Source organism: Numenius arquata, chromosome 2 (assembly GCF_964106895.1).
Source record: "Numenius arquata chromosome 2, bNumArq3.hap1.1, whole genome shotgun sequence".
In the NCBI taxonomy this organism is placed as follows: domain Eukaryota; kingdom Metazoa; phylum Chordata; class Aves; order Charadriiformes; family Scolopacidae; genus Numenius; species Numenius arquata.
In genome coordinates, this window is record NC_133577.1 from 11,182,757 (window position 1) to 11,254,845 (window position 72,089).

Consider the following 72,089-nt stretch of genomic DNA (forward strand, 5'->3'; position numbering starts at 1 on the left):
AAGTACTTTACTGCAATTAAAATCACATGAATCCAGAGCTGTCTCAGAAGATGTGTCATGACTGAGGTGGTCAGATCCTATGACCGAGGATGTACATTTTTCATTTTAAAAAAGAGATTAAATGAACCTGGGGAACAGCCACTATCAATGTAATCAAAGGGAACTGTACAACTAACTCTGTTCTCTTCTTCTCCCTTTCCTTCCCTTAAACTAAATTGCTGAAGTAATAGTACATTTCTTAAAATGCTTGATTACTCTTTTTCTGTCACCTTCACCTAGGAAGAAAATGTCTTACTTACTTTGCCAGAGCTATTGCTAAAGAATATCTGATGATATATATATGTGAAGTTAACACATGATAAAAAAAAATGGTCTGTATTTCAGTTTCTCTACTGCTCTGCTCACACTGGACTCAAGAGGCAGGTGTGGCAAGCAGATCTTACTCCATTCCCTACATCTGGTGCAGTTTATTCATTGACTTTAGGAAGAACAAAAAGCCTCCAACTTGCCTTTCGCTTCTCAAGGGCTCCTCAATGTAAGGCTGACCAGCCCTTTGAGACATTCTAGCCAGGTTACTGGCATGTAGTGGACCCCAGAGACTGCATCCAGACTTGACCTACTGGGATACCTCCTGGCTCCTTGCAGGGCTGTACACACATCATTCCTTTGTGAAAAGAGGGAGCTCAGCCATGCCTGGGTGTCCTGCTGGTGTGGTGCCCGTGGTACCATGGGACCTTGGCATGGGACCTTGGAAGTGGTCCTGGATCCCATACAGCCAAATGTGGACAGAGATCCTCCTTTTCTTCGCTGCTTACTCCTCATAATACAGAAATTTAAACAAGCCTCATTTGGATTGCAAAGTGTCCAATCAGAGTTTTCTTCCACCGCAGTGCAAAAATGCTACAACACTGTGCCAAGTGTGATATGTATGATAACTCACAGCAAAAAGACCTATGTGATTTCCTCTCCTCAGGAAGAGTGATACAGCCCTTTGAAATTAGCAGCTGTGTAAAATTAGGAAGGCCTTAAATGTCAGTGAAATGCAGGGCTTCCTTGTTGCTCTTGACCTTTTAGCTAGCTTCATGCCGTGAAACTTAAATAAAAGACTTCATTAAAAACTACCACAGCTAGGCCCTGCAGAAAATTGAGTTACTTTGTTTTGTTGGACAAATGGATCTCACAACCAGCAGCAAAAGCAAAAGGAACTCAATGAAATAATGGAATGCATACAGTACCTTAGGATAAAAAAGTTGCTCTGGGAGAAAAACAAATCAATTGATCAACCAAGAAATCAGGATGTTCTTCAAAAAGCAATTGTAGCTCCTTCGCTAACAGCAATGAACCATGGAAGAAAGAGACCATTTAGCTACCACTTGTGAAGACATTAGGACAAAAATTGCATCAATAGATAGATCCCTCCCCTGGGTTTCTGTGCAGCCAGCCCTCTGTGTTCATCAGTTATCAGCAGCTAATTGAGATGTGTATCACTCTGTAACCTAAAAAAGTTTATAACAGTTCCATCAAATCTCTTTCCTGATGCTAGATCTCAGACAACCCCCTGTGACTGAACATGTTGCCTTGGAGAAATGCTGTTTTAGTAAGAATCTAGCACTTATATTACCACAATTGTAATTATGTGTTCCTGTTCTATATATTGCCAAGACAGTTACTTTACTTGACTGATGTTATCTACAAATCTGCCAAACTTCCACACTTGTGCCCTTGCAAAGTAAACCAAATGAGTAAGAAAAGAAGCAAATAATAACAATTTTTCAGGTTGCAAGCTCTTTAATGGTGAACTTCTATAGCTTCTTGTCTCAGCAAAAGCCTTGGCTCATGTCCCTTGCTATAAATGGAGCCTGGCTGTGCAGTGCAGAAAGCTAAACTAGGAAATGTTAAACTACCTCAGTAATGGTGAAAATAATGCTTGTTGCAAAGCTTTAAATGAGCAGCCACTCAAAAAGCTGTTCTAGCTGAGTTTGCAGAAGGTGCTGCAGATATGGCAATTTACTTTGCTTATTCAAGTTTCTTGAGTAGCTTTTTTGTGAAAAGAGAATGCTTCACCCCCATTAATGCCTTTTAATGTATACTGGGGTTTAACTGAGGGTTTTTGTAATTTCAGAATATATTACTTTGATTACTTTGATCTCTTTGATAGAACATTTTTTTTTAATGTTCTAATTCCCAACATGAACTAGTTAATAACTAGTTTATGAATCTGTTGTTTCAGTATTCTCGTTTGGATTAAAGGTGCTGTTGTGTTTTCATTCCTTTCCTCTTCACCCTCAATTGCCCTCCCTGAACTAGGCCCTGAAACAGTAATCACAACTGAATCTCAGCTTTTGTTTCCCTGGGAAAGACAAGATAAACTCTTTAAAACTGCTCTTATTAACAGCTATTCTAATCTCTCCTTCATTGTTGTAGACCTTAGCTGCTTCTGTTGCAGTATTGATTTATTTGTTAACATGTCTTAGCAGGACAGTATACATTTTTACCCTTTCCTTGCATAACTTGTACTAAGTTCATTTAATACAGTGCCAAATATCTTTCAGCATGTATTTTACTTTGGCTTTTTCAGGGCCCTCTTGGTGACCCACATTTGACTTATGCATCACAGTTCTTCTCATTCTTGTTTGCAGCTGCTTAGTTTGCATTTTTCAACAGACGTTCATTACGAAGTATAAGGCTTGTAGACTGCACTACTGAATGCATTTGTTTTCTTTTACTCCAGTACTCATAGCCATCCAATTTTCCTGCATGTAGAATTTTTGATCATCACGTACTGATGGTATCTTCCACATTTACATCAACATAGTTCATTAGTGCCTTTCTGTTTTTAACAGTTTGCAGACAGCATTTAGAGGTAGTTCATTTAAGTTAGTTCATTTTTCCTCTCTTCCTGGATTAAGCTATTCTCACTCTCCACCTCAAATAATATTTTACATAAATTGATTCTACTACAAGAAAACTCAGGGAAAGGCATGATCCACCTTCAATGATGGATAGATTGCTCTCCTAAAATATAAGAGACTAGGATTTACATTCATGTTCAGAGGTGAACAAAGAATTGGGATCTGCGTCTGTCTTTTTACAGGCTATAGGAACAGAGTCCTTTTCACCTTCTGATCCTATTTGTTTCAGGAAAAGTAATTTTTAAAATTTACTTTTACATGCAAATTTAAATTTACATGTGTAAAATTAGGGGTTCTGCATAGTGAAGTTCATCTGCTTTCAGTAACTTTGTAAATTCCTCCCAAAATTTGTAGTCCCATAGAAATAGATCAAAATGTTCTCAATTAGTTTGCGTAATGAAAGCAAAGACATGTGCTTCACAATAAATATGTGCCCCTTGTGTCTGTTGAAACAAGTATATGGAAACTATCAACTGAGAATGCAAAGTATAATCTGGGAAATTCAGACACCGAAAGGATTATTCCTAAACAATGACTTGCAAGCTGAGCAATTCACTTATTACAAGGGCCAGAAATTTGCATTCTAACTAAAATGCATCTATTTTCAGTCATCTAGGCATTACCCTAAAGCATACTGGATCGACATTGCAGTCCATTTCTTTTAATTTAAGCTCATCAGACAGGTGGTCCAAGAGATTATTTTAAAAAATGATCTCTTGATATTGTTTCATGATATCCTCTCCTTTAAACTCATTAGTTGGAGCAAACAGCAGTACTACCTTCTGCTAGAGGAACAGGAATCTCCTCATAAAGGCCAGTACGATGGAGGGAGGCAGATTATCTTTTAAATGGTTGCCACTGTTTCATTAGTGTGCCTAAAGCCATGAAGCTGCATTAGACTAATAGCTGTGCTGCAGAAGGATCTGACGGCAAGTTGATCAGACTAATGTGCTATGCTCTGTGGAAAGCCTAAGATGGCACTGGCTGTAAAAAGACATTTTAACATCAATTAGTACATTTGTGAAGGGAATCCACACACTTACAGCTTTCGGGCAGGGTGTGGTTTTTTTTTTTATTGGTTGGTTTTTTGTTTTGTTTTATTTTTAAAAATGTAATAGAATTGGGAGATAAAGATGCACAAAAGACAGACATCGAAAAGCTTGTTGCAAAAACACGTAGCTTGAGAAAAACCTCAACAGCAGAAAAGTTTGAACAAAAGGGCAAAAACAGGATAGAAAGATTGCTTTTCATCAGATCTGGGGAAATGTTTTTGGAATATCTTTTTTCCAATATTTTAAATCATTGAATTAATGGCTTCTGTCCCTTATAAAGTAGCTGACTTACTGCTAGTTTGGAATTGGAAGCACAGAGCATCATCAACATTTTGCAATCTGTCATTCCCTAACCAATGGGGGTACTTCACATGCCATCAAAGGAGAGGTAACATTTGATCTAATCTTTAGCTGTTTGAATCTCTGGGGTTGCATTTTATCATAACCTCTTATGTTTGAATTGGTTTGCTTCATTTCTCTTCAGGTGTAGTTTTGCCTCTCTCTAATTCTTGGCTGTGGCACACTCTAAAATAACTACTTACTTTGCAATACTTATGGCAGGGGTTGTGCAGAGTTCAGCGTTGTGCGAGAAATAATTATGTTCAGTATATATTTGCATTAATGAGATTAAGCTGCTTTGTCATACTCTTGTGTTTAGAGAAAGAAGGAAAATAAGGAAATTATCGGAACATTTATAGATAATTTGCTATCAGAGGACACACTGGTCTCTCTCTATAAAGAGTTTGCTAAAACAAATGCTGAGTAGAAACTGTGAACTTCATGTTTCTCAATATTGTCCCAGGGAACCAGGTCTTGCTATCCTATACATTTATATAAAAGAGAATCAGGTGCTTAAGAGATATTTGAGGGGTGAGGGTTTGAAATACCATTTGAAGTGCTTTGGAAATCTATGGCTGGGTAATCTGAAACCCTCATGAATAATGCCCAGCTGCATCACTGAGTTAATTGTGCCAGCAATCAAGTATTTGCCAGTTGGTGATTAAATGTATCCCTTCCCCAAATGCGCCGTATGTCCCAACCCAAGCAAAACAAGTCAGACCTCTCAACTCTAGAATATTGCCAAGAGAAAGAAATTGAGTTGAGAAGGAAATTTCAAATAAAGATTAGCTGCACTTTCCCTCTGTGATTAATTCTGCATTCCAAATAAAAAGAAGGCATTGTGTGGAAATTTGTAAAAGTACAATGGGTTTGCTCTTCTCTTGCAGTGAGGTGTACAGCACTGCTAGCAAAAGGACCAGAAATAGTTCTCTGCATAATTTTCTGTGACCTGGCCGCAGAATAAAATTGTGAAGAGCCATCAACCAAGCACAGAGCACAAGACACCGTTCAGTAGTATGACACATATGCAATATACTGTGGTGATTCCCTATTTCATGGAAAACACAAAGAGAAAACACTCATTGCAATGCTCTTATCGTCCCAAAGCTTAACAACCTCATCTCTACAGAATATAAGGAATTTGAAAATAATTTAAAATCAGTTTTGTTCTCCGATTCCAAATTCAAGATTAATAGTCAAGGAGAATCAAACAAAGCCATGGGTACTTATCATAGCCTCTTCTCTTGGATATCAAGAATCTCCTGGTCTTAAAGGGTCAGTCTGGGAGACAAAAAGTTTGGGTATTCAATATATTGTCACGCCATTGTAAATAAACACAAGCTTTTCCAAGGATTTAACTCCAACCATTTGTGAATGCCACAATATGTATCTTCTCTGGTGGAAGTCAGCAGTAGCTTATCACTGACTTCTGAATATCTCATGAATGTGAGATCAGTTCTAACTCAGCAAACACCACACAATTTGATCAGTTAACATCATATATATTTCTGTATCTTATTTTATAGAATGTATTTCTTCTGAATGCAGTCATTGTGGTCTACCCTTAGGTCACCATTGCAGACCATTTGGAGACCATTTTCTCTATGCTTGACAATTGAGGAAGTTTTAAAAAGATACTGAATTCCTAATATCAAAACTAAATACATCTTTTATCTACCTTTAAATCCATATTAAAACCTATTGTTTTGAAATTTACCTAGTCCTTTATTACAGGTTTTTATTGTCTGTTGTAATATCTATCTTAATTAGTTGTTTCCCAGGCTTAATAACTGCACAGAGACCCCTCACAAAAATTACTATATTCCTCATTGGCTTTTTGTGTCAATTTTTAATGTGAAAGCTTTATGGTTTCTACTTCGCTTTCAATTATTTATTTTTTTTTTACTAGAAGAGTAGACCTTTCACATTTTCATGCATTTTTACAATCTTGTCAAATCAACTCAGGTCATAGAGACTCTGTTCTGATTCAAATGTCTTTTGCCACAGACATAGCTCCACAACAAAATCCTTTCAGTGCTGAGTACTTGGATATTTTTATCACAGACTTCACATATGTGATGCTTCCTCTTTATACATCACAGCATTCAAACCTCTTTGGGCGTTTTCTTACTCATCACATGGTCTGTCTTGAAGAGTTGTTAAGGGTTTGCTGTAGTTGCATGAATATGCAAAGAGAAAGGTCATTATTCATACTGAAGCTGAAGGTAAAAAATATACAGAAATCCATTGGGCTTTATGTTCAATGGTCTTAAATCTTATAAAACACCTTGAAGACAGCTAGTACGATACCAGCTTGGTGGCATTTATACTGTCTAGAAAAAGACTATGAAGAAAAATATTTCAGCATTGATTATGATTTACTTTGCTGTTACTTAAAAAAAGAAGCAAACTTTCATAAATTATCTCTGGCCAAGACTGTCCCTACTTTTTAATCTACCAAAGTCTCTCCTATTACTCCCAGAGGCTGAAAAATCTCCATTGTCATAGCTTTCCTTGGATACTGCAGACACTGTCTTTCTCTGGAATCAAGGATGTGCCTGGTCAGAGTCATTGAAGACTGAGCAATCCAAAATTAGGTTTGGGAAGAGGAAGATGGAAAGATCCCCTTTTCAGAAGTAGCAAATCAGAAGAGAAAAAAAACATTCTAAGTTGTATTCTTGATTCTTCTTAGCATTTCTTCAGCCAGTTCAATAGGGTCTGCAGTCTCAGTGGAGGAGGGTGAAGTAAGGCACCTTCCCAGTACTGTCAAAGAACTGAACTAGCATGAGAATGCAACTTAAAAAATAAAACCAGTGTAGAGGTTTGAAATGCAGGGCCTTTACAAGGGCATTTGTAGGTCCTTTGGGATATGTTTAAAAAGAGACTTTTACTGCATTGGGGCAATACAATAGTGTTGCTGTGTTTTCCTTTTTTTTTTTTTTTTTTTTGTATATCAGTCCTCAAAAAACAAGCACTGGATACTAATGATGGGCAGGAGAGAACAGATTGTTTTTGCCAGTTACATTTCCATAAAAGACGAAGGAGGAGTGGATAAAAAGAGGCAAAGTGATGCCCAAGAGCAATGGTGTCTTCTTGAGGAACATGTGACACTGCATGAGAGCAGTCATGGAGGCTGAGGCAAGGAAAAAGATAACAAATTGTGATGCTAGTGGGAAGTCCCTAGATTCATTTTTTATGCCTAACCCAGTTTTGATGCCTGTATCTTAGTGAATTGAGCTGTCAACTGCCACGGTCAACAGATTCACAAACTCACCAAGAACCTGTGTCAGGCCTGATAAATATATGTTATTCTCATTTAAATAACTTTAAAAAAAAAAGTCCTTAATTTATTGCCATCAGTTGTTGGCTTTTTGTTTTGTTTTGTTTTGACTTCTTTTTTTGATGGGAAGCTCAGCAGTTCTGAAAACCAGGCCTCAAGTTTTCAGTCTTTTTTCTTCTTAGCACCAATAAGACCTCCTATGATAACAAAATTTTCTGTTAACGTATATACATATCCATGTGTATAAACATTTGCAAGATCAATGTCTAAATATGAACAGAAAGGACGCAGTTCAATTTTCTAACTACTGATTTCTAGTGCTTTTTAGAAACCCTGGGATACCATGCCTGGGCTGAAGTGTTGCTCTATAAGAGCCTAGTTTTCCTGTGGTCATATCTGGCAGCTCTCTGAAGACATCTTGAGTATCCGAAGATGCCTCAGATGGCACTTCACACATCTTTTCACACCTTTGTGTCACACCCAAGTTGACTAGCTCTAGGTACTTCTGGTTTAAAAATGTGGCAATGATTTTTATGCAAGGGAAAGTATGAAGTTGAGTTGTGGTCCAAAGGAGAAACTTATTTTCCTCATACATTCACAGTGTTCAGATCCAATATCTATTTGTCTCATAGAAATTTGAGCTCATTTTTTAGAAGAGTCTGATTTATCTCCATTAACTAATAACTGTCTTGTTTCACCACTGATGAATTCCAATTCTAGTTCAGTGCATTCATCCATGGAATATCCAAAACATGGTTTTGTTTTGTTTTGTTTTGTTTGATTAAACAAACAAACAAGCAAGCAAAGCAAAACAAGTTGTTTTAGAATTAAACCTATCACAGAAAAATATTTTTATCTTCATTCACATTTTTAAAGCTTCATTAAGGGTATCACTTTTCAATCTTCTGCACAATTCTGCTGTATTATCACCACAGTTACTTACACTCTGGCAGGAGTTAGATTAGTGTGCCTTCACATCCTTTCAGATTACCCTTAAACATCTGCAGTTGCAGCCTTTGTGCCTTGGTGGTTCATACCAGTTCATGCCTAAAGATTTTTTACTGTCTCAGTAAAAAATCTCAGAGCCTCAAAGCTTACCACGCTGATAAATAATGCATTTCTTTTCATTTCATATTTTGGGTGCTGTAGTTGATCACAAACGTCTTTGAAATAGAATTGGTTCTCTCTCCCTCTCCATAGCATGATTTCCATTGAAGAGACAAGTGAGATGATGTGAGGCTTCAGAGAACAGAAGAAAAAAGAGGATGCATGTTCCTCTGCACAGAGGAGCAGTAGCAAAACAAAAACTGTCCAAATCAGACTTCAACTATGCAATGAGCTTCCTGAAGTTGGACTCTCTTCAACCTCGACTGCATGATCTTGCTTTGGACACTGTTCATTTCTGGGTGTAAAGGGTGTGTCCTAATGTCAGATCCTAAGCAAGTGATGTCCTTTGTAGGTGACACATTTGAGCACATGCATCAGAAGATTTTGAACACCGAGAAAAAGAGAAAGACATTTTCTAAAACCTTTGTATTTCATACGATACAACCGCAAAAGTTGTATCCATTGCCTGGTAACACAAAAAATCTTTCTGTACAGAACAGAAATAGAACTGTAGCTAGTTGGTTTGGTTCCAGACTTAACATTCAGAGCTTGTAAACATTTATGCATATCTTAATGAAGGTGCTGATAACTCCATGTTTTAGAGTAACTTTGCATCAAATAATTGCACATCTGAAATATAATACTGTGCTCATCCAAACTACACAATTAATCATAATAACAGCACATAAAACACTAAAAGTGAGCCAGCCTGAAGATACATCGTTATTCTGATTGTGATAGGGAAGAGGGCACCAATTCACCTCCTTCTCCCCCCCTTTCTGTGTAAGCAGGAACCATGATTGTTACTGGAGCTGCAGTCCATCTTTAAATTGACTTATTGTTTGATTTTCTGAAGGAAAGGGAGGAAAGAAAGAAAGAATGGCTACCTTCACAGCTTTGCACAACCACCATTACTATTCCTTCATTTTGTTTTCATATCGAGATTATGACAACTCATGCTCTCTGCTTGACTCTAATATCACTTGACATTCTCCTTATCTTTCTTCTAGTACTTCACATGAAGTATAGAGAGCTACATCCTAAAAAAGGTGTGGGATGCCTTTGTTCAAGGTACTAGATTTTTCAAATAGGGAAGACTAATGAGTTTCTCCACTCATCTTGTTATGCACCAAAAAATAGTATGTGAAAGAAGCTTAAACAACCTCTGGTACAGTGAGTCAGTGACTATAAAGTTTCTTGGTATCACTCCATACAAAGGCTATAACTTGCTAGAGTGAAAAGCATGACTGGTGGCTTTTGAATGGTTATTTCAGAAAATTATGTCCTGTATCTGTCAAGCAGGCATGAAAAATATACCTGAAAGAGAATACCATACTTTGTAAGTCAGGAGTTCAGCTCTCACCTCTGCAGGAAGTGACAAAGCCCCAGGTCCAGAGGGCTACTTGTATATGTAAATTGAGTTTAGACCAAATCTTAGCACTAAATTTGAATTTGCAGTGCTTAAAACTCTCACACAGCTGGTATCCCTACTCTGTGGCACCATCGTATCCTGCATCTGTCTACTCACAAAAAAGAGTTCCCCAGTAAAAAGGGGCCTCAGGATGAAACAGGGTGGTTGAACATGCAGTGTAAGATTTTATTTCATCCACAACTGTTTCTGTGAATAACTGTATGAAAGCGATGGTAACACTGGTTTCAAAAGGATTATCAGAGTGATTATACTGACTAGAGAATTAATTAATCACTGACATTTGTCAAAAAAAATGTCATTGAAATTCTATTACTTCATTATTAGCATAATGAAGAGATTGCGTTTGCCCTCTCCAGCAATCAATCAAGCAGCTGGGATACACTCCAGTGTCAAGGAACTAAACTTAAAACCAGAAGGTTTTTGATTTTGAAAACAGATTATTTTGCTTGTTTGATGGGTGCCAGACACTATTTCTCAACAGTTGGGTATTTATTTGTGTCTTTCAAATTATAATGGGTAAAAGTCAAAAGATCATAGATGGCAAAGTAAACGGCTTACCTACATTAAGGGAGTCATTTGAACTAGAGATATTTAGGGTAAAACTGGTAATTTCCTCCATGTCTTTTTATTAGTAGATCTCAGAGTTGTTTATTGCAGAGATCAGTATCATTATCCCTGTTTATCAGTGGCAAAAGTGACAACAGAAGTGAAATGAGGTGCCCTTAGATAAGTAGCAAAGCCAAGACCCGAAGTCAGCACTCTTGAGTTCACTGCTCTGTTGTCCGAGTAAACCATGTTCGTTAAACTGGTATTGACTTTAATGCCGTTTTCAAAATTAAGGCATGAATTTGGCCCTCACTCATTACTGAAGCAAAAAGTAATGACTTACAGCATACAGTAACATAAGCACAGAAACTAGTATCTCATGAACTTGTTGCTGGACTGCCGGCAAATCAGCAGGGTAATTTCCTTGCTGTCTGGATGTAGACACAGTTGCCATCCATTGCTCCCTCTCTACTTGAATCATAACCTCTCATGTACTTAAGGCAAAAGCAGTCAGCAAGCTGCATCTCAAGGTCAGGAGTTGCTTCATCTGCTGAATGGCAAACAGCCCAGTTGAACCTGTTGAGCAGCGTTCCCTGAATATCCAATTGAAACTGTTTTCCAAATATCAAGGTTTCAGCAGGACCTTGTAATTTTTCACATAGCAGTAGAATATGCTTTATCTGACATTTTTCTGGTCCCTCAGATGTGTGGAAAATCAGTGAAAACTTAAACAGAAAATAACAGCTGGAGCTCCTCTACTAGGAGCCTCAGGCTAAGTGTGACCAGTTGTGTTAATTACAGGGCTTTTGACTCTTTTTTCAATTTACAGTGACTGTGATGGCCATAAAGATTTATAGTTTATATATATTTTTGCTTCAACTGTTATATTGAGGTGTAATTCAGATAGTGGACAGGCTGATGAACCTCAGCTTACCAATAAAGGAGGGTAAAATGGATTGAATTTTAGACCTGGATCTATTTTGGCTTAAAATCAGATAATTTGTGACTCAGCATGGCTAAAAAGGAGAAACTTCCAGATAACTTTTAGGGCATGTAGTAACCAGCTTCTAGTAGTGGCAGGGTCCACAGGATTCAAACTTAAGCTTCGACCTATACATATGTGTCTGTAACTACGTATTCTAGGTAAGATGTGTAATATGCAGAAACCAAAAACACTGCTACATCATTAAGAGGATTTTTTTTTTATTTCTTCCTGAGACATACACAGTTTTGTTTGGATTTTTAATATATATATTTTTTTTTTCTTCTTTGCAAAGTTTTCTGGAGTTTTTTGGTTATAGAAAAAATTTACATGGTCTTCTGGATGACTTTGAACAAATTTCATGTTTTTACTTCTGGTTTTCCCATTTAAAAATAGGGGGAAATACTACTGTTCTTGTTTGCAAAGCACGTGTGTGTGTGTGTACATCTGCTAGGGTAAAAAGTATTTCTATCACTGGGACAACCACTTTACTGATTCAGCACTGGATAACACAGCCATTCCTGTCTCACTTTGGCAGAAGCATATCACACTGTGCTAACGGTACTGCACACATGTATTCACATGCCTGCACAAAAATCTGCAGGAGGAGATTACCACAATTGCATGGCTAAGCAGGAAAAGCTGGTACAAATCCCATAAGATGGCCATGCAAGTGTTCAGGCAGAAACAGAGCCCAGGCATCAATCTTGGTGATTTGAAGCTCCATTTTCCAAAGCTTTCCATTATGGAAAGATGCCCAGCAGAAAAGGACCTGGGGGTGTTGGTGGACAGCCGGTTTAACATGCTGGTTTAACACCAGCAGTGTGCCCAGGTGGCCAAGAAGGCCAACAGCAATCCTGGCCTGTATCAGGAATAGTGTGGCCAGCAGGAGTAGGGAAGTGATGGTGCCTCTGTACTCGGCACTGGTGAGGCCTCACCTCGAGTGCCGTGTTCAGTTCTGGGCCCCTCACTACAGGAAGGACATTGAGCTGCTGGAGCGTGTCCAGAGGAGAGCCACCAAGCTGGTGAGGGGTCTAGAGAACAACTCATATGAGGAGAGGTTGAGGGAGCTGGGCATGTTTAGTTTGGAGAAGAGGAGGCTGAGGGGGGACCTCATTGTCCTCTACAACTACCTGAAAGGAGGTTTTGTAGAGAGGTGGCTGTTGGCCTCTTCTCCCAAGTGAATAATGACAGGACCAGAGGGAATGGTCTAAAGTTGCGGCAGGGGAGGTTTAGATTAGATATTAGGAAGAATTGCTTTACTGAAAGAGTGGGCAGGCACGGGAACAGCCTGCCCAGGGAGGTGGTTGAGTCGCCATCCCTGGAGGTATTTAAGAAACATGTAGACATGGCACTTCAGGGCATGCTCTAGTGGCCGAGATTGTGGGGGTCTTTTGTGTGTGTATGGTTGGACCTGGTGATCTCAGAGGTCCTTTCCAACCATTAAGATCCTGTGATTCTGTGATTTCAGCTCTCCTGGTAGCAGACATATTCAGGCAGCTTCGGTGGATGTCAGAGCTGGCTGTCTCTGGTGGCGGATTGCAGCCACTGCAGCAACCCTGGCTGAGCACCACCCCGGAGCAAGGCCTTGGCCAGCAGTACCAGCACAGTGGCCAGCAGGTACGACAGCTGGCACGGCATGTCACAGAGGAAGACTCACAGTTCAGAGCAGACTGGCAAATTGTGTCTGTCAGCAGGATGTTTGCTTCTGCAGAGTGATGCGCTGGGCACTTACCAGCCCTCATTGCCTTGTGTAGCCTCTCTGCTGATTCCAGCTCGTGCTCATTCTGGCTCTTGGTGTGATATCTGATGCAGGTTGTCCCTTCTTATGGTCTTTTTGTCCGTCCTCTCCTGTGAACAGAGGCAGGCCTCAACCCTTGACTGAGTTTCCCAAGTTGTTTTAGTATTGTTTTCACTTCTGCACTGTCAGGAGAAACATAGGTCATTGTAGCCTCACGGTGAAGAGGATTTTCTAATACATTTTACCACTGCACAGTTCCATCAGGAAACAAATCTGCACTGAAAAAGCTGAGGTGAGGAAAGGATGAGGTGGAGGCCAAGTATAAATTAATTATAGTGGTAGAGTAAATATTATTGAAGTGTTTCGTATTTGGTTAAACCTTTCCTTTGAACTCAAACTTTGCATTTCAATTTCAAGCCACAGAAAATTATTTTTGTAATGTATTCAAAAGCAAATAAGTAAGGAAATAAACTTTGGAGGTCAGGTCAGCACAACAAAGTCAGGAAGAAATACTCTTTTTGTACTTCAAAAAGTACTTGTCATGAAAATGCCTCATTTCCCATTTGACAGAGTCCAAGTTTTAGAGAGTTTATTTTTTACAAAATAAAATGTCATTTCTTAAAAAAAATATATATTCCAAAACTCAATGAATATAACATTGATAAAAGTGAAGGAGGAAATACAGGCCAAAGTTAACTACCCACTTATTAGAAGCTGAGCAAAGTTTATTGTGGGTACACTGTGGATCACCTGTGGTCGTCATTATCACTGCAATCTTACATCCTTCTTTAACCCCATCTACCCATCCCACTGAATAGTCAGTGATGGTAAGGTCTGTGATACAGATAAATTTGAGCTATGAAGACCAATGCTATGTACGGAGCAGATTTTGAATCCGTGTCTGCAGAGACTCAAAGGCTCTCCTTGTGACTGACTTCCCCCATTCCTACAAATGGTCATTAAAAAATTTGTTTTATGTTTCAAAAAATATATGTTTATATACTCTTTTTATTTAGTATTGGTGTTATTGATATTAGGCTTCATACTGCAGTATGCCTTTTTTAGAAAATTGTCAGGAAGACACTGCTGCTATTGGGAATGGGCTTGAGATATGGTTTCCTAGGCACTGCTCTTCAGTTCCTGTGGAGTTTGGCTCCCCTAAGCCACCTGTGAAATCCGGCCATCCCACCACCCTGGCTGCAACATTTGGCAGCTTCTCCCATCACGTTTGGTAGTTTCTCATGTCCTGCTCACTTCTCTCAGCCTCTGGACAGAGCTGCAGGCCCAACACCTCGACTCTGTTTGGTGCATTGTTCATACCATGAGACCCTGCGGTGGCCTGCCTTGCCAGCCACCACGCATCCCTGTGCTCACTGGCCACCTGAGGCACTCGGGCATCCATTAGCTCATCAGTCAAAGTTGTTTTCTGCAGGCAGCCCTTTCATGCTTGCTTGGCTTTGGAAAACTGGTTCTCACACCCAAATTCCCATAAATACAGAAGGAGGATGAGAAAGAGGGATCAGGGTTGCACTAAACCTTTCTTCTCCCTATTCACTGCTTATGTTGCTTTTCTCCTTAACCCAGGATTTATTCTTCTTTATTCAGAAGTAAGGAAATGTTATCTTCTGTTTTGTATCATCAGTCTTGAAATCATTCCAGGTTACCCACCTGGTAACACTGGAACACCTCTAGTGAAATACTCTTCTGAAGGTTGGAAACCTGGGGGCCTTTTCCTTCAAAAACTACCCTCTCAGCAAGTTTAAACAGTTTAAACACCCAGCTATAAAAGAAGATATCACAAAGAATATTTCTGTTTCTTTTTATTTATGTGTTTATTATTCCCCTTTTGATATTTTTCCCTAACACGGTTCGGCATTATTTTCCCACACCTCGTTAAGCTCTTTCTAAAGGTTTATTTTGCTTTGTGGGCAATCACATAGTTGTGAATTCTCAAAGCTGCTTTTCAGAAACCTCTGGTCTTTAGCTTCCCTCAGCTTTTCTTTTTGTTTATGGCTTGTGGGTTTATTCACACCTTTTAAACATTCAAAAAAATTAGACCCCATGCCATGCTCTAAAAATTGATGCAGTCATCGTTAATTTTGTATAAATGCAGCTTTTTTCTTACCTCTTAAAATCTAAGCTTCTCTCTAGAAAAAATGAAGCACCGATCCCATGATGGAAAGATTTGCCAAAAATGAACAGTTACTTGTTATATGATTCTTTTCTTTTTGATATGTGCTCTGAAGGATCATTTGTAAAGTCACTGTGTACCTCCAAGGTAGTCTTTACTAAATGGGGCAGACTATTTTAGGGGTTTCAAACTCTATTTTTTGATGTATCAGTGACATTTAGGCTTTGTTCATCCATGTGATATGCTAAGTCTATAATTCAGAAAATTTACTCCTATTCCAGCAACAAATAGGGATCATTTTACCCATCTCTAACTACTTACCTTAGCTATCTCTATTTTTCTCCCATGCATAGCACATTTATTGCCAGACAAAGATAAACTACTTTGACTATTTTATACTGATGGGAGGAAAAAAGCTTTTAGTTAGGCCAAGAGTAAGGGTGACATTTTCCTTCATTTTCTTGTATCAGAGAGTTAAGTTCTCAACTCTTTCCAAGGTAGAATTTTCTCCTCCAAGAAATGCTTAAAAATATGCCACCCTGAAGAATTTCATGGCTATGTGAGCCAGAGAACCAAAGTGTTTCTCACGATTAACACCTCCCATGTATCTGTAAAATAAACATTAGAAATAAAACACCTCAAAAGGTTACATGTGCCAATGCAGGAAGCACGGGTGGAAATACAGAAGTCGTTGACATGTATTTATTATGCATATACCATCTTTTGAGTAATTTTGGGAAAGCTCACACCAGAATCTCATTTCTGTCTACCATAGGACAAAAAAATCTCATTATTTTTGGAAGAAAAATATTCTTAAGAAATACAACACAGCAATGCCCTTAAGTAGTGATGTGCCTTGGCAAGGCTACACTCACATATTGCAAGTGTTGGTAAGGTCTCCATCAGCTCAACATAGACGCACCTGGGACGTCTGACTCTGTCACTGAGCTGTAGCCAAGGGCTGGTCTTTGTGTAGTCAGACTGATTTATCTGATTTACCAGTTTGTGAAGAGGCATGAAAGTCCCAAATTTCCATGCTTCTGACTGGCTGCCCTCCTTAATGAGACGAAGCTTCTTAAAGCAAGAATCATTTCACCTTCCTTTTCTCTGTGAAGAATCCAGTGTATTTTTGGATGTTATAAAAACTATAACATACCAACTACTTAGAGATACTTCTCTTCTCTTTAGTTTCTTACTAATCTTGCAAAGCAAACATGTCTCTGAAGATTAATGTCTGAAATTTAGATTCTTCCCAGGACAGGTCCTGGTGTTGTTAGACTTTCCCATTGCAAATTTCTAGATTATCACCTCTTCAGGCTCTATGTAATTGCTTTATTTGTTTAATTTGTCAAAGGACGGGGCATTCACACTGATTTCAGGCCAGGAACAAATTGTTCTATAAATGCAATTTCACATTCTCTTTTAACCTTCCGCCTCTTCCTTTCTGTTTCACAACTGTGCCTTCAAAAATAAGAACTGGTTTTCAGATCACAAACTCCTCAATGGTCTTTCACTGAAATCATAAGCCCATTTTCCTGCCAGAAGTCTGCTGCTGAGGCACAAGTTAAATACTGCTTTTTGCTGCATGGATGAAAGACAAGAATACAAACTTGAAACCAGGGAGCTCAAAGACAACACAAACACTGCTGATCTTTATAAAAGGTAAAGGGAATAAAAAACAAAAATAGACACTTAGTAAAACAATAAAGATATGCTATTAATTGAAACTCGACATATCCCTTTAAGTTATAAGTCTTACAACAAGGCTTTATTTCTCACTCACCCAGTGAAGAAATATCTGTATAAAAGATGGAGAATATTAACTCTCCAGTCATAGACAAGTTCCCTTTCAGTTTGGCAGAGAAGCATTGGGCTAGACAGCATGAAGAGGTTCTGTTTTGTAAGTCCTTTTCTCCATGTAACCCTATGTGGATAAATTACCCAGAATAAAAAAAAGGTTATTCTATTGCCTCGTAAATATTTGTAGAATGCAATAAACACGTACATTTTTTTTTTCTTTATAGCATTTTGATCCTTATATATTTATAATTTCTAGTTATCTATTTGTTCTTAAGAATCTTTTGATCTTTATAGCCTTTTGCAGAGGGCACGTTGTGGGTACTGTTTAATTGTTGGGCAGTCTAAACATCAGACTGAAGAAAAGCTGACATTTGTTGAACATCAACAGGAGCTACATCCAGCATTTAAGTTTTCAAGTCCAAAATGTGTTAATGTCAGTTTAGACATTTCATGGACTCATTCTTTTTTTTAATAGATCCATTAATACTACATTTTCCTATTCTAATTACAGAAATCTCATTTCTATTCCTATTGAGTTGAACAGTAATTTTCCCGTCAGATTTAATGACGCAGTACAAGAATATAGTTCATCATCAGAATTAAGTCCCCTGATTCAACAGCTTTTATAAATTTATGTGGGTCAAGTATGGTAGGCACAACACATACAAGTTGCTGGAGTAATTTATTATTTTTCTTAACGATGTTGCACTTTTTTGTGTGCTACTGCTCAAGGTTGTCCTACATTTTTAATTGACAAAGGTTTTCTGTTACTACTTTGTGGCATCTTTTCAGGACTTGAGTTTCTTTAGAAACAAACAAATATAATCATTGCAATTACAGATAGTTTTTTAAAAAAATCTCCAATACATGAATTTTAGTACTTAACATATAGCTAAGGATCAAATAATTTACTGGATGTCAGTGAACGTATGTTTTAGATGTGTTTAGTATGAAACATATATTCCTTCAAGCATTCATATATCTTAGTATTTGTGCTTGGTATACAACACAGAATCACAGAATGGTAGTGGTTGGAAGGGACTTTGGGAGATCATCTAGTCCAACCCTCCTGCCAAAGCAGGTTCACCCAGAACAGGTTGGACAGAAACACATACAGGTGAGTTTTGAATATATCCAGAGAAAGAGACTTCACATCGTCTCTGGGCAGCCTGTTCTAGTGCTCTGTTACCCTCAAAGTAAAGAAGGTTTTCCTCATGTTGAGAGGGAATTTCCTATGTTCCAGTTTGTGCCTGTTGCCCCTTGTCCTATCGCTGGGCACCATGGAAAACTGTCAAATAAAGTCCACCACTTGCATTATATCACTCTGCTGGTAGCACCATTGATTTTCACAGAATCTCTGAATTGAAATTACATATATATATCTCTCAATATTCTCGATATTGTTGGTGACCATCCATGATAATAAAATCTTAAGAAAATCTTGTACGTCTATGGGCATTCTTAAAGTCTTCTTTTTAGTCAGAGAGATAAAGTTGTCACATGTCTATTTTCATAGATATTATTACTATGTTCTTTACGAACATGATACTCTAACTTAACAGAAGGCAGAGGAGGAGCAGATAAGAAAGGCACACATCATCAAGAAAACTTGTCTGTATCTAGGGATATCTAGAAGACATAATGGATTGAGCAATTTACTGCAGGAATTCAGTATTCAGTAGCAAAACAGTTGCAAGCCTTATTTTGCTAAAACTCTATTAAAAAAAAAAACAAAAAACACACAGAAAAAAACAACCCAAATTCTAAAAACACTAAAAACTTTAAAAATAGTCCTTGAAAAAGAAAGCAGCTTTTTAGGGAGTATGAAAATATCCATATTAAAGAAATACAAACACAACAGGTTTTGAGAAAGAAACCTTTGATATTTCATGCTGATATCAATGATTAGCAACTGATAACTGCCATCAATCTGTCATTGTCAACATTCAACAGCCTCTCAGTTTTGCAGTCCATTCAGTAAACATCAGATTTTTATCCAATTTTGTAGAGGATTGGAAAAAATGAATTTCTGAATCTAGTATAACTTTTCAAATTCATAGAATAATTTATCCTTGAAGAGACCTCTGGATTCCATCTGGTCCAATTCCCTACTCATGTAAGTTATTCTGGCAGAACTCACATGGCTACATGCTATCTGAAGAGATATTGAACCAAGTACTACTGAGAGCTCCTGTCTCTTTGAACCATTTTCCCTTTCAAGTCGATGTGGTGGGTCACCTTTTCTTGAAGAGACATATAGGAAGAACATGGGGCTGAAATAGTTCCCACATGTTAAGACCATTCCTTGTGTCTGCAAACGTAGAATTTTGTGAGCAAATTTCCTTCAAAGTTTTCTGAGTGCACTAGATAGAGAATGAGATTGATTTCATCCCCTGAGCACCAGCTTGGTAGCAAAGCACAAGCTGGACTTCTATTCACACACCTCCTTTTCCTTCTGAGCTAATTAGTCTGTGCTTGCCCCCCACCTACATATCTGAGTTGCTCTCTGCAGGCTTGTCAATGTTAATGAGGATACTTTGATGGGATCTCATTAGCAACTTCTGCTGTTCAAAGAGCTAGCACTTGGAAATTGTGACCATCAAAACAACACAAAACCACTCCTTCTCCACTGTTGTGTACCCTTCATGCATCAGAGTAAACCAAGGGCAATGTGGAATCAAGTGCTATCACTGGTTTTATTCCCTTATAGTCATGCAGATACATTCCTTTTCTTCCACCTTACTATGACCCTTCTTGATTTATGGGGAGTATAATAGCATAGGGCTTTTACTGAATATGTGCTTGCTGGAGAAATTAGTATCTCAAGACTGTATTCTCATGCTGTCTAAATAAATAGAAACCCAAAGTGATTCTATGAATGTAAGCAAGACTGAAATATTCCTCTTCTTTTTGCCTCACTTTCTTCAGTGTATTTCATTTTAAAACTTCTTTATAATATACAATAGAAGAAACACTCCATTGTGTCCTTTGTTCAGTTTCTTTTCTAGGCCCCATACCATTGCTTCAATTTTCAAGGCAGTAGATGTTTTTTTCTTTTGTTCAGATCATCCAACTGCTTATCTGTTCCATCAGGTAAGGAAGTGCAGGAGCAGCTGCCTGCAGCTGGTCTTTTCCCAGCAATATACATGGAAAGCATGCACTCCAAAACACAACATCACACTGAGAGATGCATGCCCAAATGTAAATGAGAACTAAAAGCATGATGCGCTGAATAACAGCTTAAACCACAGTTTATCATTTGCTGATGTTAACTTGTGCAGTATGTCCTTCTAGAGGAACATCGGAAACAAACAGGCCTGTTAGACTGATGGATGAAGAACTGCAGTGTTTTAGTGCCTTCTTGTGCTGATGCCTGGAAGTGCAGGTAAGTGGAACATCTGAAGATGAATTTCATTCTGCTCAGCTGTAATAAAGGAACACATTCCTGTCGCATTTTTCAGCTCTTTGCTAACAATGTCCAATAACAACCTAAAATTTCGCAGAGAGAAAGATTTTTTTCTTTAGTGGAAGAAAAGCATTTTAACTCAGTCAGCAGCCACTGTAATAGCTGTGGCTCAAAAAAATATCTTTTATATTAAAAATTTCTGTCCTGGGAAAAAGTGTTGCCTGGGAAGATGTGATGCAGCAGAGATTGCTGTTAGTCCCTCAGGCCCCACAAGTGTCTCTCTCTGACTTGTATCCAGACAAAGTCAATCACACGGTCTGTGAAAATTCTCCGTCTTCTGCCCAGGATACCCAGGTCACTCTGGCAAGCCACCTATTTTTCAGCTAGGGACACTATGCTTCATGAAGGAGGAATGCAGCAGTTGTATCTCAGTACAGTGCTGATTTTATTGTTTTGCAATAAAACTGCCTTTTACAATAACACTGCCTTTTGGGCAGTAGGCAGGAAACAGCAGTGTAAGAAGTCTGTCAAGGAAACAGGCCAACGAATAAATTAATAAAATTCATGGAATCATAGAATCATCTAGGTTGGAAGGGACCTTCAAGATCATCTAGTCCAACCATCAACCTAACTGACAAAAAAACCATCACTAAACCATGTCCCCCAGCACCATGTTACCATTCCGGCAAACATCATACCCATATAATCATATGAAGGAAGAAAGCTGGAAGTTAGAAGGACTAAGCTTAATCTACAACCTCATCACATTGCTTCTGGAAGCAGAGGACAGCACCCAGCACCATTTCCCCTCACTGGGCTCACGATGCAGCACTTCATCCTTTCCTTTGGGCATAGCCATGACAACTCCCAGCTCAGTTCCCTGCTCCCAGAGCAAGAGCACGATGGGGCACAAAGTCCCTCTAGCTCCATCTTCTTTTTACCTCTTCAGATAAGTGGGAAATGCAGAGGAGTTAGATTTTTGCAGACTCATGTTTTCATTGCAATATGAGAGTAATCACTCCTGTCTCAAACCTCTTCCTTCTGGGTCACAATATCCAGCCAGTTTTCACTCCTGGCTGCATAGAAATGCTCAAATATATGGTCAAAAGGCTTAGGAAACAAAAGGCAAATTAGATTACCAAATAATTTCTTTTACTAAGCCATTTTGAAATAATCAAACTACACATCAAGAGTGTTGCTGTTGAGAGTTGTTTATAGTCTGCAGAAGTACTTTTGTGCCTCTCTTTCTTATTACAGGATTTTCCATTTTCTCCTGAAATATGTTGCAAGGAGAAACAGTGGTGTTAAGATAAAATACCTTTCTGAGGTATAAGGTTGCCACATACTGCATGAAATATAATGGAAAATACAATGGACTGAAATTATAGAAAAGGAAATATATACTGGGTCTGGAAACATAGATCACATGGACACTGTTGATCTATGAAAATTTTCTTCAAAGAAAATCCCAGAGGAAATCCCAGTTCTTGAATCATTTTGAGTACAGTGGCATTTTGAAAAGGATCCTGCTAACACTGATATGTTGAAGATTGCTGTGACTCAATTATTTCCACATCACAGTCCTAAATTCTAAAGTAAGATGTTCTCCGTGGCTGTCAGCCCTGAACACTCAACCTGAGAGCTAAGGTTCAGGCTAGATTATTTCCACTTTACACATTGTCACCAGCAATAAAGATTATCCCATGTGAATTACGTCCACTGAGATACCTATGTCTCCTCTGCGGCTTTGCACAGATGCAGTTGATGGAGTCTTTGAAAATATTTCTTCTGCTCATCCATGAGGCTAAGTGGATCCTGCAGCTCAACTTCCCTTCATCCAGCCATCCAGGACTATAAGAAGTTAAAAGCAGGAAACACAACATTGGCTTTTGGTTTGGGGTTTTTTTTATTTATTTCAGTTAGCCAAGAAAACATTTATCTTTTCATTAAAATCAGTAAAGAACTGCAGTTCTGTGTGAAGCTCTTTTTAAAGAGCTACCAAAAATGAGTCTAAATTAAATGTGCTGAAGTACAGCACAGGAAACAGTCATCTGTTCACATAGCACAGACAAAAAGACTTAATACACATTTCCAGATCTAATTACTACTATTCTGTGAAGTTCTGTACCGGTTTAGGTTGCATTTCAGATGATGTTTTTAAAGAAACTGCACATATTCCATTGAGAATATTCTGTTACTAGTTTTTCATCAGGCCTGCAGCAAGCTAATCAATTAAAGGCTTTTTGGGACAACAACAAAACAATCCATTTGAGTCACTATGTGAAATAAAAATGTCATTACTGTGAAAGTGCCTTTGTCCAAGCACAGAAATGTGCTTCAGGCTGGACCAGCTTTCTGTAGGTCAAGACATCAGCTGATGTTAGTGTGGAGCGAGTTATTTTATTCTGCAGTAAAATGGACAGAGGAGATGTCAGTCCTCTCAACAGAATGATTCTCTTCTTGCTCCAAGTAAAGACCTACCTACTGGCAATGCACTTCACTATTTAGCATTTTCTTCAGTTTTTTCATGATAACAAGTGGTTGCAAAAGCTGTCCTCAATCAATCACAGGATTAACTAATTTCAATGGAAAAAGTGTCGTGGTTTTGGCTGAATTTACCAAAACCGGACCGGCAGATGGCCCTTCCCCCCCCTTCCCCCCCCCAAAAAGAGGAGAGAGGAGGAGAAAGAGATAAGGAGATTCAGAAGTTTAGAATGAACTAAACTACTTTAATGAAAAATTAATATTAAAATAAAAATAAAGAAGAAAATAATGAAATAGATACAATATATACAAAACCGTATCAAGCTCCCAGGATGTCAGTTACATCACCGGCAGGCACTGGGGAAGTCCCAGACTAGACTCAGTGACGAATGGGAACTGGATTCCAGCTCTGGAGTCAGGAACACACGGATCGGGATCAAAGGCAGATGAACAGACAGAGTCCTCTCTGGACGTCGGCCATCGCAGGAAGGGGGCTGACCCTTTGATCCCTCAGCCTTTATACTGAGCATGGGGCAGATGGGATGGAATACCCCAGTTGGTCAGGTTTGGGTCACCTGTCCTGTCCACTCCTCCCCACCGACGTGACCCCTCTACGTTTTTTCCGTTTCCGACCCTCTAAGGGGGCAAATAACAAAATTGGCTGACCTTGGTTGTTATAGCAATAAGTATAAGCAAGGGCCTCCCTGCATACCATTCCTTGGCATGGAGCACAAACATTGGTCTTATCACTCTGAGAACGAGCAGTTTTCTCCACAATATGCCGTTAATTTCAGAGAGTCAGAGGAGGCCTAGCTAGGATGTAAAGTTACAGAACAGAAAATTGGTTCGGTTTTACTTCAAACCGGGACAAAAAGTTAATCTATAGTTTTGATTCTCAACACATATTTAGAATACTTTCAGGTTAACAGCAACAAGACAAAGCAAGCACTTACAGTTTCAGATGCATACAAGATTATAGAATAATTCAGAAGAGAAATAAAATGTCTTCTGTTTTTTAGTATTGACCAAGATCAATCTTAGAAATGTTTGCAGTAGCTTGTGTGTATATATGTATTGGACTAGCTGTTAACCAGACCGAGGTATGAGTGCTATATTAAATCTCGCATTCCAACCCAGTAGAGGGCAATAGAAGTATATGATCAAAAGCCTATGTGTTATCTAAAGCCAGACTTTTCCTACAGCATCACCTGAGTTGCTAATTACCTAGAAAGAACAAGTAATGTTCTCCCTCCCATGTGAAAACAGGTGGGCTATGGAGAGGAAGGGAATACACTGTTCTCCCTGTGCGCTTGAGTTAGAACAAGAGGCAATAGGTGGAAATTAGAGCAAAGTAAATCATTCTTAAGCATACGAGAAAGTCTAATTGCAGGGACAGTTCAGCATCAGAGTAGATTTCCTGGCTGTGGGATCTCTGTCACTGGGGGTCTCTAAGAACAGGCTAGGCAGATGTCTGTAAGGAGTGAGTTAGGGATGCCCCTTGGGAACAGCATGGAATAAGCAAGCTCTTGAGACCCCTTCCAGCCGTATTTCCTATGACTGATTACAGGACTAAGTGGTTTCTCGGATATACCATAAACAGCTCTTCAATGAAAAATAAGTTCTGAAAATTAGGGTACAAAAAAAACTTTTTTAAAATAACCTCTACTCCTGGTTTTGGAAGATGGATGTTGTTACTTAATAGCTGTATGAATACTACATTTCAGACATGTCCCTAAGCAGGTGAAGGGTAGCACCAGTATCAGAAATGGCTGCTTATCTATGTGTTGACTTAGATCAACAGGGTTAAATGTAAGTTTATGGTTCCTTGTGGCAATCAAGCAATGATCTCCAATGGAAACAGAAAAGTACAGGACGAAAAGATGTATTAAAATTACTTTCAAATAAAGGTTTTCCTCTGGTCCAATCCTTTTTCTGTAAAGTTAAAATTACAGCTGATTGCCTGATGAAAATTTTCAAAAGAAGGAGAGAACAAAGATAATCTCTTATTATTACTCTTTCTTTCAATAAAACCATTGTGAATATAGCATCCAGAATAATGTGGGGGTTATTAGTGATCTCATAAAAGTTTTTAAGTTGGCCAATATACATCTAGAATAAAACTCTACCTTCAGAACTATTGTACGTCAGTTATTACTGCATATTAGTTATAAGTCAGAGTCCTTCTGCAACATACCTCAAATCTCACTAGATCTCTGGAGAAATGAAAATGTACATATTTTAAGAAATAATAAATGGGGGGGGAACAAAACAAAAACAATACATTCATTCACGATAACCTCCAGTAGCAGATTAATCTGAAAAAAGCTATACCATGCAGAATGGGTGAATCTTAAAGATCTTCTGGAAGCCTCAAAAAAACCATCCAAAGACAAAACCTAGCAAGATGGAATGACAATAAAAATATAAATGTCTAATACATACAAAATTGTATATGCTATACTTTAATCATAAAGCAGGTCTACACTCTTACAGCAGAATTAGAAAGAAGAGATGTAAAATAATTTGCATTTACACTTGGGTATAGTCCATTCTTATATTTTGTGTTCTTTTTGATTGCTGTTCATATTCAGAGGCCGCAAGTGCAGGCCTAGTGGCAAAAAATGAGAAGGAGAACTGAGGTCCAGAGTAAGATAAACTGAACAAGTGGATAGGAGAAAGCAAAGGGAAAACAGAGACGGAGAAAAAAGCAGGAGATAGAGAGAGCAGGAAAGTATTTGGTCTCCCTTTAATTCACACCGTTCTAGAAGGTGTTCAAACCCCTGAGGGAAACAGTAGAAGGGATTCATTGTAACAGGTATAGCTTGTTAATCTACACTTGGAAGAAAAATTGATTTTTCTTAAAGGGGAAGAAAAAAGTGGTTTACAGAAATATATCTCCATGGAATAAAATTTACTTACGGAAATTACTGCTGCAGGCTATTCTATTGGAAAGTTGTGCATGATAGAAAACAATGTTCTGTAAAAAAATATTAGCTCTGCAGCTTATTCTGATATAGATAACACTGCAGTGGTTACCTTTATCAGTCTTCATAATGCAAAGTATATAATAATCATCAGCTACATTTTTGAAGACAATTCTTCTGTGACAACACGTAACACAATTATACACCAAATATATGTGTTGCTCCTATCTGGAGCATTCCTGCACCAAGGGAAGAGAATACCAGGCTTAGAGGAACCTGGGACAGCAATAATAGTGTTTTTGGATTTTTTTCTTTGTTTATGGTGGTGGTGGGGGATAGGTGGGTGTTGCAGAAGGTGCTGTTCTTCACATATGAAAAGCTTAATTATTTAGATGCTGAGCCTTCACTGTTTGGGTCATTCAAGAGAGTTCATCTTCCCTAATTTTAAACATATATATGTAGACACCTAAGTCTGAATCAGATCTGACTCTCACAATAGTCAATGGAAAGAGATAAGCAGAGATGCGCACACATATGTGTACCAAGACCTGCTCGAGTTGTATGCAGAAAACAAAGCAAGACTGAATCATTTATAGCTGTGTTCTGATCACTCTGGTTGCCAACAAGAACTTAAATTTACTGGTTTCCTTGCAAGGCTACTTAGTCTTAGACAGCTGTTCCTTGATTTTTACCATGACTCTAACAGCATGGTAATCCCAATTAGTATGGGGAAAGGAATATTGTGACAGCCACATTTCATACCTTCTCTTATCTTCCCAAACAACCACTTTAGGTATAGTATTTACTTAATAATCGTGAATTAAAGAAATATTTATGTACATGCAATATTCTCCTGACATTTATTCAACAGACAAACAGTTTTAAAATACAAGGCCATAAGTAGAGTTCAGTTATAGGAAAAACAGACATAGAAATGAAGAGCAATATACAACTACACATAACCAGGCAATGGTAACAATGGATAGTCCCTCTCTCAACAACAGTAATTTTCTGCCTGTGCTAATAAGGACTCAACGTCTGTTATTAAAAGTGAAAGGAAAAGAATGCACAACCCCAAAGTTGTAGTCTGTGTGCAAAAAGACCTCTTACAGTAGAGTTTCTAAAGATTAACTAGGTATTGATATTTTCGGTTCTTATTTAAATAAATGCAGTAAACCTGACTCTGCTCAGCTATCTAACGTGGCTGGTCTTCATGTTAGTTCTCATGCTATTTATATGTGTAAACCTTATGATCTAATCTAGCCTCTTGTACTTGGACTTTAGTTAGATAATTTTTTTGGACAGCTTTGTCATTTCCCCAGTTAATGCTAGCCAAATGCCCTAACTCATGCTGTCACAGTCTCATTTTAAAGTTGCTGTTGTTGTTGTTTGAGCTCTAACTTTCCTATTTCCCCTGGTGCAAGGGAGTATAAACAACCAATCCTACCCTTATTCCCAGGATCCTCTGGAGCCCCCAGGCCGTGAAGGCACCTGCCTACAGCAGCAACATTCAAGGAGAGGCAAAACAACGGAGTAGTAACAATGACGTGTAAAGGACAACATGATCCAAGCAATGGCAACTGTCAAAGAGGGCAGAAATACATAAGCTGTTGTGGAGAGGCAGGAAAAAGCCACCTGTGCACATAAGACGTGCTTTTCTCTTGTACTAGTTTTCCTAGCTCTGGTATTGCCTTGCTTCCCTAGTCACTCTGTCAGAGGGAGGGAAGGGGAGGGATTCACAAGAACCAAGTGACAACACCTCGTTCTTCCCTGTATTTGATGCCGTTTCATTGAACAAACTCCTTTTTAATGACACACTCTCTTAATTAGACCGGTAAAAGTGTCCATGAAATGGGTTTCTATAGCTACCTATTTTTAACACTTTAATTTGGCTGCCATCACCGCATACCTGGCTCAGAAAAAATGAAGATCAAATTGTTCATCATCATCTGAACATAGCTCGAGTGGGATAAAGGTCATGTTTTGAAACAGTTAAAGCAGTGTGTGCCCCAGTCCAAACCTTCAATTTAAAACCTGAACCAGCTGCTGAAGCCAGTTCTTTAAAGGTCAAAATAATTGTGTAAAGGGACATGCAATAGTGAACTTTTTAGATAATGTCTCTCCAAATGGGTAGTGAGGAATGACAAACAAATGGATGACTTGTCCATGGCACTATGTCCTAATGCAGGTAGCAGCAGTTGACCCCACTTCTGCCTGATCCTGAGTGCCTAAATGGAATCACGGCAACATTTTGTTGCATCTGTGAGCACAACTATCTAAAGATAATGATAATCAAGCCTACTGCCCATTCCACAGAGCCCCTACTGCCCATTCCACAGAGCCAAGTCCCGCTTGTCAAGGCACTTAGCTGGTCCACTGAAGATATAGTCGATTAATGCTTCTGAAAAGTGGATCCCTGATATTCTAGGCACCTTAGGTGACCCTTGTTCCATCCACCTTTGAACACAATGTTCAATACGATTAATTGTTAGAAAAGGGAGAGAGAAGTAGAAAAGAGATAGAGGGAAAATTTTGAACTTCTGCTCCTTCACAATTTGAATGCAAATCTAGCCACAGATCAAAACTAGTGATATCTTAAAAAAAAATAAAAAATCAAAAAACTTATTGAACAGAATAACCGTTGTAACCATGCCTCTCTTTCTTTTGGGAGAACCAGAAATACTGTATTGGCTGAAATATTTCATTCTTTCTTAAGGATATCATGCACGGGAAACCTCTTTGCTTTTTAGTTAAGTAACCAAAGTCCATCAAGGACCAAAACGCCAAAATATGTCCTTTGAAATCTCCTAGGAATTTGATTTTGCTGTATGAAAGACAACAAAGTATGACGAGAACAGCAGCACCCGAGTACATTGCACCATCAGGAAAGGGGTTAATGCATGTGCAGAATGAGATTAAAAGTGGCTTCAGCTGAGTCTACTTACCACTCCACTCAAAGGATTGGCTTTTAATGTGTTTTGAAGATCACTCTCGCTCAGCTTTAGTTATAGCTTTGCTCAGCTTTGTAAGACACTTAAGCAATTAGAACTAAATTTTATAAGAAATGTGCTTGCCTTCTTTGGAAATATGCTGCTGTTGGTATTTGCAAGAGCCTCTATGCACTTAACTCCTATTCTTCCAAATCCCAGCGGGTACATATCTGCATATTTTCATACTTAGATAATTGTGTGAACCTGCATCATAACTGAGTTTTCCTAAGCTGAAGGCAATTGCTTTAAAGGGGCAGAATATGAGTACCAAGTGCTCAGTTTGAATCATAAATTATTTTTATTAGTTACCTAGTCAGGATCTTCCTACTCTTTTTCTGTCTTCTAACTTAAGATTTAAAAATTCCTAAGTGAGTATTTCTGATTTAGAAGAAATCAAACTAGTACGTTACTCATGATCCTTAAGAAGATTTCATTGTGGATTACCAGGGAAGCTTTGATGCTGTGTGTACATGTTTATATAAGTGACAGTTATGCAGAGGTAAATTATAAGTCCCTACAATAGTTTTTTATCTGACTGAAAAGACCTTTGCAAGTTCTGGTCTGTACAAATACTAAGTCAGGAGCCGAGTAAGCACCTAGTACTTGTGGAATTATGCTAATTTTCATGGTCTAGCATAAGAGTGTCTTCTGTGTGTCTCCGCAAAAAAACTTTTCCAATATTTAAGAGTAAAAAAAGGGGACCATATAAAGAGCAGTTAATGATCTTGATGCGCCTCTGCAGGGTAACCTGGGCCGGATTTCAAGAGCATCTTCATTGCGTTTATATCTAACTGGCTTGCTGAGATCTTCAGAGCATTACAAATGATAAACACTCTATGAAATAGCTTTAATTGACGTATTCTGTTATTTAAACATACCCAGAACTGAACATGACATAGCTTCTAAGGGATATTTTCTAACTGGACAGCTCTTTTCAGCATTTTCAGTTAAAATGTGATGTACAGGTGATCCTATCTGTCTCAACTTTAGCTAAGAAACTGCAGCTTTAGCCTGAAATATTTTGGTTTTAGATGATGACAAACTAGGCAGCCTTATGTTTCTGTGGCAATTGTTAATGTCTGTGAATATGTTGTGTTACACATTTTCATGTTCAATTCTGCATGAGTTTTGTTAAATGCTTGAGTCAATGTCTTATTTTGATTTTCTTTTCCAAACAAAATCTGATGTCTTTGCTTTTTAACAGATCAATTTCCATTCATTTTTGTGACTAAATGTTTCAGTTATAGAAATATGCTGTCATGTTCATAATTCCTTAACATCCCTTCTTGTGAGAATTAATTTCAGAAAGCAACTTGAAAGAGATTACTTTCCTCTACACAATTTTTTTTTTCCAGAATTTATTTATTCCATTTATTTGTGAAATAAACTTATTGCGATAATTTCTTTGGTTGCCTGATTATAGCAATTAAGTCAATATGAGTCACATCAGAAAAATAGTTTCTAATTCTCTGTAATGGCCTGAAATTCTGGAGAGAGACTTTTTCCAACTTCATATATACTTAACATTTATAGTAGTTTGGGATCAGTCGGCTTAAAAAGTTTTTAATGAGCTGGCCCAAAACCTTGATAATTATAAATGCTGATTTTTCAGTAAGTCTTAGAAGAAGAGCAAATTCTAAAGATTTGGAAGAAAAACAATGCTATGCCAGTACTTAGAAAGTGTAAATAGAAATTATCCACCCAGTGATATGTCTGTCAGTCTGATTTTGTTCCCAAAAATATAATGGAACAGTTCAAGTTGGACTCAGTTAGTGATCAGTTTGATCATTGTGAATCATAAAAAAAAAAATAAAAAATTACAAGTTTTGATTAAACAGGTAGATGGCAATGTAATATATTTCATTTTCTGGAAGACATTCCATTAAACTGAATTAGACTACAAAATAAACTATGCAAACATTAAATTCATTAAATTTGATGGACTTACTGTTATATCTTGAGATACGTCAATAGGTAATTATCTCTGGAAGGATGTGTTTCTAAAAATCTTCTGCAGGGACTGGATCTTTGTCTTAATGAAATTAACACTTTTATCTGTGAATTGGTAGGAAACATATAACCACTACTAATAAGTTGTGCAAGTGAACTCTATGGTGTAGTGAATCACTAACAAAGAGTGAGCTAGACTGTCTCTGAAATCAAGCCAAAAATATGCATTTAATGTGGCCAAATCAGAATTCATCTATCTGACAATGAAGAAAATAAGCCATACTTGCAGACATGGCAATTCTAAGAAATGATCTGGGGTTTATAAAGGATAATCAAATAAACATGAGCTTTCAGAACAGTAGTGTCACCAACAGGGCTAACACGCTGTGTTAGAATAATTGGACTCTATAAGCTTACACTTACTGTGAGCACAGCTGTGAGAAGCAGCTCAGGTGATACTAAGATAACTTATAACAACAAATAATGAGAAAAGGAGTGTGGAATGATGGATAAATTGGACTCATCCTGAAAAAAAAAAAAAAAACAACCCAAAACTGAATCACAGCTGGTACGTTGGTATGCTAAAATCCATCAGTCATGGACCAGTGAGGGCCCCAACACTGAAGTCTGCGTAAACTCTCAGCCACCTCCTGTCCCTTCCCCAGTGTCAGGGAGCGCGGATGCCCCTCCTAGTCCTGCTGGGATTGGGTGTGCTCCTTGGGGACCTCTGCCCCACCAGGGAGGCAGCCTGGAGGGTGAGCCAGGACCAGGGGAACAGCTGTCACAGCTGGCTGGCCGGCCTCTGGCACTGCATGGACAAAAACTGCATTGCTCCCCCCTTGCTAAACTTTCTCCTTCTATGCAGATTTGTTCATTTCCAATATAAGTCAAGGGCACTTCATGAAGCTGTGCTTTATGGAAATTGTTTCTGAAACCGTTTCAATCATACTTTTCATACACGGCCCATAGTACATTATTGGTACCACTTTTCGGTTAATTTCCAAGAAAAGGAGATAGAACTAGAAATGTTATAAAATCTCTGTATTTAGCAGTGATGTGGTTGCAATAAAGTCACTGTGCTCAGCCTCTGGTAGTTGCAGTGCAAGGAGAGAATATTGCTACATTGGTGAAAACTTACAGAAGATCCACAACGATGATTAAAAGACTACGAAGTAAGCTTTTTTATCAAGGATTAAGAAGACATAGAGTAAGGACACATCATATTATCCCAGAGTAAAATTACCTACAGGCATTTGATAATAATGTCTTATAAATATTTTTAACAATAAACATTTGTAACAGCAGAATGAGGTATAGCAAAGCTTGGTGACAGGGTGAAGAAGCAGCTAGAGAAATTCACAAATGTGCAAAAAAAGAAGGAATCAAAAAATCTCTGAGCAGTTATAGTCTTTTATTTATCACTGAAAATGTTCAAATCAAGATCATTTCTCCATAAAAGATAGGTGTTGTAGTTCAAATTTTATTAGTTACAGTATATACATTGGATTTTGTCTTATGGAAGGTAGCATTATACTGTGGCTTTCTCAACTAATTCAACAAGACTTTCAAAGTATCTCAATCAGCATTTGGTAGGGTCTACTTAGAAAGTACATTGTGTTACAGAAGGAAGGATGGAACCAAATAAAATGTATTTCATCTTCTAATTACATATTACACATTTGTAGCCTATTTCTGTCTTCATATCTACAGCTGTATGACAGCACCTTGTGCTTGCACAGTACTTGACAGTGAAAGCACTGATATTTGCCCCATTTAGACCCACTAAATGCTCCTCTGAAGGTAGCAGGTGACTGTTCAGTCTAACCTATTGAATGACTCATTTGGCACAATGGATTGATTCAAGCTGCATTGATAAACCATCCACTTGCACAACAGCCATCATTATTCTGAAGGCATACAGGCCAATTCACTAGTTTGTATCTTAAAAATATATTTATTATACATTTATAATTTTAAATATACTTGAGCATTATTCTTATCATTACAGGTCACACCAATTTAGAAGGCTAAATCCTATTTTCAATAGTTCTTTACACTCTAATCCTCAAAGGAATTTAAGTCTCTAATGGTCATTAATACGACAGTATTAACAATAATAACCAGATTATTGGATGAGGGAAAGGCTGTTGATATTGTATACCTGGACTTTCGAAAAGCATTCGATACTGTCCCCCATACAATTCTTGCGGAAAAACTGGTTTCACACGGCCTGGATGAGCATACGATCCGCTGGGTCAAGCAATGGCTGACTGGAAGGTCCCAAAGAGTGGTGCTCAATGGATTTAAATCCAGCTGGCGGCCGGTCACAAGTGGTATGCCTCAGGGCTCAGTGTTAGGACTATTTCTGTTTAATGTCTTTATTGATGATCTCGACAAGGACATAGGGTGTATCATCAGCAAGTTCGCAGATGACACCAAGCTAAGCAGCAGTGTTGATTCCCAGGAGGATAGGGAAGCTCTACAGAGAGACCTAAATAGATTGGAGCATTGGGCCAAAATCAATGGCATGAGTTTCAACAAGGGCAAGTGCCAGGTTCTGCACTTGGGCCACAATAACCCCAAGCAGCGCTACAGGCTTGGGGAAGTGTGGTTGGAAAGCTGCCTGGAAGAAAGAGACTTGGGGGTTCTAATTGACAAGCGGCTGAATATGAGCCGGCAGTGTGCCCAGGTGGCCAAGAAAGCCAACGGCATCCTGGCTTGTATTAGAAATAGCGTGACCAGCAGAAGTAAGGAGGTGATTGTGCCCCTGTACTCAGCACTGGTGAGGCCACACCTGGAGTATTGTGTCCAGTTTTGGGCACCTCAATACAAGAGAGATATCGAGGTGCTGGAGCGAGTGCAGAGGAGGGCAACGAAGCTGGTGAAGGGCCTGGAGAACAAAGCTTATGAAGAGCGGTTGAAGGAGCTGGGACTGTTTAGTATGAGGAAGAGGAGGCTGAGGGGAGACCTCATCACTCTCTACAACTACTTGAAAGGACACTGTAGAGAGGTTGGTGCTGGTCTCTTCTCACAGGTAATTAATGACAGAACAAGAGGGAATGGCTTCAAGCTCCAGCAGGGTAGGTTTAGACTGAACATTAGGAAAGAATTTTTCACAGAAAGAGTGGTCAGGCATTGGAATAGGCTGCCCAGGGAGGTGGTTGAGTCACCATCCCTGGATGTGTTTAAGAGCCGTTTAGATGTGGTGTTGGGGGATATGATATAGGGGAGAACTTTGTAGTGTAGGGTAGATGGTTGGACTCGATGATCCCAAGGGTCTCTTCCAACCTGGATGATTCTATGATTCTATGACAGGGATGTAATGGGGTAATTATCACTAGTTAGTAAATGAATTACCACACATCACTGTTGAAAATAGGACCTGGCCATATGAATCACTCAGGCCATACCAAGTATATAGCACCAAGTATATAGAAACTGCAACATTAAATTCTGTTCTGCAGTAGTTTGAATCCAGTGAATTGCTCCAGATGCCGAACTGTACGGGGTTGGACTCCTTTGTGAATATGAGTGGGCTGAGGGCTCTTTGCTTAATCACCAGTACAACACCCACTTCTTTCCATTCCACCTTAGGAGGATGCCAGCCTTCTCAGACTGAGCCAGTCCTCACTTTCTGATTTGTGCATGACACTATAGAATCCTCCATAAAATTGTTATTTCCACTAAGTTTTATTTTTGTTTCAAAGGCAAGCATACGATCTCTCTTTGCAAAGGCATTAGCATTTCCTGATCAAACCCTCCTTAGCCCAAACACTGGTAAATATAAATGGAACATTAACCTGAATGAAAAGTTCAAGTGAGTTATTTAGTATTAATAACTCATGTTTTATCTTATGTTAGATCATGAATGATTTATTTGGCTGCAACCATGGCAAATGCACAATCATACTATAAGCAAAATATAATTAATCACAACAGAAAATACCATATCACTTAGGAACTAATATCCAACCTTCCATTCCAATGGAAGATTGATGCAAAAAAGTAATGTCAAATGGCATGTAAGAGAAAAGGAAACTCATTTTGCCAGTATTTTCTGTCAAGAATATTTGCCTAAGCAGGAAAAGCTTGTAGGTGTCCATGTCAGGAAAAATCTATAACACAGGTAACTGGATAATCTCAGTCTGAACTTCCTTTGCTTTGAAAATGCTATGCCAGAAATACTAGGCAAAGTCAGTGAGATTTTTCCACAGGATTTTTTCAACAGAAAAACCAGATTGAAGACAGTTGCAGCATTTTTGTGCATTAGTATTTGTTTTAGTAAATTTATTTCTAAATAAAAAAAGTAGCTTAAAACTTCATAATCTTGATGCCGTGGTTCTTTTCTAAGCAAACAATTTAAAAGGTACTACATAAAGGATACCTAATTTATAATTTACTTTTATTTTCATTTTTAATGTTTACTAAAGCTTGAAATGTTATGTAATGAAAGATTTTCTACAGTGTCTTTTAGCTATCTGTCTATAAAATAAATAATTTCATATTGATCTCAAATTCTTTTTTTTCCCCTTCAGATCTAAACCAGAGTCAGAAATATTTTCTATTTTTCTTTTTTTCACCTTTTAAATGCCTCTGGTTTGCAGGCATTTTTAATGAAGAACCTAAAAAGCTTTTGTCTAAGAAAAGACAGGGAACTTGCCTGCTCTCTCTTCCAGAAGTTCTTTCTTTTTCATTAAGTATAAATATAACTTCTTTCCTCTGTGTTTATCCAGGTAGATGATTCAATTTAGAATGCAGTTACCTGTAGTTATTCCTGTATCTTTAACTACGTATTTCCTGATTGCATTAATTTTAATATTTTTCACCATGAATCCAATAGCAGGGTTTTCAGCGTAATAACAACTGTTTACATATGCATTGTCTAATTCTTCAGTAACAGTGGCTTCTCATTAATCTATTTTTCAAACTGTAGAAAAGTTTAGAACTCTATAAAGCTTGTGAACTTTATTTAATAAATCTTTAAGATACGATTCAGGGCAAGATTGCAAAGAAATGTCTGTCTGATGTGATGCAGAACCATATTTTGAACTTATCTGTAAGAAAGGAGTGTTCATAATTATCAAATCTACTCTTGGACAGATGTACACTACAATATTCCTATTTCTTCTATCTAGGAATTAAACTCACTTCTAAGTAACTTGTTGGTCTTCTCAATCTTACTTCTGAGTAACAATACAACAAAGGCCACACTCTGAAGTCCTTATTCATTAGATTTACATTTTGAGTATACTTGATATCATTGCAGAAAAAAAGCGCCTGAAGCCCATAGAAGAGTTCTCGTCATTGATATCCTCATTACATCTAGTATTAAAAGACATATTAATTAACTGGTAGGAAAACAAAGAAAAGGAACAAATAAAAAAGTGATGTTAGCATCAATTGGATTACTGTAGTTATTTTAAATACTTTCAGAGAGAGAATAACCAATTGAGAGAGAATTGCCAAAAGAGAATCAGCTCCACTGGTGACTTTAAATTTTGTGGGTTTACACTGTTACCATCACCTTACAGAGGGTGTTATATAGCCCTTCACCAGGGGACTCTCTGATAAAGCAACTACCCAGAGAACACAGACTGTTATCCATGTGAGGTTTTGCATAGCTCCACTGGATAGAGAAACTCGTCACGCTCAGATAACCTGATAGTGTTTCTGTCCTTGACTCCACAAACTTCCACACAGATTTTTTTGGAGTCAGAATTCGTTGGGAGACCATTCAGTCCAGTAATGCTGTTTTGGCATGATGGGATTAATGATTAATGTGGCCTGAGACTGACAGCTCCCTGACTGCAAAGCTTTAGACGGTTCCAAACTTTGTGCATTCCACATCAGCATGGAAGTAAAGCCTTCAGAAGATTTACAAAAAAGAAGTCATAGTGATGACTCCATTTATGATCAAAAAGCTCTCCGTTTTCATGCAAGTTTTCTTCTTTCCCCTGGGAACGGACTAGAGACTGTATGCTGAACTGCAAAGAAGTTTTCCATTGAATGTGTTAACAAAAGCAGTATCTATAAAGACATTTTGGTTTCAGTGGAACAGTAGTTTATGATAAAAATAAATATCCTGAAAGTGTTTTGCCTGTTCACTTGATTAATTAGGCAATAGTCCAAGGTGCTTTGACAGCACAGAGCCCTAGCTATGTCGGGACTGTAATTTGTTAAAACATAGTAACATTTGTGAAATTTGGTTCCGAGATTACATTTGTAACGACTTCATGGGTAAACCAGTATCAAATACATCTCTCTTTTTGGACTACCAGCAGTATTCAAGCCTGGCTGTCATACAGTTCATTTTCAAAATGCTTAGAGGTAAAAACCTGAAATGGGCTCCCCCAAACTCTCAGTCTGGAGATACTCTTATTCTCCTGAAAAGATTTTATTACAGTCATTAGATTTGCCATGTGTTTCTTCTTCATCACCTCCTTCCTCACTGCAAATAGCTGCCTTTGGTTGGAAGTGACTGACAAATATGCATGAGCCGGGTTTGTGGTCCAGACGGGCAGCTTATTCTCCCATTGCACCTATGAACAAAACAGCCTCTGCAAGAAGTCCTATAAATTTACTGTTTCTGATTATGCTGCTATACTTCATACTCCAAGTTGAAGTCCTATGAAGATGAAAGGTGATGAAGACTTCAGCAGACTCATTTTTAAGAGTGTGACATTTCATAAGTGCATTAACCCATGCTTCAACATCTTTCTTTGTCCTTTGCTTTGGGCATTGATATTTCCTATGTGCACTTAAATAAAGCACAGGGTTTGCTTGTGTAAAGTGTGCCTGTCTGGCACTTGTTTACCTTTGATACTGCCACAACTGAAATCACTTCTGCCTCTTTCAGATTAGAAGGGGCTTCTGGGCTCTGATCTCTGACAGGATCTGGTTTTCGGAAGATGCTTTCCAGTTAGGTGCCTAAAGTACCAGATGTATTAAGCTTCAAGACATGGTGCTGGGTCTAACTTTTCTCCCTTGCCAAAAGGGCACTAAGGTGAAATACTGAAGTTAGCAAAGCAGAGAGGACTTACTGTTATGTTTTTGTTTTATTGCTGGGGTCTTGGCCTCAGCAAGTCAGCTGCTGAGTTTATGATGTACAAGCTGTAAGACTTAGTTGGAGATGTCCAGACTCTGGGACACAGTGTTTTATCTGGTGTTTTTGTTGTTGTGTGTTGTTTTTTCCTTAGGGCTTAATAAATAACTTCAAAATCATGTTTTATAAATGCATTTTACAGATAAAAACTGCTCACGATGTTGGGTTTGGGTTTTTTTGAGGTGGGGGCACTTTTTTTTTTTTTTTGTTTTAGCTAGTGAATGCCCATTGAGTTTAGTGGGAGTATAAAAGAACAGAACAAGATTATCACCCAAACAGAGGTATTAGGATTTGACCCTTTATAGTCCCTATCATTCCACTACCATGCACACATCATTTTGAAAATAATTTAAAAATGAAATGGTGGACCATTTAATACCCAATAAGAAACCTGACTCTGTGATGAAAGAGAGAAAGCTAACAGTGCAGAGGATGTAAGTATGATTTAAAGTCTTTGCCAATGCAAAAATATCAGCCACATCCAGAGAAGCTGTACCTCATTTATCCCCATAATAATTTTTTAAGTAATATAAGTGGGTGGTCAATCTTCGAGCACATGCATATTCAAAATTAACAGATATATTCTTAGATTGTTGAATATATCTGGCAATATACATATATGAATTCACAGTAACAATTTGGTAAACTGGTAAAATTAAATTTAAAAGGAAAAAATTTGCAAATTTATTTAGATTGCTTTTGTCAGAACAAGCCAACCTTCCGAGAAGCTTGATCTTTTAGCAAGTGAAGAGTAAATTTGTTCTGAAGTTTCTGCTTTCACAGAAACAAAATGAATGCCTGCTGACTAAAAATTTTTGTTTCAGATAAACTTGTTTCTTTTTCCCATCCTATGTAACGTCATTACCACAATCTTTTCTTTTGCATAGGTAAAATCTTAATAGTAAATTGATAATTTTCCATGCTATTCTGAACAACTATAAAAGAATGTGTGATCAACCTTTGTACTGAATTGATCAAAAATTCATAATATAAATAATTAGATTTTAATTAGTTCTTTCAATAGTCTATTTCTGAAATTTGTTACAGATAATCAGTCGCTATACTAATGTAGCCCAGCAATAATTAACATTCAGCTTTCTGGCACTAATCACCGGAACCATGGCTCGCTTCCTAGCATTTAGGGCAGCCCTTGGAAATAATGTGATAAAGCACTCAAGAGCGTTCAACCAATTAGCACGCTTGGATGAGTGAGCTTTCCAAGCCATCTGATTTTAAAAGTGGGTGCCTCACGCTGTGGAATATTGTCTCTGCTGAATTTCCGAAAGACTGTTCCATTAAATGATGGGGATGGAGAAGAAAACTGTAATCAGAATGTATTAACCTGAAATGAAATTCTGCTGGTCAGTCAAAGAAAAGGGATGCCATTTAAAAAAAAAAATAATAAAAGAAATTTTAAAAATGTCTGGGAGAAAAGGGTCTAGTTGTAGTTGCAAATATTTTTTTTTCCCATTATAAATGCCAGATTTGCATTATGTTAACAAACGTGCAGTGGGTAGGTTAACTATGATTATGTTACAATTGGTATTAACTTTTCAGAATGTTTTGTGGAATCAAGGTTTGGGTTTGTTTTTTTTTTTTTTATTCTTATTTTATACAGTAACACAACATTACCTTTGAGCAGTGGATAGAATGAAGGTTGCACTATCTAGTTTGTTTTGCTTCTGATTTAAGAGGTTCAGAAGTCTCCGAATTTCATAACACATGAAAATGCGTTATTAAAGATTCACATTTAATTGAAAAAAAAATCCCATAATTTTTAGGGAAAACTTTCAACATGTTCACAAGATCTAAACACAGCTGAAGATTCTGATGGTTAATACATGCCATAAAATAAATAAATAAAATTACATTTTAAGTGTGTCAGTTAAATTTGCATACAACACTTTTCAAAAAATATCTATTATTCAAAGTCATTCTGTTAAGCAGAACCTGCAAATGATGACCTGTTTATTCTCCGGCAGATTTTATCTAATGTGACTAAGTACATTTGCCTATTTTTAAATAGTGACCGTGTCGACGCAAAATTGATACAGTAAGATACTTCATTATTATACCCAGTTTATAATCTAGTAATAACATAGTACTTACTAGAAAAACCTTGATAAAAATGTAACTTTAGATTTTTTTTCTAAAGTACTTGAAAATCTTGTCTGTGCTCAAATAGAGGACAATTAGATCTATAGTATATTAGAAACAATTGAGCCATTTTAATCTGGATGATGAAACAAATTCATTTATCTATTACTTCTATTTCACTTCTTAAAAATAGTAAGATGTATGCAACTGTGAACAGTTTGGATTTGTTTTTTTCATCAAAAAAGCAAAACTACAAAAATGCCTTGTTAAATACCTTGTGCAATGGAACATTTTATGTGTGTAAAAAATGTTACACACATAACATTGTTCCCAATTTTTTCTAATATTTCCTATTTTTTCCTGCGAATTTATAAGATTTATGAGACTATTCCATAGTTTCTTTAAAAATTTGGAGATCTTAGGATCAGAAGGGATAGAAATGTGTAAAAGATTAAAGAATGTCAGTGGGTGTGACTTTGCTTTATATTTACATGGTCCTGTGCTGCTAAACTGCAAACCATTGTCCTGGTTTGAGGTAAAAGAGAACATCTGTCATTCATTTTAGTGGCCAGCCCAGCCCAAACCGCGACACGCAACTAGATATCATGAATTTCTAGATCTGATGGCCACATTCACGATCCTGCATCCAGAATTGCCTTCCGTTTCCCAGATCCAGATACAATTTCTTGTCTTCATCCTGTCTTGGAGCCAGATCTGGGCACCGCTAAGGCCCACCCATACTCACACGCCTTCGTTTTCATGCAAAGACAATGTGAGTACACACTAGAGACAGCACCACTGCAGAACATCTTGAAAATTACATCCAAACACAGCCTATACACCTATCTGAGGAGAGAATTTTTTTCTCTGTGTTGAGAAGAACTGTAAATATGGAGGAAAAGGCAGGGGGAGACCTGATCTCTCTCAGCACATGCCAAGTAGAAAGTGTCATGATCTCTCTAACACTACTGTGGCTAAAAAGCCCCAGTATGCTTGCCCCATTTTCAATCAACCGGTATAATTAGTGTTAGCTGCTCCGACCAGCAGCATTTCTTTCAGTCTTTCTGCCCCTGAGACAACATCTGAATTTCAGAGATCATCTGTAAGTTGCACAAGTGTCTGTCAGACTGCCCACATCTTACGGGAATCACACCATACGTAAGCCCTGAATGTCTTTGTTGTACTCTCCAACTGCAGACACAAACCTGAGTACTGGTAGCTCTCGCTAGGACTGTTGTGGCCACAACTGAGTTGAATTAGCTTCACATTTTCCTTCAAGAAAAAAAAAGTAAAGTAGATTGGGAAGAAATTATTGTAAGGAGCTAGGATGTGAGATGCCTAAACACAGCTCTTTCAATAGATTTTGCACTTTCAGAGGTAAGGGGAATGGTGAGGAAGGTCACTTTCAGCTCCTAAAATCTTCACTAGCTGCACAGTAGAGATTAAAATGCCAAGGAGTTCCCTGAGATGTAGGAGATCAAGAAAAATTAGAAGAACATTTCTTCTGTCCTGATATCAAATCTCTCAAGAATATTTCATACAACAAAAGGCAGACAGCCATGTGGAGAAACAAAAAAATAAAAATAAATTAAAAAAAAAAAAAGAACTTCCTTCCAAGAATTATAGACAACAAATACATCAGGAGATGCATAAAGCTGAAGTTTTCTTCAGTAATTCTATCTTCCTGAAAGATGCTGCAATTGATCCCCCACCTCTTCGTCAAAGAAATCCAAACCAGGATTCCTACCTGGAGGTACTGGCCCAGTCCCCATGCTTTCGTCATGATACATGTGGCAAGTCTTTTTCTGCATCTGGTAAGAGCACTGAATGGTTTAAGGCATATTCTCTTTTCTGAGCCTTTTCTGGGTTCACAGTCAGTCCTGCAGACCAAAGGAGGTAGGTGATACAAGGCTTCCTCAGCTCCTAACTTTGTTTTGATTAATTTTTGCCCCTCGTGCACTTGTGCAAAAGAGAAACACATGGGTCTGCTTTCCCACTTTAATCATCCCAATCAAGGCATCTCTTTGATCAACATCACAAATCACAGTACATTGCATATTCTACAACAAATAAGCGCAGGGTGTGCTGTAGATTGATATCCAAATGGCACATAAAAGACCTGAAGCACAGATCAAAAAGGAGAGTGTTGTTTTTTGGCTGGTCAGTAGTCTTGTGTTGTACTGTATTACTCCTTTATGTCTTTGGCTAACAAGGCTTCTGAAAACAAGCCAGCTCAAGGAGCTCCTATGGGAAAACCCACTTTTTGTTCCTTATCAGTTTTATCTGCTGGCTATTCATAAAGCAATCATGAAAACTTTTTATTGCTTCTGTTTTCTAATTCTATCACAAAATAGCTGAAAAGGCATGAAAATACGCATCCACACAAAGAATATCTGAAACCATCATTGTACTTTGGGTCACAGAACCTCATTTTTCAGCCCATTAAGTGTTTATATATGGCCTCCATGGTCATGCTCACTCTGGTGAGGCAGGGAAGTTCTGTCAACTCCTTCACATATGGGTAACTTGAATATATAAAGTTTATGATCAACACTGAGCACCTTTTTGCCTTTTTCTCTCTGCAAGTTACACTGTGCCATGCAAGGATTCCACATCAGCTCCCATTCAGCACTCTAAGCCCTCATATACCAGTGAGTCTGTTCCTGCCACGTGGCTGTTAATTAGCAATTAGTCCTTTTGTGGCTCTTCTGAAAATTAAAGGCATGGCCCTCCTGTTCAGTCCAGTTTCTTCCAAAGTATTTGAAGCTTCCTTTTATGCTGGTAATAACTGTTTTGGTTTTTGATTATTATTATTATTATGGAGGGTGTGGCTTTAGCTTGTTTGTTTGTTTTTCCTTAATATTCCTGTGCTTTCTTTCTCTTTTGCACATTTTAAACTTTACAAACACAGATGGTCCCCTCACATATGTAAAATTAAACATATGAAACAGCTTACTTGCATAAAATAAAGCATATGCATAAAGTGTTTGCAGAATCAGAGCTTCAGTGTGCATGTCATAAATCCAGAGAGGACTTGCCCATGGCTCCTGCTCAGCAGCCATACAGGTTGGCACATAAGGAGCCACCAGACACTCCTTTCTTGCTCTTTAGCATTTGTCGTCATCCCAAGGCACGTATCTATTTGGTAAAAGTGAAAAGCAGGCACTCCTTCCTGTGCTTCTGTTTCTCAGATTGAGACCGGGGAATGCACACAGTGGTACAAGTAACTTATGCCAAGTCACAGTGGTTATTTGCACTGTGGTCATCAGGGTGCAAGGCAGGACTGGATGGTGACTCTCAGAATTCAGCACTCTTCTTTTCTTGGTGTACTCAGCAGAGAATGAATAGCTAATTAGTAACTTGCCTTGGTGTTGTATGGTCAATGTGACTACCCTTGGATTTGTCGTTTCATTCAGTTGGGAGGAATTAAGCTAAAATAAAGTGCAAAAAGGCCTGATGTATTTTTTTTTTTTCCTAATCCATTTCAAACCCTTGAGCTCTTACACAGGGCCTGTTGGCACATCTGAATGCCTTTGTCTGGTTAGCTCTCAGAGCGTGGGGGCACCCTTTTACTGAGGTTCACAGAGGTCTCAAATGCCGGCAGCAGGATGTGTCCTTATTGGGTTTTGTATTTGTTGATGGTTGGGGAGTAAATGCCTCTGAAGACGAAATACCAGCATGCTCATCACCTTTTACCAAGCATATTTCCATGTTTCACTAAGCCTTCATAAGTACTTGGTACAGAAACAGCTCTGTTTATTGGAGGTGTTTGTTCCCCAAGCTCCTGGGACTGTGCCCAGTTGCAATCACAGCAGTGTTATTGCAGTTCCTTCCTGTCCCTTTGATGTAGCATTTGCTTTTTAAATTCCTGCTGCTTTCACTCATTTTTCTCAGTCTGCTTTTTGGCTTGATTTCTGAAGGTACTGGGGCTCTTTCAGGGACAAGGCTTTAATAGGGAGCGCATGTTTCTCCCACCTCCCTGTTTCGCTAATTCATAGTGTTAAAGCCTGATCGATTTACTAGCACCGACAACCCCTAGAAGCACATCAAATACAGCATCCACTATATAATGCTTAGAAGAAGTCAGCTTTAATAACCAAGAAACTGAAGCCTGTTTATTTCCCAGCTTCTCTCCTTACTTCCTCAAATTACTGCAGGAGTTTAAGGATTTAAGGGACCTGGAGGAGGGCCTTGGTGCCTTGCGGGATGAAGCTATTAAATGTCAAATGCCTTGCAGCAAATAGTGTAGGAACACAACTATTAGTAAAACTGAAGGGACTCTCATGTATTCTCTTTCATATTCCAAGAAGACTAAAATGCAGATGGCAAATCTGACATCAACACTGAACTTAAATGGGTTATAAAACATTTTGAGTTAGATTGTCCAGGATGCTCTAATAATCATAAAGACTTGGTTTTTACAATTTTTCTTATTATAAAGTTGGCAGAGGCCCTATAGCTCCACACAGGATTTTTAAGGGCATTACCATGTGAGAGACCAATTGGCATCTCTCTCTGTATATAGATGGAGGATGAAGGGATAAAAACACAAACTGAAACAAGAAGGTATTGAATCTACTATTTTTTTTCCTAATGTTAATGTAGCTAAAATCTAGCAAAAGATGTACTCTGGGTATGCCTGAAGGGATTTATTTTGCCTTACATTACTCTTTTAAACCACCCTTTTTATCTTTTTTTTTTCACAAACACAACATATTTCACAAACAAATTTAAATTTATTGCAAATTAATAGTGGGATTGAAGGAAAACTGTAAATGTTGTGGTTTAATGGACTAAGCACATCTATTGATATTGATGCTAGTAGTGTTATCTCTGCATTTTGGGGTAAGAAACTTATCTTAACATTTGTAAAATGGAAACTGCATTCATTTCCTTACAACACATCCCATGAAGAATTAAGGTCACAGCCCTACTCCAATGAAGTCTAGTAGGCAGAAGATGAAGCTCATTTTAGGAAATGTCGGACAAATTTTGCCCTCAGTTAGACCCTATGGACTTCCGTGGGAGTGAGAGGGTGGCACGAGAAGCAGAATTACTCTGTTGTCCTTTCCTATTCATGCTGTGCCAATCATCACAGCATCTGAGCACTTTCCCAAATTAAGACTAAACAAAGAAGACTAATGTCTGTCATGTGAAATTTCATCTCTGTTTGTCCCCCACAGAGAAAAGTTGTGTGAATGCTGTGTAGGAGGGATGTTGTGATATTCACATAAACAAAAAAGGTAAATGCATATTTAAAAAAAAAAAAAAAGCAGACATGCTTATTTAGTTCCTGTTGGAAAGAAAAGGTTGAATAAATGAGCTTTATAATTGAACTGGAAAGGCTTCTAGTTTGTTGACATACTTTGAAACACATTTTCAAATCCAAGACCCAGTTTTTATTCACTGTAAACTTTCATTAATGAACACTGGGGTCAAGATGAGGGAAGGCTAACAACATGGACTTATCAGGGGAAGGCATCACTAGTACACAGTGAAAAGAAACAAATGAATGTGAAGGACATATTCTGATAATTTGAGTTATTTACTAAAATTTACAGTGGTATTGTTTATATTTTTTTTAGTCAAGGACAAACAATAATCAGTGATCCACAGAATGGGGAAACTCTGGAGCAACAGTTCATTTGAGGGCCATGTTGATTTTGAGGCCCATCAACAACAACGTGAATACAAATCCTGGCAGTTACATCTCCAGCCACCCATCCCAATACTTAGATTTACACATCCTCAGGTCTAAGTCTTCTGTTGATGTTAATTACTATACAACACCTGATTTCAAAGTTCCTATGAATCCATTAGTTGATGTGGTGCTCGCATAGACAGTTTGCTTTGGACTTGCAGAAATTTTTTGGGTGCCGGAACTAATATTTATTACCTGATAAAATAACTCTTTATGAGGGAGTGTAGTGATAGGACGAGGGGTAACGGTTTTGAACTGAAGGAGGGGGGATTTAGATCAGATATTATGAAGAAATTCTTTACTGTGAGGGTGGTGAGGCACTGGAACAGGTTGCCCAGGGAAGTTATGGATGCCCCATCCCTGGAGGTGTTCAAGGCCAGGCTGGATGGGGCTTTGAGCAACCTGCTCTAGTGGGAGGTGTCCCTGCCCACGGCAGGGGGTTTGGAACTCGATGATCTTTAAGGCCCCTTCCAACGCAAACCATTCTATGATCATTTTAATATCACACAATAAGGAGAAGACAATGCACAGACCAGAAGGACATACTTCCAGCCAGACACATCAGACATACATAATCTCACTGCTGCACTAACTAACAAATCTCTACCATGAATGCTGGAGCTTTTAAATGGGACCTAGGCTGACATCTATTTATACTGAAACGACATTGTCTTTGCTCGTCAGATAGCAGGGATGCTACACAGTTCCTAAAGCGAAATAGGACAGCCCTTTCCCCAGTTATACGCTCTGTGCTCTGGCTGACGTCAGTAGCCACACTAACCACTGGACTTGTAAGTGCTGGGCATCCCGATGTGAGTAATTAAAGCCTTTTCTCCATAAGACAAGTGTGGATGTGCACAGTTGTCTGTCCTGATGGTCTGTGCTGGTATCTCCTTTTTGCAGAAATGTTAAGCTCTCTGCCAGCAGCAAAGCTGGGTTCTCAGCTTCGTGTTCCTTTCTTCTGGAGGGAGGGGGGGAAAGTACAATGTCAAAATGTTCAAGGAACAGAATGTATTTATTTGGAAATGTGGTTAAGAAATTGCTTAAGTTGATAAAATTTAAGCCTTTTTACACATTTTCCTCTGATTTTTTTCCTCTCCTTTTTTCCTTCTCATCAACAAAATTCTCCCACTCCTACAATTACATTTATTGTGTGTTGGTCATGTTGTTATTCTCTTAAATTGGATGTTCCAAACCCTTCCTTTTTTATTTACTTTGAAACACAAACTCCATTTCCAATTCCAACACAATAATTCTATAGCAAAGCCCAGAGGAGCTTTGAGTGGGTAAGGAATGAAATACTGGATTCACTTAATAGTAAAATTTGCTGGAGCCACCATTTTACTTTACATACATATTTTATAAAGGAATCACATGCAATAGCCTTTGGTTTCACTGTCAGGATTTTCTGATATTCTCCTACATTTGGACTTACCTTTGGCTCACAGAAAATTGATAGATGGGGGTCAAGGCTTAAGAGCTTTGGTAATTAAAATCTTCCCTGCCATTTTCTGTATGCACAAGCAGATTATCTGGTGCTGCAGAGATTCTTACAAATGATACTCTAGCTGCCAGCACCACCAGAAAAAATCAGACACGTTTCCTTGTATTAAGTTCCAAAATAGCATATGGTCTAACAGCCTCTAAAGGATGCTGTCGAAGAAGGCAGTTGCTGACAAGGTCAAGCCTGGTCATAGCTGGGGAGATGGGGCTTTTTGATAAACAGAAGAGGTCTGGAAGGCAGCTTGGCTTCTAATGTGAGCAGCTCTCAGGCAGAAAAGCAGACTGATAAAGCAGTTTGCCCAATCCCAAGGAACTGAAATGCATCTTCATCTACCCTGTTGTGAAGCAGATCTGAATTTGGCGAGTGACTTCCAGACTGAGTTGTATAACTAAAAGCACAACTTTATGATCTTAATTTATAAAGGGCTATTAAAAAATTGGCCTGGCCAGTTGCGTGGGCCATTTTTTTCATCAAAATGTTTTCTCAGAAAGCCCTCAGCACCAAACATATTGTGTATCTGTGCACACATGTACAATACCATTGTATTATTTTCTCCTACAGCCAGTGATTATGTGTGCCTCTTAGAGGCTGCTTCTACGTGTAGCACTACGACAAACAGAGCAGAAATTTTTTTTAAAATACACAGGCAGGCAATGCTTATAGTCCTCTTCTCATACTATTGGCAATATCACAAAAGAATAAGAGAGAAAAGATTCTATTATCGATTAGTTGGTTTTGGTTGGTTTTGGGGGTTTTTTTGGTTGTTTGTTTGTTTTTTTTTAAATACCAAAATTAACTTTCTTGGGTTATGTCCTTATCCACTAAAGGATTTACATGAAAAAGAAATGTTTTCCTATTTCTGCCTATGGGATCTGAAATGTTCTGGGAATCCTATCTGGACCTAAATTAACACAGTGCTACTGCTCAATCAATTCTATTGAATTTGGTTGAGGTTTTTTTTTTTAATTTATAGCATTATAATTGAGATCAAACTCTGACCATGATTTTTATAAAATGGCAAGTGAGTTAGAGCGACCAACTTAAGATGATTCTAAAAGGCCAGCGTTTCAGAAACTCATGAGCATTCCTCTTCCCTGCCTTCTCTCTAAAAATGAGAGGCTTTGGGGTGTCACAGGTTGTTGAGCCAAAATCAGGAGTCATTTCTGAAAAGTGATTCTTTTTAATGTCGGCAACCTTATCTACCTGCCTCTGACAATGCGCCGGCCAGGAGAACTGCCTGCATCTTGTAAATAACAGTTGGTCAGTGTAAAAGAGGCCCTACAGTTTAAGGTGCTTTGATGTTATTTCATTTTACACCCTTTGATTTGATTCATAAAGTGGTGCTTAGGAATTCTTTGTAGTGTTCCTTTAGCATGATTTAATTTCCAGATGCTTTCCTTCCACTATAGCTATGATTATATCTTAGGAACAGGCTTTTTTGGTTAGAGGCTGCCATTTTTAAATATTAATTTTTCAGGCTAAGTTTGCTGTTCAAGTTCTGGTCTGTTGCCTTCTGAATTGTGACAGGCATTGAAATGCTCTTAAAAACAATGATATAGTTCTTCTCAAAAAGACTCTGTTTCCTCTTGTTTGTTGTGTCTAAAGGATTTTACCAGGCAATATCAGTTACACATCATTTATTGAATTATTAAGCTTCAAACAGGTTTAGCAAACAAGAGATTGATCCTAAAAAGCTGTATTTTTACATATGCAAACAGTGGTTGTCCACAGTGTGTTTATAGTGCTATTTTGAGGCAAACTAGATTTGACAAGATGTTGGGTTTCATGGAGGTGAAGAAGAAGAAACTTGGTGGGTGGATTTTGACTTCATACAGATACAAATTTCCTAGTAATTATCAATTATCTTTTATTATAGAGGGTACATTCACACCTAATTTACCACACTATCATTCTGGATTGGTTTAAATTAAGTAGAGTTTCTCAGGATTTACAGTAATATGCCCTAGATTAGATTCTAGCCAACAATTTCAAAAGGGAGAGAGTGTTTTGGCTGATTTCATTGTAGGACCTCACAGCAATTCTTCCTGAACAAAGAGTGTGAGTTCACATTTCTCTGTACAATATTATTGTAGCCCATGTTTATGGATTAGATCCATCAGACAGTACAACATTAAACAACTGACACCATGGCAAGCTCTTTCTTTTTTTTTTTTTTTTATTTTTTTTTATAGTGCTGTAGGCATATGCATTAGAAAATAAAGATGGAGTCTTGCTTAAGAGAAACGACGTTAATTCAAAACAAGAGCAACAGAAGATAATAAAAGCAGGAAATTTTTTGAGGGAGGGAGGTTGAAAATGAAATAAAGAGCTTATGTGGCTGTCTGGGTGTAACTTTGGAATTGCTTTATCATGTTTAAATAAATATAGACAAGTCTAAAAGTCTTTGAATAAATAAAGGCTAATCCAGGAGTCTACTTAGGGAAGTGAGTTTTGACAGGTACATAATAACCATATATGAATAGTAACTGCTTGCAGCCTGTTAGCTTCCAGTCACGTGCTCAGCTCATTAAATCATGGTGCCTAGTTGAGTGACAAATTTACAGGTCCTCTTATAATTTGGATTGATGTCATAATTATGACATATTCAAATGTAAATGCTTTCAGTTGTGCAAGCAAGGCACAATCTTACTTACCTTTCTCTTTTAAGCTTTAAATGAACTGTAAGTTCAGGACATGAAATAGTCCTTAAAAAAAAAAGAAGAACGAAGACTAAAATCATAGGAGACAACCGCCACGCTGCTCTGCTCAGCCTTGTTACAGTTGTCACCACTTGGCAGAAGTCCCTGAATGAGGCTTCTGTTATACCTTTGCTTCAGGATTTTGGTTACATTTAAAATGTATCAGCTAAAATAAAGGACTTTCACCTTCTCTTGTTAGTTAAAGTGCAGTTTCCAGTCTTCCGAAAGGAGTCATAAAGTCAGAGGTCAGTAAGATTGCAAGAGTAACGACAGAACCCAAAAGCTAAACAAGTCCAAATGGAGCCATAAAAAAAAAAAAAAAAAAAAAAAAAAAAAAAAAAAAAGCCATTTTGCACAAACCAGCATATTTTCAAATTAGTGTTTTGCAAATTGCTGGACCCACACCCATTGCCCTATTCTTCACCAGCTGCAAATCTCTCAAAGGATCAGTGATGCTGTTGGACTGGACTTGATGCAGCCTACAGCTGTGATGGTGGGAGAGGAGAGTGTGGTATATGCCACTGCTTCTCAGCTTGGGGTTGCCTTGCAAAATGACTATGAGGAAAAAGGAAACAGGACACATTCTACATACCCAAACACCTGCAACTGAGAAAAGAAACTGAATTGGGAAAAAGAAAGCAATATAACAGCATTCAGAATTTATGTTAATTTTGAGCTGAGTGTAGGGACTTTTTCAAAAAATTTTAGATGGCCTGTCATAGGAAAAGTTGAGAAGTATCTTCCTCTGATCAGCTGCATATATCCCTCACAGGTCAACATCATTCTGTTGTTCTGTGAGAAGGATGTGGAGGTGACAGATGTCCTGATCTCTCAGTGTTTGGATCAAGCCGTTTGTTTGTAGGACTAAAGGCTAAATTGATCATTCAGGAAAATCTGACAGGGAAACTGTCTCTTGATTTTCAGGAGAATATTTCAGAAGTCAGGAAACTGCCACTAAGTTTCCATTTTGCTGTAGAAAATTTAAATTGAAGCAAAATTGAAGCAAAGTGGAGCTTTGACAAAAAGTTGCTTTGCATTGGCTTTACTGGCAACCATTCTCAAAGCAAAAAGAAGGGGGAAAAAAAGTAGGTGAGGAGGAATGACAACCAAAAAAATACAGGCCCGAGATTTTTTGGAGGACAACTGCTATGAAGGCACAGCACTTACACATGGCATGTCCCTTCCGTGAGGGGAATTAAATTTGCTGAAAATATTCTCTCTCAAGTAAGTGGGAAACAAATTTCTGTTCTACCTGTGAGTTTATCCCAAGGCCAAATCCATGCCCATCTACAAAGTTGGCTAGCAAACCTGGCAGTATCTTAAGATCATTAAATCATTGATCTGTAACGACTGGTGGATTTTGCTTTCATAAATTGTATTAGAAAGCTATTTTCAAATTGAAAGTATTAACTCTGTATTAAGCAAATTTAAGGCTTTCTGACCAGGGCAGTAACCAGTTCATTGTCCTTACGTCATATACAAATGCTGGCATGATCCCTTTTTTCAAATTTTCAGACAAGCAATCAGATACAGCCAAAAGCAATTAGTTAAGAAAATAACCCAAGACGGGCATGAAATTTCCTTGTGGGGAAAAGACTAAATAATACCTTGCAATCTGTTTCAAGGCCATTCATTCTGATTTTGCAAAAAGATCCAATCACTTTTGTCAGACTTTATTGACAAGTACACGTGCATTAATATACACATACACATTAAATTATCTGAAAGTATTTGTATAAGAGCTTACCAGACAAAGAATGAAGTTTTTATTTCCATTTATTACTGGTTTGAATACTACAAAAGGATGTTACAGGATACTTGAGGCATCATTCACAAGGACAATTTAGTGACATTTGCTTATTCTCTTGGTTACATGTGCTAGGGATTACTTACCTAAGTCACCTTGTATGGACTGTATGTGACTTCTATGTCAAAAAGTTTCAGCTTATACATCACAAAGAGAAAATAGCAAGCACCAAACAGAGAACAGTGTTGTCTATGTGCAAATACAAAAAAAAAAAACGGCAGAAAGAGCAGACATCCTCTAAAGAGGAGTGTGTGTGTGAATACCGAGTGATCTACTGTGTTAAATCATATCATTAAATTATTTCCCCCCATCTGAAGGGCTCTAAGTGGCACAGGTAGAACGCAGCGGCCTGGCACCGGAGAAGGAGTGCTCTGCTTCCATCTCTCGGTGAGCAAGAGGAAGAACAGCCAGATGAGAGTTTTTCATCTGGATTCTTCATTGATCCAAAAGCCAGAGGAGCAGATGCTTCGAAGGGGAAGGACAGCTGTGCTATGACAGACAGGCGAGCACGGATTCTCATAAGCTTTTCTGCCAGGGTTTTCCCACCACTGCTCTGGGACTCACCATAACCGCAGCTACATGTGAAGTGGTAGGGGTTGTGGAGCTGATCCAAGAAGAGAGGGAAAAGGTATCTAGCTTGCAGTAAGGAATCTTTTCGCATTACTGTCAGATGCCTATTCCGTGCCATTAAAATCCATATGACTTTGGGAGGATTCTTCAATAAGCACTGACAAAGAGGGAAACAAGGACAGAGAAGTGCTTTCACCAGGGAATATGGCATTCACTGAGGAAGCCAACAAGGCTGGCAGCCAAAGGACCAAAGGTGAATCCCTGTCGGTGGACTCAGGGGTACAGCCACGGGCAGCAAGCACAGGGCACTTCCCGGCTTTCTGGAACCGAGGACACTGCACATGTCTGGGCTCTGTGGGAATACACAAACCTCCGGCACCAGCCTGTGACTGATGCCAGAGCCAGGCGGTTGCCTCTCAGATGCTCGGATTGGTAGGCTGTGTTAATAAACTCCTGCCTCATGTAGTGGGGATGGATGAGAGGGTCCATAGCCCAGGAAGCCGCTCACACTGCTCCTTCCACTGCATAATAAAATCTTGGAGGAAAGGGACGGTCTCAGCCACAGATCAGACCCTCACCACCTTGTTGCCAGCTGCATAGTATAGACCTGACATGACAGAGTTAGAGCCACGTGAATTTCAAAAGCAACAAGACAAGGAACTTTTTAAGAGCTATCATTACCCTTTATATATTCTTCCCTCGAAAAAAATCTTGCTGGTTCTCTCAGAAACTCCAGGTGGACACTCACGTGTGCTTCTAATCCCAACTCTGGTTGCTGCTAATAGCTCTGACAGGGGATATTTCAAAAATAACAATGAAAAGAAATCGGCTAATTTAATTACTGGATGCAAAATTAATTTCTTCACATTATACTGAACACATTGCCTGTACTTATAATAGAGAACAGATACTAACCAAACTCTTCCAGTTTTATTCCAGCACATCTACTTTGTTCTGTATTTAGGTACAAATCACCTGAAATATTTGCCTGTTTTGAGAGGTGAGCTTGTAATCATCCATATTCTTTGGTTTCAAATGCTTGGAGGTTTTAAGTCTAACTATAACTGATTTTTTCTTTAATTTCCATAATGTAAACTCTTATAATCACTGTTGTGTTACAAGGTGAAGGGGCTTTTTTCCTGTTCTTATTTGCACTCTGACCTTTAGTTTCAGCTTAATTGTGATTTTCATGGAAACATGAATTAGACAAACTAGGTAAAAACAGAATATATGAACCACAAGTCTTTATGATTTCATTTTACCTTCAGCAAAATATATGAGATTACAAACTGTGAAAAAAAAATAAAAATAAACTCCCTTTTGAGAAAACAATTGTGTGTTATCCTTATGCAACTGAAGTATAGAATTACCTTTACATGTATACTATATTTATACTACATTATACTACATTTATACTACATTACCTTTACATTTATATTACATCTATATTTAAGTTCCATTTACTGAGAGGAAATATATGTTTAAAGGCTTTATTGACTCAGGATCATATTTCAAAACTTTTACTCATCTTTTTAGTGAGACAAAACAAAGTTTTAAGGAAATGGCGTTATGATATACCCTATGACTTTTAAGAGTAACCAGCGATGTCGTCATCAAAGAGAAATATTAAAGAGTTTGTGGATCAGCAAGCTAAGTAAAAATTAGTATTTCATTATAGAACCTTAATCTTGATAATTTATTGTTAACTTATCAACGTTCATAACCTTGGGATTGTCATTTGCTAGAAGCAGACATGTTCAAAATACTATATACGTCTTGCCATCCAAATGTCATTTCTTGGGAGATATAAGGGGCTTTTATGACTACTAGCCTTAAAAAAATTACTTACCATCTACTGGTCCTTTCTGTTCACTTCCACTTAAAGACCAGAAGTGTTTCGCTGCAGAGTGCTCAGATCACCTGGTTACGAAAGTCAATCTCCATCTCCCACTTCTGTGCAATGAAACCTTTTAAAATCTATTCACTCTAGCTGCTAAAGGGGGATAAAATTTATTTAGCTCTAGGAATAGTGCTAGGAATCTTTGTCTAGCTTGTGATGGAAAAATATATTTAGTGAAATGGTAAAATGAGAATACCAGTTTATGACTGAGCTGGGATCAAGAGACCACCAGAGTAGCTCAAGACCATAGGAAGCTATCTCAAGTACCAGAGCTGTGGTTCAGTCTGATTTCTTCAGTTTAGTGCCAGTGACATTTTTCTTCTCATTTGAGTCAACAGACTTTTGGGTTTTGGTGGCTGTTGGCACATAACACCAGCCTTTGAAATACTGACTGCTCAGCCAAAGTTAACAGAAACAGCTGCAAAACAAGATGTCATTATCTCTGGGTCTTGCTCTGAGTGAGCTGCAAGTGCTCTGCCATCTGCAAAGAGCAGTTCTTTAATAAGGGGACTTCTGAAGCCTTTGTTTCTGCATATAAACAAGGCAAATTATAAATGTCGCTTGAGGAAATCTGAAACTGGACTCTCAGAGACAGACTCTGCATTTGTTAGATTTGTTGTTACTGCTAAAATAAATCCCTGTAACTCTGAGATGCTGTAGCTCTAATTACATTTTGCAAGCCAGCTTTCCATCCAAATAGCCAAGTGAAGATGGTAATTTCTCCAACTCATTTGCTTTGTGTCAAAGAGGAAGAGTTAGGTTGGATTTGGCGGCTTGTTTTGTTTTCGTTTTTTTTTTTTTTTTTCTCAAGTGTTCATGGGTTTTTTTGCATAGCAGCAGTTTATTCTTTAAACTCTTCCTAATAGTGTTAAAGAGCATTAGACAGCCTGATAGTAACAAACAGCCATGGCTGTAATGTTGCATGGACATGGCTAAGAAAGATTCAAAGCAGTATTTTGCATAAAGCAGGCCAGAAGTATAAAGTCATCTCTGTAACTGCAGCACATTTTTCTAATTCATTGCCTAGTTGGTGCTACAAACATAAGCATCTCTAAGCTGTTGCAATACTGCTGCTTACAGAGAAAAAAATATATATGATCAGTGGCTCAGACACACTTTAAATAATTTGGTTTGTATCACATTGAAGCAATGTTGGGGACATGGAAGAAGATCATGACTTTCTGATCAATTTGAAGTCTTTGGCTATTGATTTGTTTTAATGATAGCCTTAAATTTTATTTTTTTTTTAAGTTGAAGATAGGCAGAGACGGCTATTACCTGAATGTAATCTTGAAGAGTTCATGACCATGACAAATTTTAAACGCTTTGTATTCCAGAGATAAAATACAAAGTTGACTGAAATCATACAGTCAACTAGTTATTATGTAGATTTAATACTAGAAAATAAGGAGCCAAACTTTATGTCCATTAAATGCAACAGGAATCCAGACATTAAAGATCACAAAGTTGAAGTAAAATGATTTTATTAGACTTATACAGAATCTTTGTACACAAAGCCTTCTCACGTACACAGTCTTCTGGATTTTTACAAGTCCTTTTATAATGCATTGCTCCTGCCATGCCTCTCTTCTCAAAAGTCAGTAACAATTCATTGAAAAAAACAGTGACAACAGGTTTTATAAAAGAAAAAAAAAAAACCAACCAAACAAAAAAACCAAACAGTGAATGCCTGGTAATAATCAAATTGTTTGGGTTAAGAAATGAAAGAAGCATGCAACAAGACACATGAACCAGGGAGAGAGGATAGAAAGGCCTGGAAGAAAAAGTAATTGAAGGCAATTGCAGGGCTCTGAAATAGGCGCAAGGATTAGGCAGTGATCAGAACAGAGTGGCTGAACGGCTATTGAAAGGAAGTGGATTTATAAAGAGGAGTTCAAGCAACATCAAGGAACAGCTTCAGTGCAGGAAACTACAGAAAATAGGAATAGCTGGGCTTGTTCAGAGCTGTGGGAAACATTTAACAGCCTCACAAAAAGCTGAAGTCTTTTATTCATTTAAACATTTTAAGCACAGCATTTTCAAACTTATAATTTTTTTTTTCTCTGTTATGTAGAGAAAATTATTTCCTTTCATTCCTACCAGTTACTTAGTCTCCCTTTTGGGTTGAACATCTGCATATACTTCCTCTCTACCTACTAAATCTTTAGGAGAAGACACTTGCTTTGATCGGTTTCATAGCTTTTGTCAGAATAGAGCCATCTTCCTAATATTAAGCAGCTACTGAAGGCTTCCTGTCATCAGCATGAAGTCAATAAGCTCCAATATATGAGCTTAAACAAGGCTTAAGACTCCTTCCTAAACATGGAGGATTTTCTGAATTGAGGCCTTAGAATAGAACTGGTGCTCTTTAAAGCTGTAGGGAGATACCCAAGCAATATTTCAAGCATTGCAATTAACAAATACAAACACTGTTAACTCTTCATAAATACATTTTATCCTATTTAATACTCTTTCAAGCACTATTTCTAAAGAAAGGGAATGTAAGCTAAATTTCCATAAAGACTTCTGTATTGCCATGCATTCGTATGTTCAACTTGGAGTTACACCTACATCTTTATTTAGGTATGTAGCTAAAAATGGCCTGATTTTCTGAGGGCAAGACTTTATGTGTAGGTAGCATTTTTATTAGGACACTTGGGATACTTGGAAAAAAAACAATTTTTCAGGTCCTCGAGCTCTTCTTCAAGTTTTAAACAAAAGCTTAAACATCGAGCTAAATATCGGTTGCTCTTAGTTTAATTATTTTAAATTAGCTGAACAATTCAAGAGAAGTCTGTTGATACGCAAGGAGCAGAGGGGGATGTTTGCCAGGGAAAAGGTGGTAAGGCGTGAGCAACTATGGGACAAAGAAGAGACAGATTGCAAAAATTTTGCTTGGGCAGAATGGGATACAGAATCAGTGACAAAAGTGTCTCCAGTTAGCCGACAACCTTTGGTATCAAGCAGAGTTTTAGGACTTCCAGTTCTCAGACTTCTCCTCCACAAGGATCAAGATCAGAAGAAAATAAAAGAGATGGTTTCCTGAGGAGTGACTTTTCAGGGAGGTTCTCACTGACTTTGGTCCTTATGATTCAGAATTGGAAGCTTCTATCCCAGAAGTCAAAAAGTAAGCCATACAGCCTTGAGTGCTACTGCCATGTTGTTAAATTAGTTACGTTTTGAATACAAATTCCCGGGAGCTGAGATGGTTTTGATGTGCCTGTGCTCTTACGGGTCTCAAGCAAGTTAGCCTTTCTGAACTGCTTCCAATCCTTTTAATTTCAACCCTAGTAACATATATACAGTTTTGGCTTCAGTTTTTGCAGCACTCTACTTTGGGATCTAGATGGGATACACAGGTGTCTAGACCAGTTTTGCAAAGAGAATTAATACGGATTGTTGGCAAGGCACCGCCCTAATCCAGCCTTGTGCCTTTTTGTACCATCTTGTCAGATTGTTTTGGCAAAGTGGTAAATGCAGCAATGTGCTCTCTCTTGAGACATTAACATTTCTGGATTTGTGGCATGATTTGACAGGATCCAGATGCCAAATACGTATTTTTCCAGTGTTGTTGGCTTCAGGCATACCAGTCTCCAGATTATTAAGGTGCAGTAGGGAAGTTAAATAATGTTCTCTGTTGAGCCAAAATTTGGAAACTTGAGTTTGGAAAGCTGGGACAAACTAACTGGCAAGAAAGACCTGACAGGATTCAGGATTCCGAGCCAGATTTTGAGAACATCCTGGTCTTGATTCTCATGGTTGCAACTGACAGATCCACAGCGGTTCTTTATTTAGGCATCGGACTCCAGGTGCCCGACATCAAAAAGTTACTCGGCCACTAAATCCCTGCCTCTCTCTCGGCTGCACGAGGAGATTGAAGAGTTGGATAGTGGTTTATACACCTACCTTTTTTTTTTCCCCCCTCTATTAGGACATACCGATGTGGGAACAAGAATAAAAACAAGCAGGAGCCCAGCACCACTAGCCTTTCACTTTTTACCACCGGGGCGTATTGCTCCTGCCGTTAACACACCTCCAGGCTAGAGGCTGGGATGCTGCCGCCCGGTGCGGGGGGGAACCGCTACCTCGGCCCCCGCCGCTCGCACGGCCCCCGGGAGACCCGCCGTTCGTCCCGCAGGGGGCCACGGCTGCCCGGGGAGCCTCCCCGGGACCTGCGGCGGAGCCCGGCCGAGCACCCCCAGGGGCGAGCGAGCGCCGGTGCCGGGGCGGGCCGTGACTCACCCGCCGGGGCCAAGCGGGGAAACTCCCGCCGCCGCCGCCGGGGCTCCGCCGCCGGTGACAAGGGCGCATGTGCGGGAGGCTCCCTGCCTCCGCGCCGCTCCTCGCACCCTCCCTCCTTCCATCCCTCCCTCCTCTCCGCCGCCCTCCCTCCCTCCCTCCCTCCCTGCCTGCCTGCCGCCTGCCGCCGCCTCCCTCTCCCCGCCGGCTGGGTGCTGAAGTTGGGCGGATGGCAGCAGACCCGCTCCTCCGCTAGGGACCAGCCGCACCGAGCCCTTCCCGGGATCGCTCTCAGCGCCAGCCGCACGCAGCCGGGCGGGGGTGGGTAAGGCGCTCCGCTTTTATTTCAGCCCTCAACCGCGTTAAACGGCATCAAAATGTCTGCTTTTTACTGATGCACGGGGCGGGGGGAGAAAAAACAAAACACTAACCAAACGGGGGGAGGAAGAGGAAGAGGAGGAAGGGAGGCGAGAGTGAGGATGGATGGAGGGCGGTGGAGTGCAACAGAAAAAGCATTCGGCGGGGGGGGACCGGCTGTGTGTCAGTGTGTGTGTGTGTGTGTGTGTGTGTAACAACGGGCGGCTGCGGCGCCGAGGATGCGAGGTGGGGTGCGTGTGTGTGTCCGTGTGTCTGTCTGTCTGTCTGTCTGTGTGCCTCCCTGCCCGCGATGCACAAAGGGGTGGGGAGCGCTGCCGCCGGGCTCTGCCCGCTCCCTCCCCCGCCGAACCCCCCCTCTCTTCCCCTGGGGTTGGTGTCTGGGGTGCCGCGGAACCGCCGGGCGATGCCGCGGGGCATCCGCCGCGCCGGGCGATGCTGCCCAGCCCGGGGAGGGGGAGGGACCGGGCCGCCCCCGGGGAAGCCGGGGGCATGGGCTGGCGGTGTGGTAGCCGCCGGCTGGTAGATGAAGCAGCTCTCCTCCTGCCTTTCCTCTTGACCTTCCCCTCCCTGTAACGCGGGTCTATTTGGCCGGGCGGGGGGGGGGGGGGGGGGGGGGGCTGTACTTATTATTATTGTTGTTGTTATTATTATTTTATTCCGACCAGCCGTCGGAAGGTGATAACGAACAAACGAGTCGTTGCTCTAAGATCAAGAGTTGCTTTCCTATCCTTCTCCCCGGTCCCCTTTCTCGGTTGCCCCCACCGGGCCGGGGCCGGGGAACCCCCCGGCCGCGCCGGCGAGGGGAGGTGGCGGGAGCCGCCCCCAGCCCGGGGCCGCGGGCACCGGCCGCACCGCCCTCCGCGGTCCCCGGGCGGCACCCAGCCTCCCCCGCCCGCCGTACCCTGCGGCACCGCCATCCCTCTGCCCCCGGCCTCCTTCCCGCCGCCCCTCCCCGGGAAATGTCGGCGGGATGCGGGCGGGGGCGGCGGGAGGAGCAGGTGGTCGGGCGCGGCCGGCGGGTCAGGGGATGCTCCCGGTGCAGCTCCGGCTCTCGTCCCGGCTCCGGTGCCGAGCAGAGCGGGACATCGCGGGGCCGGCACGGCCCCGAGCAGTGCGGGGCTTCCCTGCGCCGGGGGAAACACCAGCTGCCGTGGCCGCCGCTTCCCGGTGCTGCGGGGGATGCTGTAATGCTGCCCCAGCGCCCGAATCCCGCCGTGTGCGGCTCCTGCGGTTCTTCACCTCTCCTTGGGATAAAACCGCCCGCAATTAAGAAAGCTGAGGTTGCCTTGCTTGCTCAGCTGTCAACCCGGTATTGTAGAATTTATAGCCACCTCTTCTCGTTGATTTACAAGGAAACCTTACCCGCACTGTCAGGCTTAGAACTGGCAGGGGTAAAATTTAGGGGTTTTGGTATTTGGTTTCTTCATTTCCGTATCTGGATTTTCACCAACGTGTGTCTCAGGATTGCAGCCAGATGCTTTTGCAAAATGGATGAAATCTCAAATACCCTGCTAGGTAAATGTAAGTAAGTTACATATCGTCTGGCAATAGTATTATGGGTAACAGGTGATAAATAGCTTTCTACAAATGTAATATTCATGCATTACAAATGTGGGGAGTTCTATAAAGGAAATTAATTCTTTTTCACATCAGTGGATGCTAGTGTCATCATCCTTACGTAAATCACCAGGGAAATTTCCTGTGCCACAAGCCATTAAGGCAAACAAATTATTTAATCTTTATAAAGAAAGTGTTATACACTGTTATCACTGTTACCAAATATATTTTTTTATTTGAGTTCATACTCAGAATAAGCAAAATTGTAATAAAAGATACACGTGCCCCACCCCAATAAGTTTACGGCCTAAGATGCAAAGGCTGTGATATACACAAGTACTTACCTCCCTAAAATACGTAAGCGTTAGACATTTAAATGCCTTTCTTCATCAGGGCCTTAGATCATTTTAAGGAGCCAAAATAAGAACATAATTTGATTAAAAGCATATGATCAAAAAAATTGCTATAGTGAGTTGGACATCTAGTCCAATATCCTGGCTCTGACTATAGTCATTAGCAGATGCTGAAGAGAGAAAAACATAAGAAACTGGATTGGTATACAGTGATCTTTTCCTAGTGTATCCTTTCAAGTTCCAGCAAATGGTAGTGCAGGGATTTCTTAAACTGGGGTTTGCTCCCAGACCATTATATTTAATAAGCCCTTGAATTTCTCTACTCCCTTTTTTAAATCCGTTTATACTTTGGTCTCAACCACGCTCTGGCAATGAGAGCCACAATTTAATTATGATTTGTGTGAAAAAGTACTTCCTTTTGTTTGCTATGAACCTGCTGCCTGATAATTTCCTTCAGTCCTCCGTAGCTTTCGTATGTGACGAGGAGCTCACACTGTGTCTGTACAAGGTGCTCGCAGTGTCCTCTCACACCCCAGCAGGTACAGCGCTGGCAGATCAAGCCCCTTCATTTTATCTGTCACTGAGTGGAGAGGTCTGCCTAGGGGTGAAAAGCCATATTCAGCCCTCGGTCTTTATGTTGAAATCTACAGATAAGAATAGTAACGCTTTTTCTTGTTATGCAACATGAACACTTGTGCACAAAGAATTGCCCTGAACCCATGAACTCATTTCAAGAAGGCTACTGAAAAGCTGTCTGTTGAAAATTAACTCCCTGCTCTATTGATTTGAATTGGTATCTGACTGACAGCTTGGTGAAAAATTCCCTATCCTAATCCAGTTTTCTACCTACCCCAAAAAGAAGATTAAATGTTTTATTCTCAAACTGCAATTTCTAATTTTTAAGAGGTATACTACATACAAAAAGCAAGCTACATGTCAAGGGACATATCTCTATGAACTCTGTACGTTTGAATTAGCATCACTTCTAATTGTTCTGTATAACATACATCATAAGATGTGCATATTGAACAAGCAGCATAGTTTCAAAAAGTAAAGTTTAAATGTCCCATTTGGGACATTAACATTCCAACTGATTTGGAAGGAGCTGTGACACAAGTTTGTGTCCCCAAGAGTACTACTGACTTTGAGTCATGCCTGAGGAGCACTAGTATTGATCAGACCAACATCGCAGAAAGCTTCCCTGATCTCACCGGTAGTCCCACTTTGATTTCCTCATAAGAATAATAAAGGAATAAGAGACCAGAGAACTACAAAAGCACAACCTAGGCCCAAAGACCCAGAAGTTCTCACAGTTTGAAATCAGCAGCAGACACAGCTTGGAGCAACACAATCCACAGCACAATGTGGACAAGTGGAGAACGGTAGAAACCCATGTGAGTTCAGAAATCCTTCACAAAAAAATAAAATACTGGCAACCTCAGATGCTGTAATCCTTATCTCCCAAAAGACTAAAAGAAGAAGAGACTGGTATCATTATGAAGACAGGACAGGAGGGATGCCACCCAGTCTCAGACTTAAGCCAGTTTCAAACTAAATATGGGAATGAATTACCACTTATAAATGGTGTATCTGTGTTTATGTACGTGTGTGTGTATATATGTGGCAAACCATATATATACATATGTATATAAATTTTCCTTCACAGAAAATACATTAGGTTGAATAAATTTTACAATCCTATATCTTTTAAATATCACTTTCTTGTATGCCTCACACTCATGTCTTTAAGTTTGAAACATATGGAGATTCTTATGAATACGGTAGAAGTGTACTAAGTGAAACAGGATTCACTCTTACAGAGCTGTTCATCCCAGTTCCATTAGCTCCCTCCTCCTGACCATGTCTCCACGATGTCAGGTAGGGATTTATTTTGCACTTGTACAAAGGTCTCAATTTCAGCTTTTTTAATGAAAAACATATCCTCGGCATACCTGTAGTGCTTGCTCTGTGATTACAGAAGGAGTTTTCTAAGAACAAAAAATTCATGTGCTAACTAGCTTGAGCCAAAATTAGTTAAAAACTAAATCCTTCAAGAAATTGAGCAATTCTGTTGACCTCTTCTTTGTCCTAAGTTGTCTTACTAATGAAATAATGCAATCAGACTTTCCATACTGTTAATTAATTAAAAGCTTGTGCATAGGGTATAAAAACAAATGAGTAGATGAAGTTGTAATTAAGTTTATCTGTTCATGGTTGTAGCTAATGGCTATAACCACACAGACTGTAAGTAGGCTTGTGTGAGTAGCTTTGTTGCTGACTCCTGGGGGGCTACTGCACCTTCCGAAGGAGCTCAGCCCTTAAGCTCAGCACCTCTGCAAGTCTTGGCTACAGTGGGGCTGAGATAGGGGGTACATGCAGGTCTCGCTCAGATCCTCCATCAAGTTAATACATTCAGAGATCCCTTTTCTGCAAAGATTTTATGTCTCAACCTGAAGTCGGGTATCTGCTCTCAAGAGGTTTCCCTTGGCGCTGCTCCTGTCTCCAATGTGCACAAAGGAAACAGCCACGCAGTGTGACTGTGGCAGGAACCTGGGGGAATGCTTAAAGCACACAAGCAGATGAACTCAGGGTCCGCAGTGCCCCACCTGCCTCCAGCCACCACGTAGCCTGGGCCTCGGCTAAATGCTGGTCTGCCAAACCCACGCAGCGGCTTGATTCCCTCAGAGTGCTTTATCTGCTTTGTACTGCTCCGGTGATGCAAAATAGCTGTAAACTCAATTTAAATGACGAGTATGCTTTGAATAATTTGTGCTGTTCTGGTATATTAATGAATCTGACCTTAAATTAAAAAAAGAAAAAAAGAGTAAAATTAATGCAATCAATTTAAGATTGATTCTATCATATCTTCATATAAGTTTTGAGTGGTAGCTTTAAGTTCCTTGTTTATAAAATATGAATTCATTCTTCTTATGTTTCATACAATCGAAATTTTCATACATTATTTACTTTGTAAGCAAATGACAGTAAGTTCTTAGAAATCAGTAAATTTCTAGATAGAATGTATGTGGAGAATTACAGATAGGGAGGTGGAATAGAAAGAAAAGGTTAATAAAATTTTAAATCCTAAAGCCAAGCATTACATATTACTTAAAGACACTCAGACATCTTGAACATTACGTCTGCACTGCATGATCTTTCTCCATGCAAAAATACTATATATCTAGCCTGGTTTCTTCAGTGAGAAAGGGAGTAAATTAGTGAGTGATGCATTAAGACAGCTATGCAGCTTCTGCTACCAAAGCAGCTTCATGTAAAGCAGCTTGGCTGCTCTCTCCAGTGAGGCCAGCTTTGTGCTTGCTGAAATATGAGAGAGATCACAAGCTGGACCACTTTATATAGCCCTAACTCTATATTTACAGACTAGAAGAGAGTATACGAGAGTAACCCTGCCTTTAAAGGGAGACTGCCACTCTGTCATGGCTCCCTGATGTAAAAGTCAATTGATTATGCCACCTTGCTCTGTAATTTTAGTTAAGCGCATGCCCAAGCAAGACTTGGTTGTACTCTGTTTTAGGAAGGCTGAATACGCTTTGAACTGTTTTACTGTGTTACGTTTTGCTGTGCTGCGGTATGCTGTAACAATACCTTCATTTATTAGCAACTCATGTCAGTTACAGTAAAATAATCCTATGAGATAAGGCAATTAAACCACAGGAATCATGGATGAAGGCTGTCACGGTATCCTTAGCACAGCACTTTTATGCCTACTGTAGTTCAGACAGTTTTCAAATGAGAGAGCTCGGAACACTGGGCACCCCAAGAGGCGATGATGTGTCCTAGGCACGTCGCAGCCACCACAGGGAGCTTCAGGAAGTCCTTACGTTTCTCACAGTACCACTGGCCGGCTCACACCACCATATACACACTGATCTCCTACAAACCTAAATTAGAGGGATATGCATAGTAAATTTTTAATACCAGGGCTACTGTTTATCATTTATGTAATGAGAGCAGCCTTCTAAAGTAAGGAATTTCTAATCCAATACACCAGCAGTGCCGGCAGCACACGCTCTCCGATATTCACATTGCACCAGACCTTTAGGTGGTGTAGATGCTGCTTTCTCAATTATTTGCATCATAGGAAAATCAAGAACAGTGAGTAATAACTTCCTGTACAAGGGCTTCACAAGTAGCCCTGTTTTAATGAATGTAGGTGGGAAGTGTGGTCCTAATTACTCAGTGTCCAAAAAGTACTTTTATTTCCAAGTCTTATTATCTTCAGAAATTACAAAGGCCTAAAATATTAATCAGAAACTTCATAGCTTTCAAGATGGGGAAGAGACGAGTGAGATGCATAGATTATTGAGTGAGATGCATAGATCATTTTTTTATCATTCGGATAGAATTTGATGCTTAAGTCTAAACTAGTTTGTTGGAATGCAGTTGTCGTATAATGGTCTGATAATCTAACTGATGCATCTTGATATATCTGATAATCTGGTAACCAGCATTTAATTTGTAGCATTTTTTCACTGTCACATGTATTATATGTGTTCAAAGATTTTTATAAACACTTACTGACCCTCACAATGCAAAAAAACAAACCACTGGTAATAATAATGAGAGTCTCATCTGTAGGGAAAGCATCACGCTGACCATAATAGACAAGGATGTTTTCAAATTCTATGTCTGATTATTTGATATGTAAAATCAAGACAGAGAGCAACCACAAAAAATCAAGTAAGTACTCATGTAGCGAGGCTCTTGAAAAGGATAGAAGGAATACCTCGACCCAGTAAATGTAGTGACTTCATAAATTATGAAGTTATGAAAGTGGCGGCTTTGAGCTGATAGCTCAAGTAGGACTGGGCATTGGTCAGTGATTCAGTGCACAATGATTCACTATAGAGAAATCTGACTGTTTATTGGATTTGTCCTAAACTCTCTCTGCATCAAGTATCTGTCTCAAAGCCAATGTCTGCACTGCAAATTGCAATGTAGGGTAGAGATATCTGACAAAGGTTGGACACTCAAAAAATCTAGTCAAAGCAACACTGAGCCCTGTGCAAGAAAAATGACCTTATTTTAACTCTACTGTCTGTATGTCATCTTGCACCCTGCAAGACTACTCAGAAACTGAGAAATCCACTTCTGAAATTTTTCTATTTTTAAGCTAAATGGCTCCTGAGGACATTTACCATGCAATATGTTCCATATTCCTTCAACCATTCTCTTAGCTATTCTTAAGTCTGCTTCCATTGATCAATAGCTCTCTTCACCTAAGAACATCACAACTATTGTTTCAATAGCAGTCAGTGAAAAATACAGAAGTAACATGGCTTTCACATGGCTGTCTTAAGATTTTGGCTTTATGTAGCCAAACCAGGTAGTACAGCTCTTTTGGGTCCAGGACTGCACTGGTCACTTCATTTACTTGCCGTGACTCTCAGTTCTTGGTAGAGTCCCAGGTTATGTCTCCATAAAATAACAAAAGCCTGACCTTGTGCACTAGAACTCGATCGTCTTGTACACTAGATCATTAGAATGGTCCCAAGCCTGTCTGGAAAGTTACCACAGTCCAGGGACCATTCCTGATAAAATGCTTGTATGAGGTTGTCCTGTTATCCAGAGCAGATCAGTGTAATTATATGAATATAACTAAATTGGCCATTTGGCCTCAGAGTCAGAGGACAAGACCTGGAATCACTTAGATTTCCAGTACAGACACATCACATCTCTTCAGGATATAGCCTCCAGCCTCTGACTTCGGCCTGCGTCCTTTCTTCTTAGGCATATGATATTTTCTTACCAATGGATCCAGATCACCCAAAGTCAGTGATTTTTCCTCATTAGCTTGTATCGTTCCCTTGATATTCGCCTACTACAAACAATAGCACTAGTGATTTTTATGGTTCCTTCTGTTTCGTTCACAAGAGAGGGGAAGGTTGTCAACTTGTATAAAAGAACATATTCCTGAAGGATCCAATTAGAAACACACCTGCTTAACAATTATTCCCCATTTTTAACTTCAGACCAAGATTTATCAGTTCTTAACAGATTTAATATTTATCATGTTGATTTTTATCATTTTTTTTTCTACAATCACATTGTCGCGTGTACCAATGAAGTGGACATATTGACAATATATCCATCAACTTTAGCCATCAAATTTGAAATCTTATGTAAAATATTAATATAACTGCATCTCATATCGATCTCAAATATATATAGTTTTAAAATTTGCATTTAGCACAACTTATATTGAATAGCTTTAACTATATTGAGTTCATTCAAGTCCTTCTTGAGATTATTACAATTAATATTCTATCAAATCTGTGGGATGAGGTGGGTATGATTTATGTTTAATATTAATTTCTTTCATACATAAGAGGAGGGAGAACTGTTCAAGCATATTCAGCAAGAAAGTGTAAAGTTGAGGAAAGGGGAGTGGCTCAGATCTGTATGTTCATAAAAAAGGAGGGGAGTGTCCGTCGTAATATTATTATCTTGAGAATCTAGACAATTTAGTAAGTACTGAGAACAAATACAGAACACACTATAAAAAGGCTATTACTGTATTTCCGGATTTCTGGTGTTTAGACTTAGTAAGTCTTTTAAGATAATTATTCCATCACGCCACCTTTTCTACAAGCTCACTTTTCAAACAACCATACCACCTTTGCATGCTGAAACATAGTAAACAGCACTGCTATTTCACAGAAAAAAACATTGAGATGCATATTAATTAAGAAATTACAGGATCACACAGTAAGATAGTGGCAGGTGCAGAAATTAAATATAAAGGGCAAAATTCAAAATTCTTGTTGATTTCAAGGGTCAAAATTTAACATTAAGAATCTTGTCTCCCACTCCACTTATCAGCTTCCCTTTTACCGAAGTAATGCTCATATATAAAACATCAGAGAGAGCTTAATATCCATAAAATCTCCAGATCCAGAAAAACTCCAGGACAAAAATGGGAATTTGTAGACGTCAGTCTTTCTCATCAAATATTCTTAGACATTCTAAAAATGACCAGAGCAAAACCCATCTAATATAATTACACTTGAATGTTCCCTTGAATATGTAACCTGAATATCAATCTGAAAAGTATTAGTTATGGTCATGTTAGAAAAAAAAAATCCTTACAAAAAACTTCAAAACCATGAAGACTTTGGATGGTTGAGCAATGTGGCCCTAGAGTTCAAAAATCAGAAAGAGAAAATGAAAACATATAGCAGGTAGCATAATAGCTTCTGCATATATTTCCTGATATTCAGTTCATCAGTTCTTTAAAACAATTTGAGATTTCTGTGATCCATTGAACCATTAACTGTAGATCCATGGTTCTCATCAAATGAGGTAACTCCAATACAGTAAAGTCAGTAAAATAACACCTTCTGTCTTAGCTTTACCAAATTAAGTACAAAAAAAATTCTATGCACACTTCTTCTGGATTATTGTTAGTTTTTGTGATAAAAGATCCTGTAAGATCACAGTTCTAATACACACAAGAAAATGTTTTTACAGGTAATAACAGGTGGACTAACTTAGTCAACTCCAGTGTAATTCTAGTAATGAATGCTGCGTACCTCTTCTAACCCAAGATTACTCTGAATTTTAATAACATTGCATTCTTGGGCTTGATCAGAGCTTAGTCTAGAGGATATGCTTTAATCAGTCTATATCAGCATATACTTTGTATATGCTTATATATATTTCTTTGTAATTTAGTCTAAGATACTTTGAATTAATTGCCTTCTGTTTACCACAGTGACAGAATACAGCTGTGGCATAAGTTCCCTCCTAATCAACTCCTCCAGTAACTTTACCCTGTAGTATGCTGATGGCCCAAGTCAATGCAAGGTATTTTATTTTTTCCTGAAAAGTAAGTTAGTGCATGTCCCTTTAAAGAGGTGGGGAAAGGGCTCTTTGTATTCAAGTAAATATGGTCTAAAACATTCATCTAAACATGAGGAGGAACTTCTTCACTTTGAGGGTGGCAGAGCACTGGAACAGGCTGCCCAGAGAGGTGGTGGAGTCTCCGTCTCTGGAGACATTCAAAACCTGCCTGGACACGTTCCCGTGTAACCTGCTTTGGCAGGGGGGTTGGACTAGATGATCTCCAGTGGTCCTATCCAACCTCATATCATTCTGTGATTCTGTGATTCTGTAAAAGAACTTTAATGTAAGAAGACTAAATTTGTCTGTAATTTATTGCAGACCCAGCTGTAGCTGGGATTGAGTTGGTTTAAGGTTCACAGGGGTTTTAAGACTCCAAATAATTGAGTTGCTATTAAAGTATAAGGTATTTTTCCATTCATTTGAATGGACTTCTATGGCAGAAACTATTCTTATATGGAATACTAGCCATGAGTCATATTTCAAACGTGATTGCAAGGCTCTATTTAGGCTCTGTTAGGTAGAAACTGTTCTGCTGGACAGCGAGATCATACGCAACAAGGGGACTGAAAGCCAGCAACACCTTGACTTTGACTGCACCCTATGCTGTGAGGCTCTAGCTGGAATCACCTAAAGACAGTATTTTATGTTTTAAAACCAAGTTGGTTGGGTACTATTCATAGAACAGACTTTCTTTTTTTTTTTTTTTTTTTTTTTCACTATGTTAAACCCCAGGCTATGTAGGTGAGAGACTGTTTTAAATTGTGCTACAGTGCAATCCTCTAAGGTACAGAGTGTATCCAGCAGAGTGCCAAGCAAATCAACTGCTATCGAACCCGGCTGGCAGCGTGTGCTCAGCAGCTCTCTGGATTAGACTGCTTTTCATTAGTATGGCCAATTCCAGCAGGTGGCTTAGTAGTAGTTTTAGGAACACTGGAAAATAAGAACATAGACTGGAGGGAACACCCTGGCTAATTGCACCCCAATCTCTGGCTGTTTCCAGCAACCAGGTCTTATCTTTCCTTCCTTTTCTGGATCAAGTTAACATTAAAAGCAGGAAGGGTTTTTTTTACATCTATTCTTAATTCAAAGGCTGTTCCAGAGCTCCTGTTGAAAACGTTTTTCTCATCTCCAGCCACTTTTATTCAAAGGCAGCTTATTTGCCATTTGTTCTTGTGCAATCATCCTTATTAAATTGATCTCCCTCCCTTCCATTTGTCCACCTCACACACTCATCTCCCTTTCCTTTAAAAATTTGTCTCAGTAATGCTCTTTAGATCAAATAGACCTCAGAAGATGGGTGGAGCCCTCAGAATGCAAAATCTTTGTATCTTGTGAAGAAAGGGGGCTCAAATGTTGTGGCAGCAGCACTCCTTGCAATCACAGAACCCCTCCTCCAGCCCTTTCCCTTCATACCTTCATCTATGGAGCTCCCTGGAACAGGAATGCAGTAGGTTGTGCGACTACTCCATGAGCCTCCTCTCACTCCCATTTATGTAAAGGGGATCGCTTGCTAAGGAGTATTCCAGGTGCAGCTGACACCTAAAGAAATCTTAGAAGTGTGCTGCTTGAGTTTCAGTGCTGTGTCACAGTGCAGTCCTTGCTGTGAACAGTGGCAGCAAAACTCATGAGACCATGTGTGTAATAAAAGATGCACCTACATAAACTTTTGGGTGGCCTAAAAGTGCCTTTTTTTCTTTTTTCTATCACCAAAATACATTTCCATGCTGATCTGGATACAAGAAAGCTTCAGTATCACTATAATTTCTCTTCTCAGACAAATTGCTTTTTCCAGGAAACTCTTCTGTAAGTTACTTATAAGGGCTTCTCAGTCTTGGCATCTTGTAGGACTAGATAAATAAAAAAAATATTCAAGTAGACACTTAGATATTAGTCTTGAAGAGCAGGGTTCCAGCAAGAACTGTGTGATGCAAATGCTTTTGTTCACCTACATGAGATTGCACAGGACAAACAAAAAGGTCATCGCTTTGATTTGTTGCTGCATGAGTCACCTTCAAAAGAAAAGTCAAATCACAAGAGAAAATTAAACATTTGTCAAGAAAATTAAGAATCTGGACGATTAGGAGGATTTGTCTGATGATTATTCTTTGACTTCAGTTCTGTTATGAAATAGGTATTATTGACCCACTTGCAGACTTGAACGGAAACAGATCATGCTGCTTTATGAGGGTTTCACACTCACATCTAAAAAGTTGTCTTTACACCCAAGAAGAGGTTTGAACTGACAATAAGCATGCCATATCCTTTATTCTGCTTGCTGTCATCCTACCTGTCACTATGCACTCAGAAAAATACTCAGGACAGGGACCTCACTAGGAAACAAAATTTGGTTGCACCCAAACTTAGAGTGGGGGAAAAATGACCAAGTGTCTGATGTGATCAGCAGGCAGCTATGCCCCCCTCAAATTCGGCTATAACAGGACCTCAGTTTATTTTTTATATTTAAAAAAAAAAATTATTGTTCAAACAAACATAAAGCTATTCTGAAACTGTCTAAATTTGACTTCCAGACTGTTTTAGGTTTTGAATGACTTGTCACTGCTTCTGAGTGATGTATAATGGAAATATAAAGGTCAGTGCTATTAGCACATTGAAAACATTTCCATCCACATCTCCTTCCTAAGATATTGCATAGGTGACATAACAGTGGGCAACATGTGTCATGAATATTCTCTGTGTGTGTCAGAAAACAGTCCCCCAATCAGAAAAAGCAGCTACTCCGAGATTGTAGCTATGCGTACACCATTTCTTAAAAGCCAGTCAGACACCCCCAATAAACACATGGGGACAACACTGCGTTGGTCTGGGTGCCCAGGTGAGAAGCACTTATTTTCTGAGTGTCTAGTAGAAGGTTAATCCATCAGGGACTCCACATCCCACCCAGGCCTTAGTGCCTGAGCCTTCCTGGCCCTGCTGCTATTGTGATGCCACACACAGGCACAAGAAATCTTCCCATCTTGTTCACAAGACAGCGATGTGGATGGTCCATGGGAACTTGTCATGTTTACAGCTTGTGGGGACCTGTGATTTTTGTCCCCTGGTAAGCAAAGCTTCTCAAAGGCAGACAGAAAGTTTCCATAGCACATATTTGTTCTTGCTAGGACTCTAAACTAATCTGCAGCTCTCCAAAATCCAAATTTGAGGTGTGGATTTAGACAGAGTATTGTTGGCAAGAATATCCAAACTTTGTCATTCTTTCTGCAGAAGTCATTGGTCATAGCA